This window comes from Lathyrus oleraceus, chromosome 1, assembly GCF_024323335.1.
Source record: "Lathyrus oleraceus cultivar Zhongwan6 chromosome 1, CAAS_Psat_ZW6_1.0, whole genome shotgun sequence".
NCBI lineage: Eukaryota > Viridiplantae > Streptophyta > Magnoliopsida > Fabales > Fabaceae > Lathyrus > Lathyrus oleraceus.
This window is the reverse complement of record NC_066579.1, coordinates 305,070,103-305,142,191: the sequence shown is the minus strand read 5'-3', so window position 1 is coordinate 305,142,191 and position 72,089 is coordinate 305,070,103. Positions and strand designations below refer to the sequence as shown.

General features: G+C 38.2%; 4 protein-coding genes across 4 annotated transcripts; 2 read left to right on the top strand and 2 right to left on the bottom strand.

The window, feature by feature from the left end:
* Positions 1 to 40,702: 40,702 nt before the first annotated feature.
* On the bottom strand, positions 40,703 to 42,337 carry LOC127115691 (uncharacterized; the record flags this gene model as incomplete). Its single annotated transcript, XM_051047168.1, has 1 exon — positions 40,703 to 42,337. A coding segment is annotated over exon 1 (1,635 nt), but the record flags the coding sequence as incomplete, so codon positions are not given.
* A 10,721-nt stretch (positions 42,338 to 53,058) lies between these two features.
* On the top strand, positions 53,059 to 55,529 carry LOC127131980 (uncharacterized). The gene is made up of 4 exons (XM_051060854.1): positions 53,059 to 53,369; positions 54,056 to 54,738; positions 54,849 to 54,947; positions 55,126 to 55,529. Exons 1-3 carry the CDS (start codon positions 53,288 to 53,290, stop codon positions 54,939 to 54,941), a joined length of 858 nt encoding a protein of 285 aa, XP_050916811.1. The 5' UTR covers positions 53,059 to 53,287; the 3' UTR covers positions 54,942 to 54,947; positions 55,126 to 55,529.
* Positions 55,530 to 55,791: 262 nt separating this feature from the next.
* On the bottom strand, positions 55,792 to 56,789 carry LOC127131989 (membrane protein PM19L). The gene is made up of 4 exons (XM_051060861.1): positions 56,584 to 56,789; positions 56,239 to 56,458; positions 56,114 to 56,159; positions 55,792 to 56,006 (listed from the first exon to the last, which is right to left on the bottom strand). Exons 1-4 carry the CDS (start codon positions 56,693 to 56,695, stop codon positions 55,911 to 55,913), a joined length of 474 nt encoding a protein of 157 aa, XP_050916818.1. The 5' UTR covers positions 56,696 to 56,789; the 3' UTR covers positions 55,792 to 55,910.
* A 12,122-nt stretch (positions 56,790 to 68,911) lies between these two features.
* On the top strand, positions 68,912 to 69,858 carry LOC127104241 (uncharacterized). The gene is made up of 2 exons (XM_051041436.1): positions 68,912 to 69,431; positions 69,563 to 69,858. Exons 1-2 carry the CDS (start codon positions 68,912 to 68,914, stop codon positions 69,856 to 69,858), a joined length of 816 nt encoding a protein of 271 aa, XP_050897393.1.
* Positions 69,859 to 72,089: the final 2,231 nt, after the last annotated feature.

Here is a 72,089-nt window from a genome sequence, read left to right as displayed (position 1 = left end):
CGAATGTAAGATGTGACTTTCACTCTGGGGCACCAGGCCACCATACTGAAAGATGTCGGGCGTTTCAGCATAAGGTCCAGGATTTGATTGATTCCAAAGCAATCAACTTCTCTCCAGTTCCGAATGTGGTAAACAATCCTATGCCTCAACATGGCGGGCATAGGGTTAATAACATTGAAGATGGGGAAGCTGAAGACCTAATCGTAGATGTTGAAGATGTTCAGACGTCTCTGTTGGTCGTCAAGGGCCGATTGCTGAAGGGGGGTATTGACCCAGGTTGTTCAGAAGATTGTGTGGGTTGTTCAGAATCTACCAATGGTTGCGACCAGTTGAAGACTGGAATTCAGAGTCTAATGAATGAGGGCTGTCTACAGTTTAGCCGTGCTACCAGAGATAATGGGGCAGTGTCTACTGTCACCATTTTTTATAAGCCGGCTGAAGGAAGAGGACGTGGGACAGTCAGTACGCCCACCACCAGCAATACTCCGGTTACCATTTCTGCTCCGGTAACCATCCGTACCCCTACTACTATTGTTGCGTCCGGCAGAGGACAGATTGAAAATAGTAGGGCTGTGCCCTGGAGTTATGACAACGCCTATCGCCGGGATAGGAGGGCTGGTAACCAGACAAGACCAGTTGCTCAAACACCAGTTACAATCAGTGCCCCTGTGAGGATCCCTGCTGTTGCTAGTCCGGTAGTGGACAATGTTGGAGGACAGGGAGGCTTCACAAGGAGTGGACGACTGTTTGCTCCTCAGCCTTTGAGAGATGCTGCTGTCGAGTCATCTGCAAGGGCTAAGGGCAAACAAACAATGGTTGACGAAGAACCGGCTCAGAAGGAGACTGAGGGTTCTTTCCAGAAAGATGTCGAGGAGTTTATGAAGATCATTAAGAAGAGTGACTACAAGATTGTTGATCAACTCAACCAGACTCCGTCGAAGATCTCGATACTCTCCTTGTTGATGTGTTCTGAGGCACATCGGGACGCCTTGCTGAAAATGTTGAATATGGCATATGTCCCGCAAGAGATATCAGTCAACCAGCTAGAGGGTGTTCTAGCAAATGTGAGTACCAGGCACGGTGTAGGTTTCACTGACCTAGACTTGACACCTGAGGGCCGTAATCACAACAAAGCCTTGCACATCACTATGGAGTGCAAAGGTGCAGTATTATCACATGTGCTAGTGGACACCGGGTCGTCCCTGAATGTCCTTCCGAAGCAAATATTGAAGAAAATCGATGTTGAGGGAGTCGTGCTCACTCCCAGTGACCTGATCGTGCGTGCATTCGACGGATCCAAACGGTCTGTGTTTGGTGAAGTCACTTTGCCAGTGAAGATAGGTCCAGAAGTCTTCGACATCGTATTTTATGTAATGGACATTCAGCCTGCTTACAACTGTTTGTTGGGGCGTCCTTGGATTCACGCCGCTGGAGCAGTTTCGTCGACTCTCCATCAGAAACTCAAATATGTCTGGAACGGTCAGATTGTGACCGTCTGCGGTGAAGAGGAGATTCTGGTGAGTCATCTCTCCTCATTCAAATATGTTGAGGTGGATGGCGAGATCCACGAAACCCTGTGCCAGGCATTTGAGACTGTGGCGTTGGAAGGGGTAGCTTGTGTAGAGCAGAGGAAGCCGGGTGCTTCAATTTCGTCGTACAAGCAAGCAAAAGAAGTGGTTGACTCCGGTAAAGCTGAAGGCTGGGGCAAGATGGTTGACTTGCCAGTAAAAGAAGACAAATTCGGCATTGGGTACGAGCCTCTCGCAGCAGAGCAGAGCATACAAGCAGGTCCGAGCACCTTCACCAGCGCTGGGCTGATGAACCATGGAGACGTCTTTGCTACTAATGGTGAAGACAGTGATCATGATTTGGATGTCTGGGTCCGCCCTTGTGCACCAGGCGAGGTTATCAACAACTGGACAGCAGAAGATGTGGTCCAAGTTACTCTACTGACAGAGTAATTTTCTTTTGTTTTTTTTCATTTTGCATGAAAACCCTACGTTCTGCCCAAGGCGTAGTGGTTCATTGTAGGGCCACATCATGTTCACAATGTTTTTAAATAAAGGACGTTTTTTCAATCAAATTTTGAGATCTTTGTCTTTCTATTTTCGGTTTTCCACTTTTTCAAAAAAATAAAAATGGCAATGTTTTTGTTTTTTGTGACTTTATTGAAATCTTTTTCTAAAAAACAAAACATTAAACATGCAGAAATGATCTTTTGGCATCCACTGTGAACGACTCTGTTATGGCTCAGTATGATTTCAACAATCCCATCTACCAGGCTGAAGAGGAGAGTGAGGAAGACTGTGAACTCCCTGCAGAATTGGTCAGACTACTGAAGCAAGAGGAAAGGGTCATCCAACCTCACCAGGAAGAGTTGGAGATTGTTAATCTGGGTACTGAGGACGCCAGAAGAGAGATCAAGATTGGGGCTGCTTTAGAAGACTCTGTCAAGAGGAGGTTAATCGAGATGCTGAAAGAATATGTGGAAATATTCGCCTGGTCATACCAAGATATGCCCGGGTTGGATACAGACATTGTAGTGCATCGGTTACCTCTCAGAGAAGAGTGTCCGTCAGTCAAGCAGAAGCTTCGCAGAACTAGTCCTGATATGGCTGTCAAGATCAAGGAAGAGGTTCAGAAGCAGTAGGACGCAGGTTTCCTGGCTGTTACAAGTTACCCACCGTGGGTTGCCAACATTGTTCCCGTGCCGAAGAAGGATGGCAAAGTCAGAATGTGTGTCGACTACCGGGATCTGAACAGGGCGAGTCCGAAAGATGATTTCCCATTACCTCACATTGATGTATTGGTTGATAATACGGCTCAATCCTCGGTATTCTCTTTCATGGACGGTTTCTCAGGCTACAATCAGATCAAGATGGCGCCAGAGGACATGGAAAAGACGACATTCATTACACCTTGGGGCACGTTCTGCTACAAAGTGCTGCCATTTGGGCTGAAGAATGCTGGTGCTACCTATCAGAGGGCAATGACGACTCTCTTTCATGACATGATGCACAACGAAATCGAAGTGTACGTGGATGATATGATTGCGAAGTCGCAGACGGAAGAGGAGCACCTGGTTAATCTGCAGAAGTTATTTGACAGACTGGTCAAATTCAAGCTGAGGCTGAATCCGAACAAGTGTACGTTTGGAGTGAGATCCGGGAAGCTCTTAGGTTTCATTGTCAGTGAAAAAGGGATTGAGGTTGATCCAGCTAAAGTCAAAGCTATTCAAGAGATGCCTGAACCAAAGACGGAAAAGCAAGTCCGTGGGTTTTTAGGGAGGTTGAACTACATTGCAAGGTTCATATCTCATCTAACTGCCACATGTGAACCAATTTTCAAACTACTCAGAAAGAATCAGGCGATCAAATGGAATGATGACTGTCAGAAGGCATTTGACAAAATCAAGGAGTACTTACAGAAACCTCCAATCCTGATACCTCCAGTTCCTGGGAGACCACTGATCATGTACCTATCAGTTACCGAGACTTCGATGGGGTGTGTATTGGGTCAGCATGACGAGTCTGGTCGAAAAGAGCATGCCATATACTACCTGAGCAAAAAGTTTACCGACTGTGAAACAAGATATTCACTGCTCGAGAAAACTTGCTGTGCTTTGGCCTGGGCTGCTCGCCGACTAAGGCAGTATATGTTGAACCATACTACTCTGTTGATTTCTAGGATGGATCCAGTCAAGTACATCTTTGAGAAGCCAGCTCTCACCGGACGTGTTGCCCGATGGCAAATGATCTTAACAGAATATGACATTCAGTACACGTCACAGAAGGCCATCAAAGGTAGTATTCTGTCAGACTATCTCGCCGAACAACCGATTGACGACTATCAGCCTATGATGTTTGAATTCCCCGATGAAGATATCATGTATCTGAAGATGAAAGATCGCGAAGAGCCGCTTGTCGAGGAAGGACCGGATCCTGATGACAAGTGGACACTGATGTTTGATGGGGCTGTGAATATGAACGGTAACGGTGTTGGGGCAGTGTTGATCAATCCCAAAGGTGCTCATATACCTTTTTCTGCCAGATTGACATTCGACGTCACCAACAATGAAGCTGAGTATGAGGCTTGTATCATGGGGATAGAAGAAGCCATTGATCTGAGAATCAAAACACTCGACATATTTGGAGATTCGGCTCTAGTGATCAATCAGGTCAATGGAGATTGGAATACAAACCAGCCGCATCTGATTCCGTATAGAGATTACACCAGAAGAATACTGACGTTCTTCAAGAAGGTGAAGTTGTATCACGTCCCCCGAGACGAAAATCAGATGGCTGATGCTTTGGCTACTTTATCCTCTATGATAAAAGTTCATTGGTGGAATCATGTGCCACAAGTTGCTGTGAATCGACTCGAGAGGCCTGCATATGTGTTTGCAGCCGAGTCTGTTAATGCTATTGATGATAAACCGTGGTATTATGACATCAAGAACTTCCTCAAGACTCAAGAGTATCCTGAGGGTGCATCGAAGAATGATAAGAAGACCCTGAGAAGGCTGGCTGGAAGCTTTTATCTGAATCAGGATGATGTGCTATACAAGAGGAACTTTGACATGGTCTTGCTCAGATGCGTGGATAGACACGAAGCAGACATGTTAATGCAAGAAGTGCACGAGGGTTCGTTTGGTACCCACGCTGGTGGTCATGCAATGTCGAAGAAATTGCTGAGAGCCGGATATTATTGGATGACTATGGAATCCGACTGCTTCAAATATGCTCGGAAGTGCCATAAGTGTCAAATCTATGCCGACAAAGTGCATGTACCACCAAGCCCATTGAATGTCATGAACTCGCCTTGGCCGTTTGCCATGTGGGGCATCGACATGATTGGGAGGATAGAGCCAACTGCTTCTAATGGACATCGCTTCATCTTGGTTGCGATCGATTACTTCACCAAATGGGTAGAAGCAGCTTCCTATGCCAACGTCACCAAACAAGTGGTTGCCCGGTTCATCAAGAAGGAAATCATCTGTCGTTATGGGGTTCCCGAGAGAATCATTACTGATAATGGTTCGAATCTCAACAACAAAATGATGAAAGACTTATGCAGAGATTTCAAGATTGAACATCACAACTCTTCTCCTTACAGACCGAAGATGAATGGTGCTGTAGAGGCAGCTAACAAGAATATCAAGAAGATTGTGCAGAAGATGGTCGTTACGTACAAGGATTGGCATGAGATGTTGCCTTTCGCTTTGCATGGATACCGTACCTCAGTACGTACGTCGACCGGGGCAACCCCCTATTCCCTTGTGTATGGTATGGAAGCAGTCCTACCTGTTGAAGTGGAGATCCCTTCTCTAAGGGTATTGTTGGATGTCAAGCTGGACGAAGCCGAGTGGATTCGTACAAGGTTTAATGAGTTAAGCCTTATCGAAGAAAGACGGTTAGCAGCTGTTTGCCATGGGCAGTTGTATCAGAGAAGGATGAAGCGAGCCTTTGATCAGAAAGTGCGTCCTCGGACATTTCAAACTGGCGATCTAGTTTTGAAGAGGATCCTTCCTCCCGGTACAGATAACAGGGGCAAGTGGACTCCTAATTACGAAGGACCATATGTTGTGAAGAAGGTCTTCTCCGGTGGAGCCTTGATGCTTACAACTATGGATGGTGAAGATTTTCCTTCCCCTGTTAACTCAGATGTAGTCAAAAAATACTTCGCATAAATTGACCCGCTGGACAAAAAGAACAAAAGAGTCCAGGCAAAAATGGGCATCCCGGCGAACCAAAAAAAAACAGAAAGGAAAGGTTCGGGCAAAAGTTAGGGATAAAAATGAAAAAAATTGTACACCCGGTAAGTCGAAAACCCGCAAGGGCGGCTTAGGCAAAAATGGGTATCCCGGTGGATTGAAAACCCGAAAGGGCGGTCCAGCCAAAAGAGGGATTAGAGCGAAGACTACAATCTGAGTTATCTGTACTTCGTCATGCTTCGTCAGCTACCATCTCGACAGATGTGATCGGTCCAGTCAGTCTTCTCAGAAAGCAAGGAATTGGGAGGAAACTGATGATCTATGAGTTATAACAGAGTTGGGAAATAGTGGATGCCGTGTTCACATTGCCATTAGGATAGTTTATTTTCCTTTTGTGCGCAATTACCTCTTTCTAGGAATTGCTTCCCAATGTACTTGCCTTTTCAGGCGCACTTCCAATCAATAAAAGTCGTTATTCAGATAAATTGCTATTTTGTTTTTACTTTTACTGTTTTGTTTGCAAAAACGTCCGAATTTTTGATAAACATTGCATATAAAAACATGAAGGCTAAACAATGACGTGCAGAAAGAGTAAAACATTTGAAAATCATTTTGAATGTTGAGGACACTTGACCGTATCTTGTCCATGCACTCCCTGGGGCATTTGTTGTCCTGATTTGCAGGTCGTCGCCTGTGATTATTTTCCCCAGTAAGGTCGTCACCTGTGAGCATTCCCCAGCAATGCTTTCCCCAGACAGAAGCATTCTCCTAGCTATGGATTTGTTCAAGCCTTCCCCAGCAAAGCAGTTATCTCTCCAGCAGAGCTTATCCTACCAGAGGATTGGATGGGTTGGCGTGGCAGATCGATGTCCGCATCCCCAGTTGAGTTGATTTCTACTTGTGAGTATTGCGGGTCGTTCCCGGCGGAGTAGCAGTTATTCCCCAGGCAGTCTATTTTATCTGAGGGTTGCATGAAGCCTCATCCCCAAAGAATCGCCTGTTTTAGCTTCCCCAGCGGAGTTTTATTTCCCCAAGTGAAAATTTTTGTGGATTGATTGGGCTATCCCCAGCAGGTTTCCCTTTGTTTTCCCCTAGCAAAGTTGATTCATTTCTTCCCAACAGAATTGCTTCATTGCTCCCCAGCGTGTTGCTTTGCCTTCCCCTAGTGGATTTGTGTTGACGGCTCCCCAGCAGTCGTGTTGTTTCCCCCAGTGGATTTGCCTTGAAGATTCCTCAGCACAGTCGTCCTATGTATCTCTCCCCGCAGAGGTCTCATCATATTGCATTGCATGTAGAAATCATTACATCTTCAAAACTGCGTAGCATTTCCATCCCATATGGAGCATTACGCCATAGAAAAATTCAAACATATGCATTCATGTGTTCGAAACCACATCAGACTGTATCCCCGGCAGAAGCGGATCATCTTTGTTCAACATCAGCACCAAATCAGCTGCAGTTGCTTCGACAGCATTCAGAATTGATTATCCCCACAGAGGTTTATTTCCTCACCCGATGGTCACAGAGGTTTATTTCCTCACCCGATGGTGACAGAAAGTTTGTTTCTCCCCAGTGAGACCCCTAGCAAGTGATCAGTCTTGCCTTAACATATCCCAGTTTTGACCTTGTGATACCAGTAAGTGTCATGTCAGCACCCGCGTGTGTCTCATTTTTTTTTGGTGTCGGTAAACGCCATTGTTTCGGTGTCGGTAAACATCGAGTTCCACCCAGTCATCGGTAAATGTCTGGTCATTTTTGGTGTCGGTAAACGCCATTCTTTCGGTGTCGGTAAACATCGAGTCTCACCCAGTCATCGGTAAATGTCTGGTCATTTTTTTGGTGTCGGTAAACGCCATTGTTTCGGTGTCGGTAAACATCGAGTTTTTCCTTCAGTCATCGGTAAATGTCTGATAATTCCCCAACTAGAAATCCCCAGTAGAGTCATCTGTAAATGTCCTACCCGGTCTTCAGTTGCAAATTTTTGTTTGTCTCTCACCAATAAAGTCTCATCCCAGTCATCGGTAAATGTCTGGTCATTTCTTTTTGATGTCGGTAAACATCATCTTTCGATGTCGGTAAACATCGAGTCCCATCCCAGTCATCGGTAAATGTCTGGTCATTCTTTGTTCTCCTGCTAAATAAAATCAAAATCCCCAGAAGTCGTCGGTAAACGTCTTGTCTGGTATCACCACAAAGATTTTGTTCCTCCCCAAGCGGAGATGCCATCGGTAAATGGCCCAGTTTTCTTCGATATCGGTAAATATCGAATTCCCAGTTGCAGCAGCCATCGGTAAATGGCCTTGATATCGGTAAATATCAAGTTCGTTTTGAAGCCACCATCGGTAAATGGTTTTGCTTCCTTTCTACATCAAATTATTTCCCAGCAGCCATCGGTAAATGGTCTTGCTGAAGTTGATATCGGTAAATATCAAGTTTTTAACCATCGGTAAATGGTTCTGTTTTTCTCAAATTATTTCCCAGCAGCCATCGGTAAATGGTCTTGCTGAAGTTGATATCGGTAAATATCAAGTTTTTAACCATCGGTAAATGGTTCTGTTTTTCTCAAGTTGTTCTCCCAGCAGCCATCGGTAAATGGTCTTGCTGAAGTTGATATCGGTAAATATCAAGTTCCAACCATCGGTAAATGGTTTTGTTTTTCATCAATCTGTTTCCCAGCAGCCATCGGTAAATGGTCTTGCTGAAGTTGATATCGGTAAATATCAAGTTCCAACCATCGGTAAATGGTTTTGTTTTTTCAGAAGTTCGTTTTCCCCAGCCGCCATCGGTAAATGGTCTCGCTGAAGTTGATATCGGTAAATATCAAGGTTCCAGTTCTTCAACCATCGGTAAATGGTTTTTGCTTTTCTGAAGCTGTCATGCAGTTGTCATCGGTAAATGACGTGGTTCCTTTGTATTATACCCAGCCGGTGCAAATTTCTACGGTTCTTTTGTATTCAATCCCTGTTTACCCTGAAAGTCTGACAGCCGTTGCTATCATCCGTTCGGGTTCCCAGCTGATTGAATAGGGGCAGCTGTAGCACCTCAAATTTGCACCTATCATTGTGCATACCATCTCATATTAGGTCATAGCATATCATAATCCATTGCATAGCATTTGCATTGTCCTCAGTTGCCTCAAGAGCAAGCAAGCAAGAATTAGGTCAAACTGATCAGGAGATCAGTCCACCAATCAAGCAAGGGTGTTTCTCAAGGAATCAAAGCTCTAGGGTTTGTCCAACAAGTTCACATGACTTGGAGGTTCATTTCAAGTGTTCAAGTCAAGGGTTGAAGGCTCAGAGGTCAGCAGTCAATGCACAGGCAGGCAGAAAACCCTAAACAGTCGACAGTCAGTCAAAGCAGTAGATGGTGGCCATTCTTGTGGAATTTGGGCACCATGGTCAATAATCAAGAGTCCATACAACTTGGGACATCATTTGAAGTCAAGGTCTCAAGGAACTAGGGTTTGGAATTCATCAGAAGTGCACAGTCAAGTCCAAAACCCTAGAAAGTCAAAGTTGGTCAATTGTGGTTGATTCTTTGGATTTGATGGATAGAAATGATTTGAAAGAGCTTATTCATGTCCTAATAGGCCTCATATGTCATGGCAATCAACATCATGGAAGAATTTGAAGCAAATCAGAAAAATTCCCAAAATAGAAACTGGACCTGTAATTTCAACTGCCAAAAATAGAAACTTCTTGATCTTAAACTTACATCATGATACAAGCTTCAAATGAATTTTTGCCCAACATGAAAGTTGAAGATCTTGTTCTCCCATTTTCAAAAAGTCCAAGAACATCAAAATCCCATGTGTGGTTGTCAAGATATGATCAAATCATTTTCACCAATTTTTGAACTTCAACAAGCCATATCTCTCAAACCATAAGGCCAAATTTGGTGGGGTTTTTTCCTACAAACCACATTTTTCATCCTCTTTCCAAAAATATAAATTTCATGACCTAAAACCTTGCCAATCAAAATGGCATTTTTGGACCTTTTTCATTTAAATTCAAAGTTTGACCAAACTTTGACTTTTTGATTCTTTGACTTTTTCTTGATTTGGCCAATTGGGAAATGCTTCATATATCATTTGTGACTTGTCTCAAGCTTTAAACCATGTTCATATCATCATTATGCCACAATTTTGGACAAAAAGGCAAAGTTGGCAAATTGTACAATTGGTCATTAAGTAAAAGCAAGGTACAAACAATTCTGCAGCAGACCAAAAGCAGCAATTGGCATGGTCATGTGCAGCCTGTTTAGGGCCCAGTTCATGCAGCCATGCACCCTCCTTTTCCACTTATGTACCAATTTAGCAAGAATGCAATTACTTGATTTTGAACAACACAAGCCAGCATTTTCTGTGCAGACCAACAAACAGCAATTGTGTAAGCCATTTGCAGCATGCTCAGGCCCAATTCGACCACAAACTTTCACACCTCCATTTCATTTGTACATAATTAGTAAAGATGCCAATGAGTGCATTTACACTAAGTTAGCTTACCACATGATTAAGTAATGTTAAACAGGTTATATAAAGGGATTCTTCTGCCAAATGAACCCTAGTTTTACAGCCTACATCACAGAAAAATACACTTTCTCTCCTCTCTTGCAACTTGGTATTCTTGCTCAATTCGAAAAAACCTCAAAGACCACAAGGAATCCTTGCATCCTTCATCATTTGGATCACATTGTAAAGCATTTTGAGCCCTTAAATCCCTGCTGGAACTACACCCTCGAGCTCTGTTTTTTCAACCCCTTCCAATGGCAGATCGTGAATCACTCAACTCCAAGCATTCTTGAGCTTAAAGAAATTCATCATCCATCAACATAAAGCACAAAGGCCATCTGTTCGAGCATAGCAACCTCAAAATACCACTGCTTCATCCATTTCTTCATAACCAAGTAAAAATCTCAATCTCTTCTTTCTTTATGCCATGATATGCTTTAGATAGATTACATGATGCTGATTCTAATGAATGTTCATTTGCTTGAAATGGTTGGTTATGCTGAGAGAAACATGGTTTTCTTTTTTTTCATGCTTGAAGTTATGTTCCTTCGATTTGCTCATTTGTGCTGGATTCAATGAAAACCATTGCTATTTTCTTGTTGCCTGGTGTTTGATGAAGCTGTTAGTGTGTTTAGTTTGCATTTCTGAGCATTTTGATTTTCATGCTTACATGAAGATGATGATCATGCTGTTATCTTGAAACCCTAATTCTGTCCAGTTTTTCTCATGGTTAATGCTTGTTTGGTTGATGATTGATGTTGCTTGATGGTCATTATGCCATGCCCTTGTGTGTTTTTGCTCGAAACTTGTTGGATGATTGTTGAACCATGGAGTTGAATTGATGAATGCTGCTGTTATTGAAACCCTGGCTTTTTCCAGAAATCATGTTCTTATGAGGATTGGCTATTGTTGTTACTCATGTTGCATGAAGTATTTCATATACCCTGCTGTTGTGATTGCTTGCTCAAATTTTGTGTTATAATGATGATGACATGATGTTGATGAACCAAGTTTCAAAACCATGCTGCTAAACCCTGCCATGATAAACCCTGTGATTTTTCCAGAAAACTTGATCATGTATGTTGGCTGATGTTTGTCTGTTGGTGTTAGAAGTTTGTTTTGATGTTGGTAACTACACAATGAACATGCCCTGCTATTAAACCATGAACATTGCCCAGAAAATCCATGTGAATCATGTTTGAATGCTGTTTGATTGGTTGTTTATTTGTTGGGATTTCAATTGATAATGATTGATGAACACATGAATGCCCTGCTGCTGTTATGATGAGATGCCCAGAACTTCCCATGATTTTGGTTGATTGTTGTTGGTTTGTTGTCCATGAGGTGTTTGTATGAGGGACATGCTATTTGCCATGGCTTTATGATCTATTCTATTTGAAAGTTGTTGATTGAATATTGAACATTGATGTTGAATGTATGCCTGCTGTTGTTTGTATTTGCATGAGTTTGTTGTTACTGCTATGCCGTTAGCCATGCTGTAGATTGATGAGGATTTTGATGAACATGAATTTCAAACCCTGCTGCTGTTTCTAAAACTTGAGCTGCCCAGAATTTCTCATTTTTGTTTATTTTGGCATGTTGTTTGTGGTTCCCACTGCCATGCTATTTGGATATCACATGTTGATAATGAATTGTGAAGTTGAACATACCATGCCATTATGAGATGCTTGTTGAATGTTGGTCTGTTGATGTTGGATGATGAACATGAATATGCCCTGATGTTTCGAAACTTCCAAACCTGCCCAGATTTTGCATGAACTTAGGTTTGGTTGTTACTAGCTGATGTTTGTATGAGTTTTTATTGCCATGTTGGTTGTGATTTATTGCATTTGAAATTCGTGTTGTGATGTTGAAGATGATGAATGGCATGCTGTATTAGCCAAACCCTAGGTTACATGAACATGTTTGTTGCCCAGAATTTTCGAATGCCATTGGCTGCTGTTGGTATTGCTACTGTTCCATTAAGGGAGAGCCAATCAGCTTATTTCATTTGGCTGTGTGAAACGCGGTCGTTTTACTTAATGAATGCCAAAATTACAAAACTGCCACGCTGTTGACCATGTTTGACCCATTGATCCATGTAGTTTGTTCATGTTGCTTCAATTAATCACTCATCTTCAATAATTCATTTCTTTCTCAATTTTCATCCAAAAATCATGAGAATTTTTCCATAATGTTCATGATTGAGTCTAGTTTATAATTATGATTTTTAATCATTTTTTCATCGACTGGATTTTTATTGACAATTGTGTTCCCAACATGTGTGCATAAATGATACATCTTACCATTTCAATTGTGAAATACTCATGTTATGTCCAATGACTTTGAAATTTTTTGTGATAAAACTAGACATGTTGACCTTCATTTTGGTATAAAGTTTGTGGATTTCCCATTTGTGGTTTGTTGGTTATGATTTTTTGAAGTTATGTGTTGCACTTGGTGTCACAACATGATCATGCATTTTCCCTAATTTTGTTCACATACTTCCTTGCATCCAATTGACCCCAAATTTTGCATGAATGATCCCTTGTATGTCTATTTGATGTATGATTTCTCTTGGAATTTATTGTGCAATTTTCCATTTGTTTGTGATTTTTCTTCCCTGCCTAGTCCATGGTTGACTTTTTGTGCTACATGTTGCCAAACCTTTTGGGAAATTCTCATAACATATTGTATGTCCATGAAATTTCATATGTAATAACTAGACATCTCAAACTTTGCATTGGTGTTAATCTCACTCATTTCTCTTCTGTTTTCAAATTGATATGATTTTTTTGAAGTCGACCTATGCTTGTTGACTTCCACCATGCTTACTTGAACTTGGTTTGACTTCATGATTTTACTTGACTGCCTTCCTCTCATCCAAATGCCATGAAATTTTACATGTATACCATGCTAGATGTTAGGATTGAGGGTGATTTATTTGATGATTTTTGAAAATGTTTGGGTTGACTTTTGATGCAAGTCATTCTGTTGACTTTTGTATGCTCCCTTTTGCCTTACTTTGACTTCAAATGTTCATGAATTGATCATAATGCATGATTTGAATGTGGGCTCAATTGTGATTGCTTTCTAATTGGTTGACTTTGACTTTGAGTTGACTTTTCCTTGCTGCCTTGACTTTTTCTTTCATCTTTGACCCTAGGCTAGCCCTAGTGGTCCTTTGGACTTATGTTGAGTTCATCTGTTTCAGGTTGAGCATAGTGCTTCCAAGATCATACCAATTTGATTGATGTTTGTTTGTCTATATTGTGCTAACCTTTGGTTTTGTAGGTGACTCATGTAACTTGAGTCTTGCTTTGCACAGTTGACCTTCTGTGGTTGACTGTTTATCCATTTCCTTTGGTTTTAACTGTTGAACTGTTTACTGATTGGTTTGAATTTTTCAGGTACTTTAGTTGCTTAAGTTCTCTGAACTTGCTTGCTTTGCTATTTAGCATTTGCTTTGAGGTATAAATACTTCTTCTTCATGTAGTCTGGAGACCCGGTCTGTTATTTGACCGGGCAAACTGTCTGAAGTCCTCCTTAAGAGGCAATGCCTGTGTGTGTTTAAATTTGTCCTAAGCAGGAAAAGTCCTCATTTGAGGCAATTGGTGGAAGGTAGGGATAAGTAATCTATCCCCCACTATTCAGTGTGTCCTCTCTTTGCTCCCATCACATGGTTGAGCATTGAGATAAAAACCCAAGATCTAATCGAGTCAATAAAGGGGAAAGAGTTCCATCTTTCTGAACTCCCCCACTTTCTATTATTTGATGCTCTCTCTGATTTGAGATTGAAGCAATGAGGCACACCCCTCATCTCCTATTCATCTGCTTCACCCGAGCCCCTCAATGGCCAGGTTAAGAGCGACCTTCACCCATTACAGTGGACTTTCAAAGTCAAACCCTCTTGTGTGAGCCCCTTGTTTGGCTATAGAGTGTGTTGTTTGATTCTCATTGACGGTTTGGTTGCTTCATATGCACTTGCTTGCCTGTATGTTATGCATTTATCATCATCAATTACCATTAATACATGAGCATCTCTTTTGTCTGTCTGACATCATCATTGTTGTTTACCCATTAAGGACAACTGTAAGTCCCACGAGTTGGCATTTGTTCCTATGATATGGAAGTGAGTATAAGTCCATCACATTGGCCACTCATCTTGTCTTTGCTTGTTTCTTTATCTGTATGTGAGGATACAATTGTAAGACCCACGAGCCGGCATTTGTTTTCCTAGGATCATACTGTGTATGTCAGAGTAAGTCCCACAAGTTGGTATCTGACATCCCTGTTTTGCTTTCTTTGTTTCTGAGAGGATGCAATTGTAAGTCCCACGAGTTGGCATTTGCTTTCCTATGATCACGTGTGGAGTTAACCTAAGTCCCACAAGCTGGCAGTTGACTTCCATATTTCTTCATTGTTTTCTTTTTGAGGAGATTAGTGTAAGACCATTGAGTGGCCTCTGATATCCAGTTCTGTTTTAGGAGATTGGTGTAAACCCAGCCATTGGTATCCGATATCCGCTTTTGTTTGTGAGATTGGAGTAAGACCATTGAGTGGCATCCGGTATCATTTGTTTGTTTATTTTATCATTACTTACTTTCCATTCCAAAGGACACCCTTGAATCATCCTCTATATGATCTCAAGAAGTGAACCTCCTGAGAAGCTTTACTTTCCATCCTCACTCATTCATCCTCATTGTGTCCTAGAACCTTTTCACACTTTGATCTTAAACTTGACTTAGACATTGTGCAAACATCTTCATGTTTTCAAACTAAAAACCTGGACCCCAAGTCCTTGACTTTTTCAAACTTCATTTTATAATACTTCTCTGAATCAATCTTAATCATACTTTGACTTCATTTTCATAATCATAATCGGTTAACTTCACTCACTCAATTGCTTTGGCCTCGTCCATTGTTTTGTTTAAAACTGAATCCAACTCACTTTTGGAAATCTTTTAGCCGAACTACGGCGTTTTGATCCTTACCTTTGATGGAGGGTACGTAGGCAGCGGGTTCATCCGCTCAAACCCAATAAAACTTGTACATTCTTTCCTCATCATCTCACTCATGTTTGCACAATGCATATGTCTTAACAAATAACAATCTTTTACAATAAAGGTGAAAAGGGCTCCCTAGGAGTACCTAGGACGTAGTGGGTGCCTAACACCTTCCCATTGCGTAACTTACCCCTTACCCGGAATCTCTGATCTTTTATTAGTTTTCTACGTGTAAAACTTCTTAGGCTTTTGTTCGCTTTTTAGCCAGTCCTTTGGATAAATAAAAGTGCGGTGGCGACTCGAAAATTCATTGTATGCTTTGCTTATGATTTAATTGATAAATCATATGGCGACGAATACACCGCTACATACCCTTATGGAGATTCATCTTACATTACTTAACTGATTTGGATGTATTAATTTTAATGTGGAGATCCACCCTAAACTACCTAGCTAATTTTAATGTATTGATCTCATCAATTTTAACGTAGGCCTAATTACTTAATCAATTACGGCTATCTGATTAATTGTAAAACGTTGCCTTTTAATATGCGATCTTGGACCTCTCTTTGTCACCCTACGATTACGGTATTACGGTCATGTCCCGCGAATATGGGGATACACTTAGCAAAGACCCTTCGGTTAAGTCATCATAGTCCCTCGAATGTTGCCTTTGTCCCTCGATGACCCTTCGGTGCAGCCTACGGTTAAATGATGATAGTCCCTTCAAATGCTAAGGTATCCTCACAACTGTTGCCTTCAATGACCAATCGATGACCCTACGATGACCCTTTTACATCCAAAGGATAAAACTACTTGCTTCTCAATTGTAAGGACAATTTTACCCTCATAAGGATAGGAAATGCCCGTAAAGACCTTGGATAGGTATAACTCTTAATTGCTTATTCATAACCTAAAATACTTTTCACACCTCACACATTTCAAAACATCTTTTTTAGAAAATCACCACTTGGCATACATTCGTACTAGGATCATTGCCGAGTTATATTTTTCTAAACGACTTTCAAAACTAAACGAGATAACCACTTTGTATACATTCATACAAGAATCATTACAAAGTTAAATTCTCCTTTTCAAAACATTTCCTACACATTTCTCAAACACTTTTTCAAGCTAGAAAAACATAAATGATTGAGCAATTAAGAGCCCATGGATAACCATGGATACAAAGGGTGCTAACACCTTCCCTTTGTATAATGTACCTCCCGAACCTAAGAATCTAAATTAAGGTCTTTCCTGTTCTTTTCCACCTTTCCTTATTGGATAAAAGAAAAGTCGGTGGCGACTCTTGCTAACCGCGACATTTGCTTTCCAAAGCAAAAACACATAAGGTCAGTTCACCGTATGACAACATGCATCAATCAAATTAGCAGAAAAGCCCTCGCCCACAAGCTGTTAAAGGTGGGATATTATTGGCCTACTTTGATGAAGGATACCACTGCCTTTGTTAATAAGTGTGACCAGTGCCAGAGACATGTTGCCATGTCTTTTTTACTAGTAGTGGGGCGTAGACATATTGGGTTCATTCTTTGTGGCGCGGGGATAACTGAAATTCTTGATAGTAGAATTTGATTATTTCACCAAATGGATAGAGGCGGAAGTTGTTGCTAAAATAATAACTGAAAGAATTCTCAGTTTCTATTGGCATAAAACTATGTGCGGGTATGGACTTCCCAAAGTTATCTCCTCAAACAATGGAACTTGGTTTGTCAGTGCTACGATCACTAACTTTTGTAGAGATTTGGGAGTGCAGACAAAGTTTGTATCGTTGTACACCCGCAGGCGAGTGGAAAATCATAATCAGCAAACAAAGTAATTCTAAAGGGACTCGAGAAGAAGTTTGATTATGCGAAGAGTTTATGGGAAAATTTGCTCCATGAGATATTATGGTCATACCCCACCATCCATTTTCCACTACTAAGGAAACTCTGTTTGCCATGGTATATGGAGCGAATTCCATGTTGCCTATGGAGATTGACACGCCCTCGTGGCGACGATCCCAATTTAATCAAGAAGTAAACAAGGAAAAATTGGAATGTGCATGGAACCTGATTGACGAATTGAGAGAAGTCATTCATGTTATAGAATTTTCCGCCTAAAGATATAACTCCAAAGTAGAGGCAAGAGAAATGCGAGAAGACGACCTGGTATTAAAGCAAGTGGTTCTACCCGCACATAAAGAAAAACTACAACCTAACTAAGAGGGTCATATCGCATATTCCATAAGCTCTCTCAGGGGGCGTACAAGTTATAGGAATTGGAAGGATCGTTCTTGCCCAGAACTTGGAACACTCTTCATCTTAAATATTATTACAATTAAATTGTTTGTAATTTCTTAATAGATATCATGATTATGTATCTGTTTACAATTTCTCAAACTTTATGACCAACAGAAACATTTTTCTAAATATTTTGTATGCTGGACTTAATAGCGTAGATCCTTTCCTCCCTTTGAGACAATGTTTTTATGCTGGAATTAATGGAAATTTTCCTTTCCTCACTTTGAGGCAACATTTTTATGCTTGACTTCACAACGAAGATCCTTGTCGCCCCTTAAAGAAATGCTTTTATGTTGGACTTCACGGTGAAGATCCTTGTCGCACCTTAAGACAAATGTTTTTATGCTAGACTTCACGGCGAAGATCCTTGTCGCATCTTTAGGTAAATGTTTTTATGTTGGACTTCATGGAGAAGATCATTGCTGCCCCTTATGGTAAATTTTTGTATGTTGGACTTCATGGCGAAGATCCTTGTTGCCTCTTGAGTCTAATTTTTTTATGCTGGAATTCATGGCAAAGATCCTTGACACCCATTAAGGAAAATGTTCTGATGCTAAACTTCATGGCAAAGATCCTTGTAGCCCATTGAGGCAATATTTTTATGTTAGACTTCATGGAGAAGATCCTTGCCGCCCTTCAGGGTAATACAAATATGATATGCATGCCTCATCTGAGGGACTTATAGTCTTATCAGCCAGACTATAAATAACTTATCATGAGGGACTTAGATTTCTCAAGCTACTTAAACTCTCGCCTGAGAGACTTAGAGCTTCCTCGGTGGGATCAAACTAGAAATATCTCCCAAGAGGCGCGACTAGAGTCCACCCTTAGAGACTTAGCCACAAGTATTGTTTGAGGGCTTGATATAAGTCTCGCTCGAGAGGTCCAACGCCTTGCCATATAACTTCGCCTGAGGGACTTATATTTCACAATATACTTAACTCTCGCCTAAAGGACTTATAGCTTCCTCGGACAGGATCAAACATATAAATATCGCCCAAGAGGTGCGACCAAAATCTAGCCTAAGAGACTTAGCCACAAGTCGTATCTGAAGGCTTGAAAGAAGTCCCACACGAGAGGTTCAACACCTTGTCTCAGGGACTTATAGTCTCATTAGTTAGGATACATATAACTTTGCATATGGGACTTTGATTTCGCAAGCTACTTAAACTCTCATCTGAGGGACTTAGAGCTTCCATGGACGGGATCAAACATAGAAATATCTCCCAAGAGGCGCGACCGAAGTCTAGCCTAAGAGAGGCTTAGACACAAGTCTTGTCTGAGGGATTGATAAAAGTCCCGCCCGAGAGGTTTAATGCCTCGCCTAAGGGACTTATATTATCATCATTCAGACTACATATAACTTTTCCTGAGGGACTTAGATTTTCCAGGCTACTTAAACTCTCTCCTGGGGGACTTAGAGCTTCCTTGGGCGGGATCAAACATAGAAATATTGCCCAAGATGCGCGATCGGCGTATATCCTAGGAGACTTAGCCACAAGTCTTATTTGAGGGATTGATATAATTCCCGACCGAGAAGTCTAATGCCTCTCCTGAGGGACTTATAGTCTCCATCAGCCAGACTACATGTAATTTTTCCTAAAGGACTTAGATTTCCCAAGCTACTTAAACTCTCGTCTGAGGGACTTAGGTCTTCCCCGGGAGGGATCAAACATATAAATCCTTCCCAAAAGGTGTGACCTAAGTCTATCCTAAGAGGCTTAACCACAAGTCTTATCTGAGGGCTTGATAGAAGTCCTACTTGAGAGGTTTAATGCCTCGTTTGAGGGACTTATAGTCTCATCGGTTAGGCTACATATAACTTTTCCTAAGGTACTTAGATTTCATAGGCTACTTAAAATCTTTCCTAAAGGACTTAGAGTTTCCTCGGGCGGGGTCAAACATAGAAATATCGCCTAAGATGCGCAACTGAAGTCTAGCCTAAGACACTTAGCCACAAGTCTTATCTAAGGGATGATAGAATTCCCATATGAGAGGTCCAACGCCTCAACTAAGGTACTTATAGTCTCATCATCCATGATACATATGACTTCACACAAGGGACTTAGATTTCTCAAGCTACTTAACTCTCATTGAAGGGATTTAGAGCTTCCTCGGGCGGGATCAAACATAGAAATATCGCCCAAGAGGCGCAAGCAGTCTACCCTAAGAGACTCAGCCAGAAGTTTTGTCTAAGGGCTTGATAGAAGTCATGTATGAGAGGTCAAATGCCTCACTTGAGGGACTTATATCTCATAATTCATGGTACTTATATTCACCCGAGGGACTTAGAGTTTCCTCGGGTGGGGCCAAACAATATAATTTCTCTTAAAAAACCTAGGGCCTCATAGGTCTAGCACATCACGTATATCATCCAGAAACATAGGGCCTTAGGATACTCCCTCATACCATAGTCTAAAAACACTTTGTCTTATATCAAGGGGCTTGTGCTTAAGGAACTATGTAGTATTATATTTGTAAAAGACCTAGCAAGGGCGATGACCATAAGCCGCCCACAGGAAAAGCGACAAGCATATGACGCCCTTAGGTAGTTACCACTTCGCCAAATGCTCTCCTATTCCCAATCATATAAAATATGTGATAAGATGTTTCTGGGGCAGAGAAAAGTCAGGGTCAACAACTGACCCACGATTGCGTAGGAAATTGGAATTCAACGGTCTATCATTGACTGAGTGGGTGGTAACCTTTTCCAAGGAAACCCTTGTCCCAAGGCCTATATAAATGCCTCTCCCCCAACAAAAATAAGGGCAGGTCCTAATTAATACGCTTATACCTAAACACCAAACACATACATAAATCCTTTCATCTAATGTTAGCAGTGAAGGAGAAGAGCGATCCAAAATGCAACGGAGTTTAAAGTTTCTCCTTTAATGATCCTTACGAATGACCATGATCAGTGATAGAATCGTTACCTCTTGTGGCGATTGTAACCTTTGATGCAGATCTACCGAGTGATCACGAATGTTGAACGATGACAACGCCTCTACTCAGTCCACAAGAACGGATTCCTTCAATCTCAGTGCTAGTTGCTATGAATGAAGGCTTTGTGTGTGTGTGTGTGTGTGTGTGTGTGTGTGTGTGTGTGTGTGTGAGAGAGAGAGAGAGAGAGAGAGAGAGAGAGAGAGAGAGAGAGAGAGAAACAAAATTGCAACTGCACAAATGCTTCTACACAAGGGTTCTATTTATAGAACCACTTGTGTGGGTTGCAAGCTAAAAAATCCCACTCAAGTATATGTGGTCCATATCTTATAATATGCCAAAATCACTTAAGCACGTGGTACCTTACCATATTTCGTATTCTACTTAAGTACACCATACCTTACGATGTTCTACAATTCACTTAAGTGCAACATACATTACGGTATTCCTTAGTTACTCTATCTCTCATCAATCTGTCCTTTTGTGTGTGACCTTGTAGGTTTTCGCGGCATTGGCAATTATATTAAATCACGTATTTAACATAATAAACAGTGAGAGGTATCTAGCAATACATCACTGCTACCCAAGACACGAAAATGTCATGTGATCTGACAAATCTTTTTGTGATAATACTTATATGTATAATTACCCTTTTACCCTTATGTCTATATTGAACACAAGACATAGATCGTGTCATCCTTGTCCAGTTCAATATTGGGCCCATAGACATTTATCCTGTTACGTAGGATGGGCAAATTCCATCTAGGTCACTCATGTCCCTTAGCATGCTTCGTGGAGTACCCATCAACTGTCTTTATGGTCATCCAGTTATGGACAATGTTTGATCAGCAATAAGGCACTCGACTCTACATCTAGGGTCCATAGTGGTTTCAGGTCGAAGGGTGGTATACACCATTATCACCATGAGAATAACTTATGACACTTTGCATAACATTCTATATAGTATTCTCATAGCGGGTCAATCCAGTATAAATATTACTCTTAATATTCATACCTATGTTTAAGACTTGATAACTCCTTATCCATGATCCATGAGATGTGATCATCAGTTTATATACATAATAGTCTTAATGCTTTAATGTTATCCCACTTCACAATAAAGCTCGACTATGGATACTTTAAGAATAATGTCCTTATGTTTAATGTGATCTCATGATTAAGTCACACTTGATACATTAAACGGACTATCTATTCTAGGGACTTTATTAGACAAACATAATAAAGAAAAAGCCTTTTATTAATAATAAATAATTCGATACAAGTACCAAAAGTATTGGCCTCTAGGGCTTACACCAACAATCTCCCACTAGCACTAGAGCCAATCAGGCATACCCCTAATGCCCATAGATCTAGTATGGTCATCATGCTTCTGCTGCACAAGAGGCTTTGTCAGTGGGTCAGCAATATTGTCAAGTGTAGGTACTATGCACATTTTCACATCTCCTCTATCTATTATCTCTCGAATGAGGTGATAACGCATAAGTATGTGTTTGGATCGTTGGTGAGATCTAGGTTCCTTAGCTTGTGTGATAGCACCATTGTTATCATAATAGAGACCAATGGGATCCAAAATGCTAGGAACTATGCCAAGTTCACTAATGAACTTTTTGATCCAAACAACTTCCTTTGCTGCACTTGAGGCAACAATATACTCAGCCTCGATTGTAGAATCAACAACCGTATCTTGCTTTGAACTTTTCCAACTCACAATGCCACCGTTTAAGCAAAACACATAACTAGATTGCGATCTAAAGTCATCCTTATCTGTCTGGAAGCTAGCATCGGTGTATCCAATTATAGCCAACTTTTCCTGACCTCCATATATCAAGAATGAGTCCTTAGTCCTTCTCAAATACTTGAGGATATTCTTGACAGCTACCCAATGAGCATCACCAGGATCAGATTGGTACCTACTCGTTGCACTTAAAGCATACGAGACCTCTGGTCGAGTACATAACATGACATACATGATAGATCCTATTGAAGATGCATATGGAATCTTATTCATGCGATCCCTTTCTTCCTTAGTTGAAGGGGATTGTGTTTTTGATAGACACAGGCCATGTTGCATAGGTATGAATCTTTTCTTGGAATCATGCATATTAAAGTGTCTCAGCACTTTGTCTATGTACGTACTCTGACTTAGGCCAAGCAGTTTTTGTGATCTATCTCTATAGATTCTGATTTCTAATATATAGGCCGCTTCACCTAGGTCCTTCATAGAAAAGCACTTCCCCAACCAAGACTTTACTTATTGCAGGGTAGGGACATCGTTTCCAATGAGTAATATGTCATCTACATATAATACCAGGAAAATGATCATGCTCCCACTAACCTTCTTGTAGACACAAGGCTCATCTTTGTTCTTGATGAATCCATATTGTTTTACTGTTTCGTCAAAACGAAGATTCCAGCTTCTGGAAGCTTGCTTCAATCCATAGATTGATCTTTGTAACTTACATATCTTTTGGGCTTCTTCTGGTATGTCAAATCCTTCAGGCCGTGTCATGTACACATCCTCAAGAAGATTCCCATTAAGGAAAGCAGTTTTGACATCCATCTGCCATATTTCATAATCATGATATGCAGTGATAGCAAGTAAAATCCGAATAGATTTAAGCATTGCAACTAGTGAAAAGGTTTCATCATAGTCAACCCCATGAATTTGTTTATATCCTTTTGTAACCAGTCTTGCCTTATAGGTATGTACCTTACCATCCATGTCAGTATTCTTTTTGAGGACCCACTTGCATCCTATAGGGTTAACTCCTACAGGAGGCTCTACCAAGGTCCAAACTTGGTTTGTGTACATGGAATCCATTTCAGATTTCATGGCTTCTAGCCACTTCTCAGGTTCGGGACCAGTTATGGCCTCTTGGTACGTTACAGGCTCATCTTGATCCATGAGTAATACATCACCTTGATCAGTTATGAGATATCCATATTTCTCAGGTAGGTGTTGTATCCTGCTTGACCTACGCTGGTCTTGTTTTACTTGAGCAGGTTGCTCTTCCACAACTACTTGTGTTTCCTGCTCTAATTCCTCCATAGGTGTATCAATGCTTTGTGATTCTTGAATTTCTTCAAGCTCTACTTTCCTCCAACTGATTCCTTTGGAAATAAAATCCTTTTCTAGGAAAACTCCAGTTCGAGCGACAAACACTTTGCCCTTAGAAGGATTGTAGAAGTAATACCCTCTTGTTTCTTTAGGATACCCCACAAATAAGCATTTGTCATATTTGGGCTCAAGCTTAGTTGAAATTTGTCGTTTCACATAAACTTCGCAACCCCAAATCTTCATGTAAGACATATGTGGTTTCTTACCACTCCATATCTCATATGGTGTCTTCTCAACCTTTTTGGATGGAACACGGTTAAGTGTGTAAGTTGCTGTCAATAGTGCATGTCCCCAAAAGGAGTTTGGAAGATCGACGTGACTCATCATGGATCAGACCATGTCTAACAGGGTTCAATTTCGTCTCTCAGATACACCATTCATTGGGGTGTTCCAGGAGGAGTAAGTTGGGATAGGATCCCACACTCTTTCAGATGGTCATCAAACTTTAGGCTTAAATACTCACCACCTCGATTTGATCGAAGAGTTTTAATATTCTTACCTAGTTGGTTTTGTACTTCATTCTTGAATTCCTTGAACTTTTCAAAGGACTCTGATTTGTGTTTCATCAAATACACATAACCATATCTACTAAAATCATCAGTAAATGTGATGAAGTACTGAAAACCTCCTTTGGCTGGTATGTTCAGTGGTCCACATACATCAGTATGTATGAGGGCCAAAAGATCATTAGCTCTTTCACATTTTCCTGTGAATGGAGACTTTGTCATCTTTCCAATTAAACAAGATATGCATGTCTCATATGATTCATAATCAAAAGAGTCCAAGAGTCCATCTTTATGGAGTTTGGAAATGTGTTTCTCATTTATGTGGCCTAATCGACAATGCCAAAGGTAAGTTGGATTTAACTCATTAGGTTTCATCCTTTTAGTATTAATGTTATAAATGGGCATTTCAAGATCAAGGACATATAGTCCATTGTTCATTTGTGCAGTAGCATAGAATATATCATTCAAATAAATTGAGCAACAATTGTTCTTTATTATAAATGAAAAACCAAACTTGTCCAAACAAGAAATGGAAATAATATTCCTACTAATTGCAGGTATATAATAACAGTTCTCTAACTGAATTATTAAACCACTAGGTAAAGTCAATACATAAGTTCCTACGGATAAAGCAGCAACCTTTGCTCCATTGCCAACTCGTAGGTCAACTTCATCTTTTGCCAAATCTCTACTCCTTTTTAGCCCCTGCACATTGGTACAAATGTGAGAACCGCATCCAGTATCTAATACCCATGATGCAGAAGTAGATAAATTAATTTCAATAACAAAAATACATGAAGTTGAAGTCTCTACTCCATTCTTCTTATCTTCCAAGTACTTTGGGCAGTTTCTCTTCCAGTGTACGATCTTACCGCAATGGAAGCATGTGCCTTCCTTTGCTATGCCTCCACTAGACTTCAAAGCAGCAATAATGGGTTTGGGTTTGGCAACTTCCTTGCCTTTCCCTTTATCACCCTGCTTGGTGGGTCTTTTGTTCTATCTCTTTCCATTTCCGATCATCAGAATGGACTTCCCTTTTGACTTCAGATTCTGCTCAGCAGTTCTTAACATGGCTAGCAGTTCAGGAAGAGATTTGTCCATATCATTCATATTGAAATTTAGGACAAATTGACTGAATCTATCCGGCAACGATTGTAAGATCAAATTAGTCGCAAGTTCCTTTCCGAGGGGAAAACCCAACCTCTCAAGGTTTTCCACATACCCAATCATCTTGAGTACGTGGGGACCTACAAGGGCTCCCTCAACTAACTTGCCTTGAAAACAGGCTTTTGAAACTTCAAACCTTTCATGCCTTGCTTGCTCTTGATAGAGCATCTTCAGGTGTTCGATCATATCGAACGCTACCATGTTCTCATGTTGCTTTTGCAACTCTGAGTTCATGGTAGCTAGCATGAGACAAGCAGTTCCATTGGCATCATCGACATGCTTCTTATAAGCATATCTTTCTGCCTTAGGTGCAGAACTAGGAGGTTCCTCTTCAGGAACAGGTTTCTCCAAGACATACAACTTTCTATCATGTTTGAGGACAATCCTCAGATTTCGGTGCCAATCCAGAAAATTTGTCCCAGACAATTTTTCCTTGTCAAGGATTGATCGCAAAATGTTGTTAGAGGTGCTTGTTGTCATGGTAATCTACATGAAAATGATGAAACTCCTTCCAATTGTATCTAATACAACTCTCGAATATTTTAGTTGGGTGAATAACTCCTTATTCCAATCCATCACATGGATCATTTCCAACTCTTGCTTCTAAACATATATAATCTTATTATAATTTGTTTAGTCAAGTTTGACCCATTGTTTTAGCAATTGGATATTACAATTATCCCATCGCACCTTAATAATATAGAACATGCACCTCGCGTAGGCGAAACCTACATTATTTGATACTAGTCTTGATGAGTGTTAAAACTTGGAAAGCATAAACTTAATATTTAATTTGAGGGAATTTGCAATTATTCTGATCTCACCGGCTTATTTATCATATAAATCGTCTCTCACATGCATCAACATACATTCACATGCATCAACATACATAATGAAACAGTTATGGCCCCTAGCGCAATTGTTCTCCCAAGCCAATGAGAGAACCTAAGCTAACCTAATAACGATCTAAGCTTCTCCAAGCAAGATCTTCAAGGTTGTCCTCCTTTGATATTGAATTCTTCTCTTTCTTCATAACATTACATTACATAAAAGAAACTCGTTTTACATACGAGGGAGTGAGATGAGAGAAGAAGTTAAATTAAGAGATTAAAAGAGAGGCACGACGCGCAGGTCGTATTTTAAAAACCCAAAATAAAATAAAGGAAAAGTAAGGCCATAACTGATCACCACAAGACAATAATAATAAACACATTATTATTAATTTTAATTCTTTTAATTAATTAAAACCAAATTAAATTTCGGCGACCGATCATACTATGCAGAGTTAGCCGGAGGTCCGCTGCCCGGTCAGCGGGACGGGTGTCAAGGGGGCAGCGCCCCTTTGCGGGGTTGAAGGGGCAGCGCCCTTGGCCGAAATTTTTAATGAACAATTCATTTGAAATCGACTTTGTTTTTCGCATCAACACTTGATACTTTAAAGCACAACTCTTGCGCAGTCACAACCCTAATCGCATAACTCTTTGACAACACAACCCTTGTGCCGTCATTAAACCTAATGCACCAATTTCAGACCGTCAAACACACCTCGATTGTTGATTCAGTATGATTAATCAACACGTCATTACTTCACCATACTAATGTCGGATCAAGAAGCAAACGACCATTGATTGCCCAAAGGAAAACAACCATTAAGTGTTTGAATGAATGAAACAGAAACAATATATCATATATACCGTATTTTGCATCAAGATTACTTATATCATATATATAACTTGATCGATCTCAAATGCATAACCTATGGACGATCGATGTATCGCTGCTTCACCATACTAATGTCGGATTCCGAAGCATAGTCAACATCAATCATCCAAATCGTACACACATGATGCCAAATTTAATTACTCGTTTATTCTTTGATTCATTCTGTCTTTTAATCGTATTAATATAGAAAATACAAAAAATAAACAGCTGTCAAATGCATGGTTTCGTAAGTGGGTTTGATACCACTGAAGGAGAAGAGCGATCTAAAACGCAGCGAAATTTAAAATTTCTCCTTTAATGATCCTTACGAATGGGCGTGATCAGTGATAGAATCGTTATCTCTTGTGGCGATTGTAACCTTTGATGCAGATCTACGAAGCGATCACGAACGTTGAACGATGACAACGCCTCTACTGATCAGTCCACACGAATGGATTCCTTCAATCTCAGTGCTAGCTGCTACGAATGAAGGTTTTGAGTGTGTGTGTGTGTGTGTATGTGTGTGTGTGTGTGTGTGTGTGTGTGTGTGAGAGAGAGAGAGAGAGAGAGAGAGAGAGAGAAACGAAATTGCAACTGTACAAATGCTTATACACAAGGGTTCTATTTATAGAACCACTTGTGTGGACTACAAGCTAAAAAAGCCCACTCAAGTGTATGTGGCCCATATCTTATAATATGCCAAAATCACTTAAGCGCATGATACCTTACCATATTTCGTATTCTACTTAAGTACACTGTACCTTATGATGTTCTACAATTCACTTAAGTGCACCATACATTACGGTATTCCTTAGTTACTCTATCTCTCATCAATCTGTCCTTTTGTGTGTGACCCTGTAGGTTTTCGCGGTATTGACAATTATATAAAATCACGTATTTAACATAATAAGCAGTGAGAGGTATCTAGCAACACATCACTTCTACCCAAGACACGAAAATGTCATGTGATCTGACAGATCCTTTTGTGATAATACTTATGTATATAATTACCCTTTTGCCCTTATGTCTATATTGAACACAAGGCATAGACCGTGTCATCCTTGTCTAGTTCAATATTGGGCCCATAGACATTTGTCCTGTTACGCAGGATGGGAAAATTCCATCTAGGTCACTCATGTCCCTTAGCATGCTTCGTGGAGTACCTATCAACTGTCTTTATGGTCATCCAGTTACGGACAATGTTTGATCAGCAATAAGGCACTCGACTCTACATCTAGGGTCCATAGTGGTTTCAGGTCGAAGGGTGGTATACACCATTATCACCATGAGAATAACTTATGACACTTTGCATAACATTCTATATAGTATTCTCATAGCGGGTCAATCCAGTATAAATATTACTCTTAATATTCATACTTATGTTTAAGACTTGATAACTCCTTATCCATGATCCATGAGATGTGATCATCAGTCTATATACATAATAGTCTTAATGCTTTAATGTTATCCCACTTCACAATAAAGCTCGACTATGGATACTTTAAGAATAATGTCCTTATGTTTAATGTGATCTCATGATTAAGTCACAATTGATATATTAAATGGACTATCTATTCTAGGGACTTTATTTGACAAACATAATAAAGAAAAAGTCTTTTATTATTAATAAATAATTCGATACAGGTACCAAAAGTATTGGCCTCTAGGGCTTACACCAACAAGCAGGTCCTCTAAAACACCATAAACACCATCATACATGGCTTCTCGGTGTTATGGGCAAACCTTAACCACCATCCAACGTAATATACCTACTAAGGCATATGAGTATCCTTCCCCTATAGGGGTAACATGCACACATGTACTTTTTAACCAATACAAGATCCAAACTTATCATTTATGTAACCTCCTCACTAAATGTGATAAACCTCGACCTCGTAACTCATGACACCGTATTTACTTTGGTCACCATATTTTCCGTGATTTTAGTAGTTGCATTTATGAAAGTCGGTGTTTTACCTCCTCTACCAACAGACACTACATCATTATTTTCCCATAGATTTCTCGTCTTTCTTGCTTTTTGCACCACCGTCCATGGACTATCAACACTTCCTCATCCCTGGATTTTTTCAATTGTGTTATTTTCTACAATTTTTTCCTGAATTTTATCTTTCTCCGAGAAACCTTTTTTGTAATGATCGAATATTCTACAGTTAATTCAAATCATATGAATGCCTTCATATTCCATGTTGTACTTCCTTCCTTTAATGGTGAACATAGCTAGAAGAGGTTTTATTAGATCAACCTCAACACACAATCGTGCATATTTCCCACGTTCTTGCAGCAACGTGTTCTTATCAACTTTAACTGTAGTACCAATCCCGTTACCAATAAAAGTTAAGACTTTTGAATCATGATATTTAATTGGTAACCCAAGCACTCAAACTCAAACAACAACATTCTCAATTATGTCACTTGCTAGATGAAAATTCAGGTTCCACTCCTTAACTATGAAGTAATGATCATAGATGAACCAAGGTTCGTCCATGATCGCAACATTATGATCCTCATCATGTGAGAAAATTCCTAAGTAGTAATCATTGCTCAAGTCAATGAAGTCAATCATTCCTCATCTCACCCACATTTTCTTCAATCTAGTATCCAAATCCTTGTATGTTATTCTTCTTCCAAATAGTTTCATAATCAATCCCCTTCTCTAAGGTTTTTGAATTATTCTATCCTCTTTCCTATATATAATGAACTCTGGACAAACATGTATTCCTTCAAAATGTTCTTCCACCTTTATGCCTTATACATCATCCTTTTTTTCTCCCATTGATATATCTTCCTCTTTCGAGTGACTATCTTCAGTTGACATCACACCATTTGTCCCCATAACCATATCCCTGTAGGATTTGTCCATGTCGTATCTGGATTAAACTCTAGTGTCGACAAGGGTAGCTTCATGGTTTGACATGAGTTGTGCATGTTGTAGTCGAAGTCTGTTCAAGCATGTTGTTGAAATATGTTAGCTTTGTGTTTAAGTTAGCATGTCAAATTGGGTATTGCTTGTAAGCCCAATTGTTAAGTTAGCTTGTAGCCTAAGTTAGCTTAGTAGAGTCTATAAATAGACTAGTTCTCTCAGATTGTTAAGAGATGTTAATTATTGTTATTCACTTGTAATTTTTGAACCCATACTGAAAAAGTGAATAGTAAAATTGTTTTAACCAATTCTTATTCTTCTTCTTTCCTCTTATCTCCCTTAGTAAAACCTAATAGGGTTTCTTATGTTTGTTAAAGAAACTCAATATTTTTCTCATTCTTTGGTTTGTTCTTGAGGACATCAATTCACAATAAACTGGTGCATTGATCGTGGAGGAGAAGATGTCGTCAACAAGGTATGAGATTGAGAAATTCATCAGTGTGAATGATTTTGATTTATGGCACTTGAAGATGCAAGCCCTTCTTGTTCAATAGGGTTTGACAGAAGCGTTGAAAGGATCGGAGAAGGTGGATGATGCCCTATTGGAGAAAGAGAAGACAATAATGGTCAAAAAATCCCACAATGTCGTTGTATTGAGCCTTGGTGATAAGGTTCTCTAGAAGGTTTCAAAGGAGAAAACCGCAACTGATGTGTGGAAGAAACTTGAAGGTTTGTACATGAAGAAATCGTTGGTTAATCATCTTTATTAGTAACAAGCTTTGTATTCATTCAAGATGAGTGAAGACAAAGCCTTGGCTAAGAAGTTGGATATGTTCAACAAGTTGATTCTTGATCTTGAAAATATCGAGGTCAAGATTGATTATTAAGATCAAGCGTTGTTGTTGTTGTTGTGTTCTTTACCTAAGTCTCATGCTCACTTCAAAGAAACTCCGTTGTATGGAAGAAAGTCGTTGAACTTTGAAGATGTTCAATTTGCCTTGTACTCTAAGGATTTGAAAAAATGAAAGGAGCACAAGCCATCTTCTATTGGTGAAGGTTTGTCTATTAAGGGGAAATTGTTGAAGAAAGATGGTAGGTTTGAGAAGAAGAAGGGTAAAATTCTACAAAATTCTTATGATGGTAATGCTTGTAACACCCTTCTAAAATACCCCGAGTATATAATTAAAATAACAACATATCAATCAGAGTAAATATGCAATCAAGGGTGTCACACGACTACTTCACACCATAATAACTGTCATGCTCTTTATTTAATCAAAATAACATTTTTGCATAATTCGCAGCGGATAGAAATCAAATCAACCAATCAAAACATATAATATATTACATGTAAATTGGTTCACAACCAACAATAAAACAATTAAAGACATCCCGTCCCGATGTTACATCTATCAGAGCATGACCCACTAAGGAGACTACACTAGACTCCAAGCACTAGCTTCTACTCAATCACTGCTCGTTACCTGAAAAATAGTTGTAAGGGTGAGTTCCTCAATCGATATAATAAGCATTATAAAATATCATGCAATGTTAAGTAATTTAACACGTTTCATCACCCAAATCAGATTACACATTCAGCAACGGCAATATCAACTCAATCATACTCAACATCAACACAACACACAACACACAACACACATATAATACTGGAATACATCCATTCATATTATATTCCATACAACAAACCAACAAAATGCAACTCTAATGAGACTCGACTCGTCATGCATGTGGTACCATTCGGAGTAAAACTCCCAACTTAAAATCATTGCCATTTTATTGGGCATCAAGGCATAAGCCTTCAACTTTCAACTTTTGCCAATCCAGGCCAACGTGGTGTGAGCAAAGCTCCGACTTAATGCATATGGATTTACATGACATACACGACTTAAAATTTCGACAACATGATAATAATAGCAACACAACAATGGTTTCAACATAAGCAACTTATAATCAACTTTGGCTCACCAAGCCTACAACTCAGTATCTTTAACAACTTTTTGTACACGGAACAACTCAGCAACATACTTGTATCGACACTTCATAACATAAACTCAACAAAATTACTCATCACAATTAACGATAATATCACCCGACTCACCCCGACGAATTCCATTAAATTCTGAGCAAAATTCGATTTATCACTTTTCCAACAGTGTTAACCGGTTAACGCCCTGGGTTAACCGGTTAACGCAGGACAGAACACGCTTTCTGGCCATTTACAACAGTGTTAACCGGTTAACGCCCTGGGTTAACCGGTTAATGCAGACAGAACAGCAATTTTCACAAATTACAACAGTGTTAACCGGTTAACACCCTGGGTTAACCGGTTAACGCAAGACAGAAAGCTGTTCCTGCGCTAACACGAAGCAGAATGCAGAATTCTCCGCATTTTCCGCCGTTGGAGGACTTCCGGACCTCCGATTCCAATTCCGTAAGAAGCGATACGTTCGGAAAATCACAATACACTCAAATACAGATTTAAGTACAACTTTAACACACTTATCCAACATAATTTCTCAGCATTCAACATCCCAATTAGGGTCAAATCAACGGTTTATCACTACCCATTACATGTTAATCTATAATACCCATTAAACGACGATAAACCCCCCTTACCTGATTAATCCGGCAAATCTTTGAGCTCCAAGCTTTTCTCTTCTCCAACCTTTGCCCTTGCTCTTCCTCTTTGCCCTTTCTCCACTTTCCATTTTTCAGCCGCTTCTCTGTTTCACGTAGAACTCTTTTTACCAAATGGGATTCCTTTTCCTTATTTCACACTTATATAATTTTCCAATTTATATTATTATCCCAATAATAATAATTCGATAATTCCAAAAATAATAATAATAATAATCCAATTATCTAATTAAATTAATAAATATATTATTAACTTAATTTAATAATTATCGTATTATTATCGGGGTGTTACAACTCTCCCCCACTAAAAGAGTTTTCGTCCTCGAAAACATACCTCAAGCGAACAACTCCGGATAAGACTCCTTCATCTGAGTCTCCAGTTCCCAAGTCACGTTGCCACCTGCTGGTCCTCCCCAAGCTACCTTCACCAAGGCAATCTCTTTACCCCGCAACTGCTTCAACTCTCGATCCTCGATCCTCATAGGTGATGTTTCAACAGTCAGGTTATCTCTCACCTGTACATCATCCACTTGGACTACATGCGACGGATCAGGAATGTACCTTCTCAACTGAGACACATGAAAAACTTCATGCAAATTCGCAAGTGACGGCGGTAAAGCGATACGATAGGCTACCTCCCCTATCCTCTCTAGAATCTGATAAGGACCAATAAATCGAGGTGTCAACTTCCTTGACTTCAAAGCTCGACCAACCCCAGTTATCGGAGTAACACGAAGAAACACATGATCTCCCTCTTGAAACTCAAGTGACTTCCTCCTCTTATCATGATAACTCTTCTGACGACTCTGAGCAATTCTCATCTTCTCCTGAATCATCTTAATCTTTTCCGTAGTTTGTTGAACAATCTCCGGTCCAACCACAACACTCTCACCGGACTCATACCAACATAAAGGTGTCCGACATCTTCTACCATACAAAGCTTCAAACGGCGCCATACCAATGCTCGAATGAAAACTATTGTTGTAGGTAAACTCAATCAAAGGTAAATAACAATCCCAAGTACCTCCCTTTTCCAAAACACAAGCTCTCAAAAGATCCTCTAATGACTGAATCGTCCTCTCAGTCTGACCATCAGTCTGCGGATGATATGCAGAACTCAATCTCAGCTTAGTTCCCAAAGCCCTCTGCAAACCTTCCCAGAACTTCGATGTAAATCTAGGATCTCTGTCCGAAACAATACTCGACGGAATACCATGCAAACTTACAATCTTCTCAATATACAACTCAGCTAATCTCTCTAACGGATAATCCATTCTAATCGGAATGAAATGAGCCGATTTCGTCAATCTATCAACAATCACCCAAATAGCTTCAAAACTCTTACTTGTCCTCCGTAAACCAGAAACAAAATCCATACTGATACTATCCCACTTCCACTCTGGAATAGCCAACGGTTGCATTAGCCCAGACGGCTTCTGATGCTCAATCTTTGACTTCTGACAAGTTAGGCACGCATACACAAAACGAGCCACATCTTCTTTCATTCCGGGCCACCAAAATATTTTCTTTAAATCCTGATACATTTTAGTAGCTCCTGGATGAATACTCAAACTGCTTCTATGACCCTCTTCTAGAATGCTTCTTTTCAAAATCGCATCATCAGGAATACAAATTCTTTCCCCCAATTTCAACACACCTCTCGCATCAATCTTAAAGTCACTCTTCTCTGATTGACCACAACGATTAAGGATGTCTACTAATTTCACATCCAATGTCTGTGCCTCTCGGATACTATCCATAAAATCATTATTAATCTTTAGCATTCCTAGCATTACACTCTGCGGGGTTACTTCGCAAACCAAACTCATATCACGAAATTGCTCAATTAATTCCAACTCCTTAATCATCATTGCTGACACATGCAAGGTCTTTCTACTTAAAGCATCGGCCACAACATTTGCTTTTCCTGGATGATAATTCAACCCGAAATCATAATCCTTAAGCAATTCTAACCACCTACGTTGTCTCATGTTCAGCTCTTTCTGATCAAATAGATACTTTAAACTTTTATGATCGCTGAAAACTTCAAATCTGGAACCATAAAGGTAATGCCTCCAGATTTTTAGCACAAACACCACAGCAGCAAGTTCAAGATCATGCGTAGGATAGTTCTTTTCATGAATTCTTAACTGTCGCGACGCATAAACAATTACTTTATTATTTTGCATGAGCACACCTCCTAAACCCATCAATGAAGCATCACAGTAGATTATAAACGGTTCCTCCGGATTTGGCAAAGTCAAAACCGGCGCCGACGTCAACCTCCTTTTTAATTCATTAAAACTTTCTTCGTACTGAACATCCCACACGAAAGCTTTACCTTTACCAGTTAATTTAGTTAACGGAAGTGCTAACTCAGAAAATCCTTCAATAAACCTTCTATAATATCCAGCTAATCCCAAAAAGCTTCTAATTTCGGTAGCCGACTTAGGGGTCTCTGTCGCATTACGCGAAAAACCGGCGGGAAAAGAAGAAACAACAGAGCCGCCACCGTGCGTTATTTATCCCAAAAGAGGGAAAGGAAACGCTCAGAGTAAACCTAGGAAAGAACATGGTCTCGCGACCAAAGAGAATGGGTTCGGGAGTCGGTTATGCGAAGGGAAGGTATTAGCACCCCTACGCATCCGTCGTACTCGACGGGATCCACGCACAATAGGAAGGAAAATTGGTTGCTAAACACTGCTCAAACTCACACACACTGGCTGAAAGAGACAAAAGAAACTGACTGAAACTGACTCGGCAGGATATCGTATCTTGGGCCTACTTAGTCTATCAGGCATAGACATCAGAGTCGAAGTAGTTCGGACTGGGGAAACGACACGTGCTCGCTAAGATATCGCATCCTATGCATACGTATCTTCTCGGACGAGAGAAGAATCAGAGCATTCGTAGCTCGGCTGACACGCACACAAACACAAACAAGGCACACACGGGCAAACATGGAGCCTGAATGCCAATCACTGGACTTACATCAGCATCCGAACCTAAACACACACGCACTGGAACCCAAATGCCACTCGATGGACTTACATCGGCTTCCAAGCACACAACAACACAACAAGTTGATAGGGAGTCGGGGACTCGAGCCTATAACTGTCAAGCACACACAAAAAAAGAAAAAAGGGCGCCCGGAGAGATCAGCTCAATCTCCTGCCTACATACTTCATCTGGTATGAAGATCAGGGCGATGTAGTTCCCCTACGCAGGGATAAAGGATCTAGCCTAACCAGATAACAGAGGGAGACACAACTCTAGGGAGACTACGACTCGAGCCTAGATGTTGTCATGCAAAATTGTCCCTAAGTTAAGGTTTCTAGCTAACAGACAAAAGAAAGGTCTCAATTGCAACTAGGGCAAGAGAAAGGGGAGATCTCAATCACAACGAGGGTGAGAGAAAAGAATTAGCATTAGTGGTTAGTCAAACTCGACAAGACATCGCATCTCGTGCCTACGTATCTCATCTGAACATGAGAATCAGAGTTGCCGTAGTTCGGCTAAACTATTCCTGTTGGTTTGTGTTTTTTAAGTGGACAACGTCACTGCACAATCTACCTGATGCTCGACCTTTGGAGACTTACTCATCTGTAGTAGAAGGAGTTAACGTATCCTTAAGAGGGGATGATGTTTGTTTGTGTTTTAGGAAAGCTCAAGCAAGAAAGGAAGTCCTATACGAAGGAACCGTGCTACCTTAATTGACATGCAAACGAGACTACGCGGAGTCTAACAAACCTAGGGGATACAAACACACCACACAAGCACATACAAACACATACAGCATAAAATAAACACACCAACAAGGGGGCTCAAACATGGGTTAGGTTTTAGTCGAGGGGTCATATCAACCTCAACAAACAAACCTCTGGAATGGGGTGAATGTTGCTCTTAACCTTGCCATTGAGGGGCTAAGGTGAAGCAGATGAAAGGAGATGAGGGGTGTGCCTCATTGCTCTTATCCCTGGCCAGGGAGAGCATTTGACAAGAATGTATGGGTTCAGAAAGTGGGAACCCTTCTACACATTTGATACTGACTCAACTGTACAATTGCATAAGATCTTGGGTTTGTATCTGCAATGCATCAACACAGTGGTGTGAGCAAAGCAGAAGACACACAGAATAGCAGGGGATAGGTTGCTTATCCCTTGGTTCTGCCAATTGCCTCTTCACTTAGGAGGTCTTTGACTATGTACAAGGACAAATTAAACATACACAAGCATTGCCTCTTAAGGAGGACTTCAGACAGTTGCCTGGCCAAGTAACAGGCCAGGTCTTCCAGACTACATGAAGAAAAAGGAATTATACCTCAAGCAAGTTGCTATTTAAAGCAAAGCAAAGCAATTTCAAAGAACTAAGCAACTAATGGTACCTGAAATAGTCAAACAGATCAGTACACAATTCACAAGTTAAAGCAAAGGAAATAGGAATCAACAGTCAAATCAGACAATCAAATATGCAAAGCACAAGACTCAAATCATGTGAGTCAAGCCACCTACAAAACCAAGAGTTTAGCTCAATGATATTCAAGTAAGCTCAATCAAAAGAAATAGTCTCAATGGAGCATTTGTTGGTCAACCTGAAAACACAAGCTCAAAAGTGAGTAACAGGACCACTAGGGAAAGCCTAGGGTCAAAAGAGAATGAAAAAGTCAAAACAGCAAAGGGCAAGCATTCAAAATTATGTTTAACCAATCAAGAAACAATTCCAATTGGGTTCACATTCATATCAATCACTATCATCATTTCATGAACAGTTTAAGTCAAATCATTGCAAACAGAAGCTCATAGGAGTCAACAGAAAGACTTGCATCAAAAGTCAACTCAAACATTTCCAAAAATCCCCAAATAAATCATGATCAATCCTAACACCTATAATGATAAGCATGTCAAATTTCATCTTATTTGGACAAGTGGAAGGCAGTCAATGAAAATCAGAAAGTCAAAGCAATTTTGAACATGCTTAAGGAAGTCAACCAAACATGCATCAACTTAGAAAAATCATAAATCAGAGATGGTTTATGATAAATGAATGGGACTAAAACCATGGCAAAGATGAGGATGTCTAGTTATCTCATGCAAAATTTCCTGTCCATCTAATAAAGTATGAGGATTTCACAAATGAAATGGCAACATGCATCACAATAAGTCCACATTTTGGTCAAACAGGGGAGAAAATCTCAAACAATTAGGAAATGGCATAATTAATTCCAAGAAAAATCACAAGTGAACTAGACATATAAGAGTAGGTTCATGCAAAAAATCAGCTCATTTGGAGGTCAAGAAGCATGTATACAAAAATCAGGAAGTTTCACATCCATGGTGTGACACAAGTTGTCACACCCTACTTCAAAAATTCACAACTCTCAAACCACATAAGATAAATTCATGATCTTTACATCAAAATAAACATGAATGAGTGTAGATTGTGCACAAAAAATTTCAGATCAAATGGATAATGCATCACAATTTCACAAAAGATTTAGCAAGATGTATAAAATTTGGTCACATTCTACAAACCCTAATGCCATTTAAAATTCAATGATCACAAAATTCTGGAAAAATTATAATAAAAAAGTAGAGATCCATATTAACATGATGCAAAAATTCCCATGAGATTTGGAATTAAGATGAATGAATTATGATTTTTGCAAGTTTGATGAACAAATGAAAATAAGAAAAATAAATGAATTAAAATGGATTAATTAATGGACCGGATGGCAAAGCTGTAATATTGGAACTCACTTAATCAAACGATGCCGTTTAGGCGCGGCCAGGGAAATGTTTTGATTGGCTCATGGGCCAACAGTAACCATGCGACGTAAAAACAGATTTCTGGGCAAGGCTAATGGAAACTAGGGTTTGCTAACATGAACAGCATGAATACTCATCATCTTCAAATCGTGTTTCAGCAAAATTTTCACAGAAACCAAAATTGAATACACACAAATGCTCAGCAAACAACCAATAACATGAATCCAGCAATGATTTTCAATAAAACACAGCACACATCATGAATCGAGCAAGAATCAAAAACATCATCAAACTTCATTTCTAAATATCTTCATGAATATCCAACCAAATCAAGTGATTCAAAGCTTAAACTACTCATGGAATGGAGATCTACAAGAAACATATCATGGATTTGAGAAATAGAGAGGTCGAGTTCTTACTTGTTTTTGAAGAAAGTACTGGAACAGTGGTTATTTTGATGTTATGAGCTCAAACAGATGTAGACTTGTGCTCCCAATGATGAATGGTGAAGATGCTTTGCCTCAATGAAGCTTGGAAATACCTCAATCCAGATCTGCCATGGAAGTTGCCTTGAAAAACCAGTTGAACCAAGGCTGCTTACAGATGTGGAAATGTGGTTGCAAAGAGTTCACAATGTTGTTTGAATGATGGAACAACAATGGTAAGGTCGTGGCCTCTTGAGAGTTTTGGCAGATTTTGAAAGATGATGAAAATGAGTTTTTGAGAGCAAGTGTGAAATTTCTGTTAGGAGGCAGCTGCTAGGGTTGGAAATGCTCAGAAAAGTGTTTATATTCATCTGTTTAATGTTGGTTAATGATGTGCTAATCAAGTTTATCACAAATGAAGAGGTTTTGCCATTTGCTAAGTTTGAACCAAATGCACATGGAGGGTGTATGGTCTGCCCGAGTTTGGGCCTCAAACATGCTTCAAATATCATTCCAAACAAATCCCAATTGGCCAAATGTGTTAAAAATGTCTAATTCAAAAAGTCAACTTTTCACTATACTTGAATTTAATTAAGACAAGTCCAAAAAGGCCATTTTGCATGGTGAGGTTTTGGCGAATGATGAATGCATTTTTGGAAAGAGGGGATTAAATAGGACTTGTAGGAAAAAACCCCATCAAAATTGGCCAAATGGTTCATGAGATATGGCCTTTTGAAGTTCAAGATTTTATGAAAATGATTTGATCATATCTTGACAACCATACATGAGAATTGAGAGTTCTTGGACTTTTTGGAAATGGGAGAACAAGATCTTCAACTTTCATGTTGGGCAAAAATTCATTTGAAGCTTGTATCATGATGTAAGTTTGGGGTCAAGAAGTTTCCATTTTTGGCAGTTAAAATTACAGGTCCAGTTTCTATTTTTGGAAATTTTCTGATTGGCTTCAAATTCTTCAATGATATTGTTTGCCATGATATATGAGGCCTATTGGGACATGAATAAGCTCTCTCAAACCAAATCCATCCATCAAAACCACAAAATCAACCACAGTTGACCAAGTTTGACTTTTCTAGGGTCTCTGACTGATTGTGCCTGGACTAATGACCTCTGAGCCTCCAATCTTTGACCTAAACACTTCAAATGGATCCTCAAGTCATGTGAACATGTTGGACCAACCCTAGGGCCTTGGCTCCTTGAGAAACACACTTGCTTGCTTGGTTGACTGATCTCCTGATCAGTTTGACCTAATTTCTTGATGGGCTTGCACTTGAGGCAAATGAGACAATGCAATGCTATGCAGTGGACCATGATATGCTATGACCTAATATGAGAATGTATGTACAATGATAGGTGCAAATTTGAGGTGCTACAGTCTCCCATTGCAAAACAGCTTCGACCTTGGAAGGATCTACAACAATACCTTTTCCTGAAATTACATGGCCGAGAAAACTGACTTCTCTTAACCAAAACTCACACTTGGACAGCTTCGCATAAAATTTCTTATCTTTCAAAACATCCAACACTAATCTCAAATGTTCCTTGTGCTCTTCTTCGGACTTAGAGTAAATCAAAATATCATCAATAAATACTACCACAAAATGATCCAGATAAGTATGGAAAATACGATTCATGTATTCCATAAATACTCCCGGCGCATTAGTAACACCGAAAGGCATCACAGAATACTCATAATGTCCATACCGAGTTCTGAACGCTGTCTTCTGGATGTCTTCATCTTTCACCTTGATCTGATGATAGCCCGATCTCAAATCAATTTTACTGAACACACAAGCACCCACTAATTGATCCATCAAATCATCTATTCTCGGTAGTGGATACTTAATCTTGATCGTTACTTTATTCAATTGTCTATAATCAATACAAAGCCTCATACTACCATCTTTCTTCTTTACTAGCAACACTGGAGCTCCCCACGGTGACACACTTGGTCTTATAAACTTCTTCTCAAGTAAGTCTTCCAATTGCTTCTTTAATTCATACAATTCTGATGCCGACATTCTATACGGTGCCATCGAAATAGGCCTAGTACCAGGTACCAGATCAATAGTAAATTCAACTTCCCTCTCTGGCGGCACACTAGGAATTTCATCAGGAAAAACTTCAGGGAATTCTTTCACCACTAACAGTTCCTCAATCTTAGCTTTACTCTCAACCGACAACGTCGCCATCAAAGAAAACATCTGAGCTCCCTCTTTCATCAATTTTCGCAATTCTCCGAAAGGTAATAAGTCAACTCCTTCCTCTTCAGGAGTGGAAAACCTTACCGACTTATGATGACAATTTATATGAACATAATTATACTCTAACCAGTTCAGACCAAGAATTACATCCATCCCATCCAACGGCAAACATACTAAATCAACATAGAAATCTCTATCGAAGATCGACAAAGGACATTTTAAACATACCAAAGAAGTAGTTATTGATCCCTTAGCTGGGGTCTCAACAATCAATTCACCATCCAAAGCGGACAATTTTAAACCCAGTCTTCGAGCACAGTTAGCAGAAATAAAACAGTGTGTAGCACCGGTATCAATAATAGTAATTAAAGGAGTACCATTTATGAAACATGTACCTCGGATAAGTCTGTCCTCACTGGAGGTTTGAGTTCCGGTCAATGCGAACACTTTTCCAGTTTGAGATTTCTTTGGCTTCTGACACTGACTTCCAATATGCCCCTCTTCGCCACAATTAAAACAAATCATTTCCTTGTGCTTGCAATCAGCTATTGCATGGCCAGTCTTACCACAGCGAAAACACCTCTTTACTTCAGCAGTGCATACATTACTCTTATGACCAGCCTGACCACATTTGAAACAAACTATACCAGCAGGATCACCTCCCCTACTAGTCCTCTGAGCCGGAGCAGCTCCTTGTTTCCCTTTTCCCACCGGGGCATCATACGGCTTGCCACGGTTTTGATGTTGCTTGCCCCTGCGGTCACTGACAATCTTGTAATGAGCATTATTGTCTTCTTCAAATATCCTGCAGCTATCAACCAATTCAGTAAAAATGCGTATCTTCTGATACCCAACAGCCTTCTTAATTTCAGAGCGCAGTCCGTTTTCAAACTTGATGCACTTTGAAAACTCAGCACCAGCACCAGTGTAATGAGGATAAAATTTGGACAGCTCCACAAATTTTGCAGCATAATCAGTGACAGACATGTTTCCTTGCTTCAGTTCAAGGAACTCAATTTCTTTCTTACCACGGACATCTTCCGGATAATACTTTCTCATGAATTCCCTACGGAATACATCCCAAGTAATGACTTCACCTGCCACGGTCAACCTCTCGTGAGTCTCTAGCCACCAGTCATCAGCTTCGACTGCTAGCATGTGAGTACCATACCGAACCTTCTGAGCTGGAGTGCAATCCATAACACGGAAGATTCTCTCGATCTCTTTCAACCATCCCAAGGCTGCATCTGGATCATGCTTCCCTTTAAACACCGGCGGATTCTCTCTTTGAAAAGTCGCCAAGCTACGTGATCCAGCATCTCCACCAGCATTTGGCAAGTTCTGCACAGCTTGTGCCATTGCTTGCATTGCGGCAGCCATTGCAGCATCATTCCTTCCAGCCATTCCAACTTATCAATACAACACAACTTAAAAGTTAGATTAGTAACAATACACAATTGTTACACAGTAACGACACGACAACTGGCCGGACAGACCGACCTGCTCTGATACCACTAATGTAACACCCTTCTAAAATACCCCGAGTATATAATTAAAATAACAACATATCAATCAGAGTAAATATGCAATCAAGGGTGTCACACGACTACTTCACACCATAATAACTGTCATGCTCTTTATTTAATCAAAATAACATTTTTGCATAATTCGCAGCGGATAGAAATCAAATCAACCAATCAAAACATATAATATATTACATGTAAATTGGTTCACAACCAACAATAAAACAATTAAAGACATCCCGTCCCGATGTTACATCTATCAGAGCATGACCCACTAAGGAGACTACACTAGACTCCAAGCACTAGCTTCTACTCAATCACTGCTCGTTACTTGAAAAATAGTTGTAAGGGTGAGTTCCTCAATCGATATAATAAGCATTATAAAATATCATGCAATGTTAAGTAATTTAACACGTTTCATCACCCAAATCAGATTACACATTCAGCAACGGCAATATCAACTCAATCATACTCAACATCAACACAACACACAACACACAACACACATATAATACTGGAATACATCCATTCATATTATATTCCATACAACAAACCAACAAAATGCAACTCTAATGAGACTCGACTCGTCATGCATGTGGTACCATTCGGAGTAAAACTCCCAACTTAAAATCATTGCCATTTTATTGGGCATCAAGGCATAAGCCTTCAACTTTCAACTTTTGCCAATCCAGGCCAACGTGGTGTGAGCAAAGCTCCGACTTAATGCATATGGATTTACATGACATACACGACTTAAAATTTCGACAACATGATAATAATAGCAACACAACAATGGTTTCAACATAAGCAACTTATAATCAACTTTGGCTCACCAAGCCTACAACTCAGTATCTTTAACAACTTTCCGTACACGGAACAACTCAGCAACATACTTGTATCGACACTTCATAACATAAACTCAACAAAATTACTCATCACAATTAACGATAATATCACCCGACTCACCCCGACGAATTCCATTAAATTCTGAGCAAAATTCGATTTATCACTTTTCCAACAGTGTTAACGGTTAACGCCCTGGGTTAACCGGTTAACGCAGGACAGAACACGCTTTCTGGCCATTTACAACAGTGTTAACCGGTTAACGCCCTGGGTTAACCGGTTAATGCAGACAGAACAACAATTTTCACAAATTACAACAGTGTTAACCGGTTAACACCCTGGGTTAACCGGTTAACGCAAGACAGAAAGCTGTTCCTGCGCTAACACGAAGCAGAATGCAGAATTCTCCGCATTTTTCGCCGTTGGAGGACTTCCGGACCTCCGATTCCAATTCCGTAAGAAGCGATACGTTCGGAAAATCACAATACACTCAAATACAGATTTAAGTACAACTTTAACACACTTATCCAACATAATTTCTCAGCATTCAACATCCCAATTAGGGTCAAATCAACGGTTTATCACTACCCATTACATGTTAATCTATAATACCCATTAAACGACGATAAACCCCCCTTACCTGATTAATCCGGCAAATCTTTGAGCTCCAAGCTTTTCTCTTCTCCAACCTTTGCCCTTGCTCTTCCTCTTTGCCCTTTCTCCACTTTCCACTTTTCAGCCGCTTCTCTGTTTCACGTAGAACTCTTTTTACCAAATGGGATTCCTTTTCCTTATTTCACACTTATATAATTTTCCAATTTATATTATTATCCCAATAATAATAATTCGATAATTCCAAAAATAATAATAATAATAATCCAATTATCTAATTAAATTAATAAATATATTATTAACTTAATTTAATAATTATCGTATTATTATCGGGGTGTTACAATGCTCATACTATTAAGTGTTATCATTGTAAGAAGGAAGGTATACAAGAAAAGTATTCCCTGATCCTTTGAACAATCATGGTGGAAAGGATAATGGTAATACATCCATTGTGCAAGATGGTTATGAATCATCTGATGTCCTAGTGGTTTCAAGCAGTGACTCTAGCAAGGAGTGGATTATGGATTCAGGGTGTACTTGGCACATGACTCCAAAAAAATATGTGTTTGATGAATTATGTGATCAAGATGGTGGATCAGTGTTGCTGGGAAACAACAAAGTTTGCAAAATTATAGGTATTGGATCTATGTGATTCAAGCTTCATAACGAGTCAATAAGGCGATTGACTGATGTCTGGTATGTACCTGATCTTAAGAGGAAATTGATTTCTCTTGGTGAATTTGATAAGAAAGGATATGTTTTAAAAGGAGAGCAAAACACCCTAAGGGTAATGAAGGGGTCGAAGGAAGTCTTAAGAGGTGTGAAGAAACATGGCATGTATACCATTGAGGTTGAGGTTGTAAGTGGTTCAACAGATGTGACATCCACGAAACTTGTGTCAAAGACTGAGCTATGGCACAAGAGACTTGGCCATGTCAGTGAAAGAGGCCTGGTCGAATTATTGAAGTAAAATCAGTTGTATCGTGACAAGGTCAAAAAACTGAAGTTTTGTGAACCTTGTGTATTTGGTAAATCCTGTAGAGTAAAGTTTAACAATTGTAAACAAAGAACATATGGATCCCTTGATTACATTCACGTTGATCTTTAGGGAACTGCAAGGAATCCTTTACACTCAGGTGCAAAGTATTTTCTATCCATAATTAATGATTACTCCATAAAATTATGGGTATTCATCCAGAAGACTAAGGATGAAACATTTGAAAATTTCAAAAGTTAGAAGACTCTGGTCGAAAACCAAACTGGCAGGAAGTTTAAGAGGTTAAGGACCGTCAATGGTATTGAATTTTGAAATTAGGCTTTCTATAGATATTTTGTTGCGTCTGGTATTGCAAGGCACATAACTACTACAGGTACTCCCCAACAAAATGGTTTAGCTGAAAGGTTTAATCAAACTATTTTGGAACAAGTGAGGTGCATGTTAGTTAGTGCAAGATTGAAGAAGGTGTTTTGGATTGAGGCAATCATGAATGCAGCTTACCTGATAAATAGGTGTCCATCGACAACTTTAGGAATGAAAACACTTGAAGAATTCTGGTAGAAACATCCACTTAATCTCGACAGACTTAGAGTATTTCGCTTCTTAGCATATGCTCACATTAGGCAAGACAAGGTCAAACCTAGAGCCCTGAAATGTACATTCCTTACCCTGAAAGAGTCAAAGCTTATAGGTTGTGGTGTCTAGAGTCATGTCACAGGAGGTGTATCAAAAGTTGAGATGTAGTTTTCATGAAGCAGAAATGACGCTAAAGAAAACTGATGATGTTGGTCGAAGTACTAAGATCTCTAAAGAAGAGCTGTAACTGGAAGAAATTCTTGTTGAGGTGGAGCATAATGACGTTGAATTGCATAACCCAGATGAAGTCGAATAAGAAGAAGAAGTTGATGTCGAAAATAAGGAGACTGATAATGACTACCTACTAGAGAGAGATAGGCCGAGAAGAGTCATCAAACCACCTCAAAAACTTGGTTATGCAGATCTCATAGCTTATGCCTTGATCTCTACAAGTGAGGTTCTAGATGAAGAACCTAGAGACTATAAGGAAGTTATGAGGAGTCGATACAAGACTGAATGGCTGAAAGCCATGGATGACGAGATGAAACGTCTTCATGATAATAACACTTGGGAGCTGATCGAGAAACTTGTAGGGGCCAGGTTAGTCAGCTGTAAGTGGATCTTCAAGGTTAAGGAAGGAATCAAAGGAGTGCTATCGAAATGATTTAAGGCAAGGTTGGTTGCTAGGGGGTTCACTCAAAAAGAAGGTGTCGACTTTAATGATGTGTTCTTATCTGTTGTAAAGTATAGATCCATTAGAATGTTGTTAGCCATTATGGTGAAGTTCGACCTAGCACTTGAACAAATGGATTTGAAGACAACCTTCCTGTATGGAGATCTAAATGAAACAGTCCTGATGAGGAAACCTGAAGGGTATGCAGAAAAGGGAAATGAAAATTATGTGTGCAAGCTGAATAGGTATTTGTATGGCTTGAAACAATCTCATCGACAATGGAATAGGAGTTTCGACAAGTTCATGGAACATATTGGTTTCACTATAGGCCAGTTCGACCACTGTGTTTACTTCAGATTTCGACCTGGAAATTCACTTGTTATTTTGTTGCTTTATGTGGATGACATCCTCATAGAAAGCAACAATGTCGAAGATGTTATGAAGGTAACGGCTGAACTCGATAAGGAGTTCGACATGAAGGATCTGGGAGCTGCATCCAGAATTCTTGGGATTGACATCCGAAGAGATAGAAAGCAGTCGAGATTATGCTTATCTCAACAGACATACCTGAAGAAGATTCTCAACAAGTTTGGTATGTCGAATTCAAAGTCCGTTCTAACACTGATTAATCCTCAGTACAAGCTGAGTACGACTCAAAGTCATAGTATTGAAGTCGAAAGAGCTTATATGAATAACATTCCATATGCTAGTATAGTAGGTACTTTGATGTATGTTATGGTCTGTACTAGGCCATACATAGCGTACATAGTGAGCCTTGCAAGCAGGTATATGGCCAATCCTCTGAAGGCACATTGGCTAGCATTAAAGAGGATTCTTAGGTACATCAATGGATCTCTGAGCAGAGTCATGATTTATGATGGAGTCTATGGTGATGATAGCAAAGTCGAAATTGAAGGATTTGTCGACTCTAATTATGCAGGTTGTATGGATTCATGAAAATCTATTTCTAGATATGTGTTCACTATGTTTAGCACATAAATCAGTTGGAAAGTAACACTTCAGAAGGTTGTTTCCTTATCAACCACTGAAGCAGATTATATCTCCTTCACTGAAGTTGTGAAAGAAGCATTGTGGCTTGGAGGTTTTACTAAGGAGTTGAAACATAAAGGTCGAGTTATCACTATTAAATGTGATAGTCAAAGTGCAATACACATGTTGAAGAATTCATCATATCATGAGCGAACCAAGCACATCGATGTGAGGATGCACTTTGTCAGAGAGATAATCGAACATGGAGAAGTCCAAGTGCTGAAGGTTTCGACTGATGATAATGTTACTGATATGATCACCAAGACATTGCCGAGTAACAAGTTTTTCCAATATATGCAGTTGATAAAACTGCATGATGAAATCTAGTTTATTCCCTTGTTAGTGCATAGTTTGTTCCAAGATGGAAATTTGTGGTATTTGGATCGAACTCTGGTGTCGACAAAGGTAGCTTCATAGTTCGACAGGAGTTGTGCATGTTGTAGTCGAAGTCTATTCAAGCATGCTGTCGAAATATATTAGCTTTGTGTTTAAGTTAGCATGTCGAATTGGGCCTTGCTTGTATGCCTCATTGTTAAGTTAACTTGTAGCCTAAGTTAGCTTTGTAGTCTATAAATAGACTAGTTATCTCAGACTGTTAAAATAGGTTAGTTGTTGTTATTCACTTGTAATCTTTGAATCCTTATTGAGAAGATGAATAGTAAAATAGTTTAAAACAATTCTTATTCTTCTTATTCCCTATTCTCTCTCTTGGTAAAACCTAATAGAGTTTCTCGTGTTTGTTCAAGAAATTCGATATTTTTCTCATAATTTAGTTTGTTCTAAACGACAGCAATTCACAATAGTCCCTTATAAACACGAGTTTTCCTAATTATTTCCCCGCGATAATCTCTTTTTCCATCGTCTCTCGCACAACATAGCTATATTCTTAAGGAGTCAATAATGTGTCGAGAAGTCTTCGTTCCCTCCTTTGAATATTTCTTTTCATTAACTTTTATAATTTTTTATTCTTAATTTTTTTTATGAAATCTTTAATTCTCACCTTAATAGTCTTAATTTATTATATAAAAATTACTACGTCCATTTTTTTATACTTTATTTTAAAATTTAATCTTATCATTTAAATTCTCACATTTTATAATTTCATTTTTTATTTAATTTTTACTTTTATTTTTATTTAAATAGATAAATTTAATTCTTTATTTAAATAGGTCAGTTTTTCTCTTATTCTCATTTTACGTCTTTTAACATAAAATATACTACCAATTTTTTTCCACTTTCCTCAATAAAAACATGGAAGAATTGATATTATAAAAAATATTACATCATATATTCTATAAATTTATAATATTTTTATATTATAATTTACATAGTTAAATTTCTATATTATAATATAAAATTTATATTTCTATATACTCCATTAAAAAACATATCTCAAGTAAAAAGTAGAATAAAATATATGAAATTTTTACAAAAATAATCCACTTTTTTAAGAAAATTCCCAAAATATCCCCGGTTTCAAAAAAAATCCCAAACTACCCCACTTTTAGGAGACTCCTCTTAAAAATTGAATGGAGGCGTCAATTGGATTGGCTAGGGCATGTGCCCTAGCCAATTGGATTGACGCCCCTGTGTAGTACTTAAGAGGAGACGCCAATTCAATTGGAGCCTCAGTGTAAAATGCAATTTTTGTGTTATAAATAGATACGTTGTGTGAGTCATTGTTCCACATCTCAATTAATCATTTGGCAATCATGTGTGGTGTTTGTCGTCGATACAAAAATGTGATTTATGCGAGAGACAAACCTCAGATGCTGATGCTGTTCTGGAACATCACTACATTCGATCAAGTAAAGAGGAAGCTGGTTCGTTGGTTAGATGGAAAAATACCAGAAGGGGAAAAAATTAGAAGTATTGAGAGACTCGACAGTATCTTTGGTTGGATGCGAATGAAGACTGATAAGGATGCTAGGGAAATGATGTTCGGTCGAGATGACACAATTTGGTTGTTGTAATCAGTTAGAAATATTTATGTTTTCAGATAGCTTATTTTGTACTGATGTTTGTTGTGAACCTCGTTGTAACAAAAAGTTAATGATATATAATGATTGAAGATGACAGAAATACAATGTTACAAAAAGCTTAAGACCCAGATGATGCTCCTCGATTGGGACAGTTGTTCTTGTTGTGTCCTGGTTGACGACATATACTACATAATCTTATCATTTTATCTGTGGAATCCATCTCTATCCAGATACGTATGCTGTTTGGCCTTCCTTTTTTCTTTCTACGCATCTCGTCGTTGTGTCAAACTATATCAACTTCATATGGAGGCCAGTATTCCTCCATTGGTAGTACCGAGAAGCTTTGAATATATACATTCATGACGGTGACGGTCTTGTACACATCAGATAAATGGCTGTAAGCGTCTTGACGAGTATAAGCGCATGCTGCAATGACATGGGAGCAAGGAATGCGAAATGCCTGAAATTTTCCACAATCGCACCAACTTCTGTTTAGTCTAACAGTATAGGCTAAATTTGGTCTCCCCTCGTTGTGATTCATTGTTTCCTGGACGTTGAAGTTTTGTCTATGACAGTCAAAGACTGTTACAATGTGTGTGCTAGCTTTGATGCTCTCCTCTTTCATGACCTTCATGTAACACTCACTGAATACTTGCCCGGACATTAACATCGCACTCCATCTTTCACCTCTGGTTGCGAACGTAGAAGCCAACCTATAATAGGTCGATCTTACCAAGGCGGTTATCGGCAGATTTCAAATTCCTTTGAATACCCCGTTCATGCTCCAATTACAAAAAAAATGCATTTTACACTAAGGCTCTGATTGAATTGGCGCCTCCTCTTAAGTACTACACAGTGGCGCCAATCCAATTGGCTAGGGCATCTGCCATAGCCAATCCAATTGGCGCCTCCATTCAATTTTTAAGAGGAGTCTCCAATTCAATTGACGACTCCTCTTAAAAGTGGGGTAGTTTGAGATATTTTTTGAAACCATGAGTATTTTGGGAATTTCCTTGAAAAAATGGGTTATTTTTGTAAAAAATTCTAAAATATATTTTGTGAAAAAATAATATCTCTTTTATTTCTTAATTGACTATCACTTTTTAATTTTCTTTCTTAACCATCCATTGAATTTTTCATTTTATAAAACTCATCATTTTTGTGACTCTAATCCTCATAATTTTTTTTTCTTTCATTCTCATTTTAGTACATAAAAATTAAAAACAAAGATTAAATGAAATAATAAATACTATATAACAAAAATGAAAAACAAAAGGAATTAAATAAGATTAAAAGGATTTGATATTTTATATATTTTATTATTTTAAAAAAGTTATATTTAATTGATTTACATTTTAATAATCTTTGATTTTTTGGTATTTAGTGTAAAGAGGTAACGGGAATATATATATTTAATATCTTAAAGACTTTTATTAACGTTTTATTAGTAATATAATGAATTTTATTATGTTCATTAATTTGACCGTTATAAATTTTTTCAAATAATTAATTTATCGTAGAATATTTGAATTTTTGGTATTTGGTTTAAATAGGTGAATATAATTTGCTACTTTGTTTGCAAATTCAAAATTAATTTACCATAAATATGATGTTGAAAATCTATTTAAATTTTTTTATCCAATTGCTATTCATTTAAAGAATTGTCTTTGATAAAAAAAAATTTAAGTCAATTTATTAGTTAAATTTTAATATTAAATGTTAGAAAATAAATAAAATAGTATTTAAAAGTTTTTTGTGATAAAAATTAAAAATTAAAATTATTTTCTTAATTTTTTTAAATTATAGTCCAAACAATAGATAAATACTTGAAGTATTATTCACAAAACTAAAAGTTTTAATAAATAATAAATTAAATTTTTATAGTATAAATTTATATGAATTCACACATTTTAAATAATTTTTTGTTTTTTATTGTGATTAACATTAAATACAATTATATTTCAGTGTTTAAAACTTTAATTCATTTATTGAATTATTGTTATCTAATTTTTTATAATTATTAAAAAAATTAAATGTATATCATATAAATACTCGTACGCAGATAATTCACCTAATTATTTATTAATATAGTTAATATAATTTCATTATTCCTAACTATGAACATTACTTACTATCTACAATTTTATACCGTTTAATTGAAAACCAAGAAAATTACTACATGAATATGATAATGGATTGGGAATGAGGATGATATTATAGTACTCGTTCTTGGATCTGTATTTTTTTAAAATCTTCTTATTCGAGTATTTACGTAAACACTAATATATTTATATTTCCGACACTAATATATTTACACTATAATTTACACCTACACCTAAACAATACATACTATTTATAAATACGGTGAACAATATTGTGAACAGTAAATCCGTATATGAACAGTGGTGCGAACAGTTCATGAACGGACCATGTGAACAGAGCGTGCACATGAACAATACTCTTGTGAACAATGTCCGTGTATTGTTTATAAACAGTGCTTATATATTAAAATAAAGTTGGTTAATAAAATGTAAATAATTGGTTAATGAATTTATGAAGTTCGTTAATAAACATTCAAATATTAAAAATAATTTTTAATGGTAAAATAAAATTGATTAATGAAATGTAAAATAAAGAAGTTATGAAGTTGATTAATTTCAACACCCAGATATAAAAATAATTTTTAATAGTAAAATAAAGTTGGTAATAAAATATTAAATATTGATTAATGAAGTTATAAAGTTGGTTAATCACATAATACTCTTAAATAAAAAATAAAAATTATTATTTTTATATATTTTTATAAAATAATATTTTATCATTATAATATTTTACTGTTCACCGTATTGGTGAACAGTAAAATACGATGTAGTAGATGTTTTGGTTTATTTTTACATGTATCTTATAGGTATACAAGTATCTATATCTTTACTCGTTATCCGTAATTTTAATGAAAACAAATCTATCATTTAAATTTTTTAATAAAATTAATAAAAAAACTCAAAACTTTTATCGTTGAATTATAAATAAATGAATATATATATATATATATATATATATATATATATATATATATATATATATATATATATATATATATATATAATTATGATGTACTTTTTTAAAAATAAATATATATTTTTTATATGATGATATAAATTAAAACATATAAATATTTATTATACGGATATGAATGATTGAGATAACGACATCTATATCCTCTTAATTTAATAAATAATTATCCGTGTATGGTGTCCATATCTATTTTATAAATTTTTATTTTACTCTTGTTAATATTTTTTGCGGTAGGTAGTTAGATATACTATTATCATTTTTACATGGTCAATAAAATAAATTAATAGTCCCAACTTCTTTATAAAAAAATTGGATATATTGTATCTTCAATCACCTATATAGCTTTTAGAATTAAAAAAATCACTTAATATAATTTCATTTTATCAAATTTAATTAATTATTAAATCATTTTAATTTAATTTTTTTAAATTCTTAATTAATTAATTTTATATTAATATATCAATATAAATAACTGTTCTTCTCATGTTGAATTAGGTTACCTACTCCACTCACCCAATTTTAATATTTTTTTTTAATTTTTAATACAATTTAGTCAATTGATAAATAAATATTTTCCCTTTTAAGCAAGGTGACAATCTTCTCTCTACGGTAAATTCAAAAAGCTAAAATATGATTTTGCATAATAATGATTTTCTGATTTTATCATCCCTAAAATCTTTCACATGATTGAACAAGATATCAAATCAATAAAATAATATATCAAGAAATTCAAGTTATTTAACCTTTTTGCCATATTTATATATTCAATATTTCCCAAATTTCCAAAAATTCCCAAATTTGAATTTTGTTTCTTTGTTATGGTTAGGTCCAAAGTTTGAATCTTTCAAAGGTGAAAGTGACACAATTTCACCTTTTTTCACGGGACCTAGTTGTTCCCTTCACCGCATTCATCATATATTCAAAAAACTATAATTTTTTTCTGTGAAGATTTCTCTGTCAATTTGAGTTCAAAGTTTGAAACTTTTTCAGGTACCTGCAAAAGGGTATCATAGCATTTAAATCATGCCTTCAGGTCCTAAGAAGAGAAAAGCTGCTAGGAGGAAGAAGGAACTTAACCACTCATTAACCAACAACCCTCCTCAAGGTAGCTACATTATCTAATATATTCAAAAAAAATTTAAGAATTTTATTTAGCGTATGTTTAGATGGAGGAAAAATTGATTCTTGACATGTTTGAGTGTTACTAGTTAGAATTGTTTTCGCCAAATTTGTTGTCAATTTACATTTTTTTTAAGGGTGTGTTTGGTTCTGTGAAAAAAATAATTGATTTTGAATGAATTAATTCTGTAAAATTGATTCTAGGTAAAATTGAATTGAAGATAAAATTATTTATGTTTGGATAAATTTATGTAGAAGTGAGTTAAACAGTAATTTTGATATGAAAATCAGTTTAACTCAAAAGCTACAATTTTTAATTAGAATCAATTCTAGAGACCGAAAAAATTCTACTTTAAAAGAACCAAACTCCTCAAAATCATTCCAAAAAATCAGTTATACAACTTTATAATTGTTTTTGTCTACTATCAAAAGAACACTAAGTGAATGTTTCTGCAAGTCTAATAGTCAATAATTCATGCATGCGTCCTTTTCAATTTATAGACTGTAATATTTTATTTTAATTATATTTTTTTGGTATATTTGGTAATTTTTGTACATAGATATTTGACGGTTAATTGTTCTTGATCAATTTTGTGTTTGGGTCTTTTTGGTTAATTTGGGTATATATGTATGTCTCTTAATAGTTTGATTGATTCTATAAACAAATGTTAGGAAATGATGATTTGAAGCCTCGAAACGCAAAAGTGAGTGATGGAAGAGACGATAATTTATCTGCATATCACGAGAATGGTGACATTCCTGATCGATTCAATGATGGAAGTGAAGTGGTTCATGAGAGAGCCCCATTAACTGCTCGACCGATTGCTTCTGATGTTGCGTCTGCGAAAGAAGTTTGTGGAAAGAAGGATAGTGTTGTTATGATAAAGAAAGATTTGAGATCTAAGGATGGTTATGAGAAAGAAAATGGAAGGTTGGAGCATATTGAAACTGCGAAGGAATCGTGTTACGAGAGTGGTATTTCAAACGGTGAAGCCCTAGCTGAGAAGAACTCAAAGGATGAGATTTATAATTTGCTTGAAGAGAAAACTGCATGTCATGAGTTGGTTAAACCAAATGAATCTTCACCTTCCAACACGATTGTGGCTTCCATGTCTGGGGTAGCAAAGTGCAATACTGGAGTAGCCCCTCTTCTAGAAGTGATCGGTCTTGCTGGGAAGATGAATCGGGATAATGTATATCCCTTATCAAATGCGAATGCTACAGCATCGAGTTTGGAGGAACCTAAGCCAAAGGAATCTAATAGTAGAGTGTTAACTTCATCGTCTCGTAGTCCATTAACCAATGGTGCAGTACATACTAAGAATTCCGAGACTCCAGAATGCTCAAAAAATCAGGTTTTGCATTTTTCTGCCCTATGAATGTTTCATTACATAATTATAGATCGTCGGTTTTTTTCTTTGAAATTCATTTTGACTATATTTGTCCTTGCTGATACGATATCCAGTCTTCCGTAAGGTCGGCTCCAAACTTAGTGCAGAAGACTTCATGGTGGAGTTGCTGTGGAATGTTTGAAGTTCTGTCAGGTTCAAATAGATAATTTCAGGTTTGTCCTCTTAAGAAAGATTAGGTAATTAGGTTCAAATGATTTTGAAGTTACAATATTCTTTCTGATAATGCATATTTTGAGGATTTTTTCGTGCGGTCTATCCCGGTATAGTATACATCTCGACGCTGTAAATCGATTTATGGTTGACAATATCTGCTTTCTGCTTTGCTTGCAGAAATACAAGCTTAGGATCTCAACTTGCATGTCAGAAGGGAAAATGGTGCTTCATGAGAAACTTTCGCCAATGCAAGTTTTTCGATGGTGCTTCATGAGAAACTTTCGCCAATGCAAGTTTTTCGATGGTGCTTCTACCGAAATCCTAAATCTTGTTTGAAACATCCCAAAAGCTAAAACAGACGAATTAGAAGGACTTCGTTAAAACATTTCAATGTAGAGTGTTTAGGTTCAGAGTTTCCAAATGATCATATTTGTTTACATTACTTTAGAGAAGTTTATTTGATTTATTGTATTGGCAACAATTCACAGCTCAATCCTTGAGCTGTCAAAACTACATTGTTAGTTCTGTGATATAGAAATTTGGTCTAGAAGTTTCCATAATAAAATTTATTTTGATGTGTATCATATGAAATTATCAATATGCCCTTTGCAGTGTAGTTAATATCGAGTGCTGGATCGTAAGATCGTAAAAAAAAAAACGCGTTGGGACTTTTTTTGTGTCTATTATAATTTTCGTGTTTTTGTATATGTATGAAATTACCATTTTTCCTTCGGTAGGATCTTACGTGCTGTGCTAACGATCTGAGTTTTACGTTCTTTCACAAGCCAAGCGATCCTACTTAAGATCTCGCGCTTCACTACATTGGTGTGTTGATAAAAGTGATGAAGAAAACTAGATATTATTTAGAAGATTTTGTAAGTTATACAAATCCAATTATTCAAATTACATAGGAAAAAAGTAAGGAAAAATCAAAGATAAAGTAAAATAAACCCCTCAAGTTTTCAAGTATATATATTATATGCAGCAGCACCGTGAATAGCAACTATGTAGAGAAGTTGTGTAACTGAGAGGATAATTAGGAAAGCCTCCATGGTTCTCTGAAAAATTGCACAGATCAGAATTCTTTGAAAGAGAAAAAATCCAACAGTAAAAAATATAAATTCAACAAAGAAAGTTTTCAAATGATTTTGTTTTCTCGGCTTACCAGACGCGCGTTTCTAATTTGAAGCTCAATCTCTTTCCATGCAAAGCTGCAGAAAATGAAACTTTTATTAGATGTATAATCATAGTGCATAAAGAGAAGAAAATAGATCATAGAGAGTAGATTACCCCATGGCAAGAAGTGTAAGAGTCCAAGCCATGGTAGCAACTGAAGCTGCAGATGGCAAACTGTTAGCAGTCCATGAACAGATATGATTGATTCCTGAAATTGCTGATACAACACCAACTACTCCAGCAATCAAAGAAAATGTAACAAAGAATCCTGTTGAAGCATTTCCCATTGGAAAGAAAACGGGCGAAAAATGAGCTGGAAGTTCTAATTCCGGACCTGCATAATTCTTAGCAACATAAGTATGACGAAGAAAAAAACATAGAATACATTGTGCGCAGGCTAACGCCAATTCGGAAGAGTTCTCCTTTGTTTTTATGACGTTCCAAAATATGTTTTCTTACCTATAATGAAACCATGATCAATTGCTCTATTCATAGCCCATGCACCAATGGCTAAAACTATGACATACATGCAAAAGTTCAGCACCAAGAGAAATGTAGCTATTGACTTCATTTGTTCTTTAGCAAACTATGTTTTATGTGTTATTGGATGAAGGAGAATATCTAATCCATTGAGAATAGGAACTGCATGTTTTTTATATACTAGTAAGAATTCTTATAGATTTTTATTAAAAAATGGGGTTCTTTTCTTGACAAGGATACTTGATAGATTAAAACTAAAAGATCCATGGAGGGTTGTAAAGATGATGTTTTATACTTCACATACAAGGCAAGAGAAAATATTCTTGATTCTTTATATATTCAAGGATTGTTTAACTACAATACCTTCTCAACAGGAAAACATCCTAGGGAGTTGTCACTTGTTTATTCTGCAAGAAAAGTAATATTCTTAGCCACTTGAATTCAAAATATCATTGCTCAATTACATAGTTTCTATTATTTTGATCAAACAATTCATAAAGTAATGGTGATGTATAAGCTTATACTAGAATAGTAGCATTTCTTAAGAGTCTTTTGACCCTGACACCTTGATATTTGATATTCCACGACTTAGAAGACAATATTTCATTCTTTTTCATTTTATGACAAAAGATTTGAATCAAATGAAATGTGTTAAAAATAAATAAGGCAAAATTTTGATTAATGAAAAAATATAAGTGGAAGACTTATTCTATAATTTATTTAATAAAAGATATGATATCTCACTGGACTCTAGTAAACTCGACATTAGAGAAGAATGTCGAAACTATAATTACTATCGTCTGATTCAAAAACAAGAAGTAAAAGAAACGTTGAAAATGATGAGTAAAAGTAAAACAGTTGGGTCAGACAACATACCTATTGAAGTGTGAAAAATTCTTGGAGATTGAGTCATTCAGGGAATAACCAAATTCTTTAACGAAATTATGAGGTAAAAAAGTTATCGGGTGAATAGAGAAGAAACACTTTAGTTCCAATCTATAAGAATAAGAGGATATACAAAATTATGCAAGTTATAGGAGGAATAAACTTATTAGTCATACCATTGTTAGAAAATGTAATTCATTATTTTAGAAGGCAACACATGTTGTATTCGACAGAGTTGAATACATCATGTGTGTCAAAGTGTGTAAAGTAAGTATTCGACAAAGTCGAATGCTGCAGTTTGTAAATTATATGTTTTGTTGCCTCTCTCTCTCTCTCTCTCTCTCTCTCTCTATATATATATATATATATATATATATATATTGCAAATCAAGAGAGCAACTTCACTTTAATATATTTTCCTTTTCACAATATAGTCTCTCTCTCTCTCTCTCTCTCTCTCTCTCTCTCTCTCTCTCTCTCTCTCTCTCTCTCTCTTCTTGAAAAACTCTAATTGTTTCAACAAATTGGTATCAACGAGCTTGGTTGCAATTCTGAGAGAACCTGGGATGGAAAATGGTAACACAACATCAATGCAATTTTCAGTGAATCTATCGATTTTCAAAGGTGAGAACTATGAGAGGTGAGTTGCGCAAATGTAAGACCCTAATTTTGACCCTAAGATCCCTCATGTCATCATGTTATTGCACAAGTGCATTGTCTCAAGGATCATAGCATGTTTGGCTCCTTAACCCTAGGGTTGGGACTTGTTTGAGTGATTTGAGATCACCAAGCATGCTTGTATTATATATTATTGCATTTCTTATTTGATTACTAACCAAAAGCACAAAAATATGTCACTAACTCTTTTTGTTTTGAAACTCAAGTGATCATGTGCTTCACAATGCTCCTAGGAGGTTCCTAAGCCCAATGCAATGGCTAGATGAAGATGAGAAAAAGCATCACAATGGTCCACAAAGTTCCTAATCATCATATATGTCTCCCAAGTATCTCAATTTTTCAATTTGATCAAGATAACCCAAAGGGCTTGAAGATTGTTTCCCAAGGAAACCCTAATTTCATTGTGCTTTGACTGTGCCTTGCTGTTAGCTGGAGATTTCGACCATTAGGTTGAAGTTCTTTGAAAATATTATGTTTTGGAGAATAATATAAAAATGGCTTTGTGAAGCTATTTATTAAATCCTTTTCTTGGGAGAAAGGACCTTTTTGTCGAAGCTTAAGACTTAGAAAATTTTAGGATCTCCACAAGTTCTCTTCGACATCGGCGTTTGGCAGATTCGAAGCTTCGAGCGGGAAAGATTTGAAATTCAAACGAAGTAGTTTCGTCAGGCGAACGCGTGGAAGCATCTGAGATACATAACGCTTGAAAACGTCGAACGTGGCAGTCATCTGTGTAGAGACCGTTAGAGTCGAATTGTTATAAATATGAGTCTTAGTTTTTAGATTTCGTGTGTTCAAACTGATATACAAAATTCACTAAAAATAATCAAAGTACCGGAGCGAGAGAAACGAGTCTTTGCTGAAAATGTATGTATGAAGAACACCATGATTACATTTCATGTTATCTTTTTAATGCAAGTTACTTAAATTAAACCACTTACTGTCTTTATTTCTATTTAAGCCTTCTGTCGAATTGCCTTTATCTTCAAAGTCTTTCATCATTGCTTTTACCTTTATATTTATATTTCGTCAAACCTTTATTTCCAGCACCTTTTCAAACTTAAAACCTTTTACTTCAAGTTATCTATCTTTACTTTTGCCAATTACCTTTGTTATCTTTAAAAAAGTCTTTTTACAAAATTACTGCCATTTATCCTTTATCTTTAAAGTCATAAGCCTTTAGATTTTGTTTAGAGTTTATTGTCGAAACACCTTTTACTTTGTACCATTAACGCTAGATAAAGAACCCTAATTGAAATTCTAGTTAACAGACTATTGATGTCACACGGGATATTATGACATCCGATTCTGTTCAGACAGGAACGTATACAGCAGGCAAATGTAAAGTGCAGTAAATAACACAAAGAATTGTTTACCTAGTTCGGTGACAAACACACCTACGTCTGGGGGCTACCAAGCCAGGGAGAAAATCCATTATTAGTAGTATTAATTCAGACCTTAAACCAACTATTTAATCCTATCACTTAATACCTACCCAATGCAATTTCAATCTTAAACTAAGATCAGAGTTCCTACTCACTCCCCCTCAATCACCGCAGTGATTACAACCTTTAATTAGTTTAAAGTTAAATGGCGAAGACACACTTCAAACAACTCTTGATTGTGCTTAACAACTTTAATCAAGAAACACAACACTCACGCTTAAAAGCTTAGAGTGACACAACACTTACAACTCAATGAACATCCTAGTCCAATGCAATCATCTAGGTGATAATTGCTTGGCTCACAAGTTACACCTAATACAATACACAAATAAAAATACAGCAGTGAAGTCAGATGGTACAATGAATGCTTCACGCTTAAAACCCCTGAGTTGTTGAAAGTAGGATTGCCATCCTTTTATATTGCAGCACTTGGGCCTTGTACTTGTATTTCCTAAAATTAAGGTTAAACAAGTTAACCTAATTTCCACATATTAGGGTGCTAACAAATAGGCTATTTGTTAGGTCCATTAATTGTAGCTTAGTTGTTAGTTTCCTGGATTTTAGCTCAGCTGTTGGATTCCTGAAAATTAGCCTGAGAAAAATACTGAAACAGAAAAACTAACTAGCCTACACTTTAGCATATGCTGTCAGGAATGAATGTCATAACATTCAGTTTGACATCCAGAACATAGACCATATGCTAGGTCTGTTATTCTCCTGAAAACAGACTGTACTAAATGCTGAACTGTAAAAGACCAATCAGTCTATACTTCAGTATCAGCTGTCAGAGATAAATATCATAACATCCAGTTTGACATTTAGACAATGGGCCATATGCCAGGTCTGTTATTCTCCTGAAAAACAGACTGAAATAAATACTGAACTGTAGCAGAAAAACCAACCTGCCTATTATTCAGTATATGCTGTCAATGATGAATGTCATAACATTCAGTTTGACATTCAGACAGTAGGCTATGTGCCAGGTCTGCTACTCTCCTGAAAAACAGACTGAACTCAATACTGAGCTATACCAAAAAAACCAACTATTCTATAATTCAGTATCTGCTGTCATGGATGAATGTCATAACATCCAGTTTGACACACAGTAAATCCTGCAGCATGCTACTCAAGCATGTCATGACATCAGAGTACAGTTAGTGTTTTAACACAAAATGCAACCAATCAAACATCTACAAACTCCCCCTTTGGCAAATTTTTGGCTAAAACAACTTGGCATCACAACAGAGTTCACAGCAGCGGAAAACACACATCCAAGCAGAGAATTAACATAGCTAATACACTCAGAACAACAACACACTCAGCAGACATATAAGTTAAATAAAAACTTCAAACAACAGCACACAAGGAAGTTAAATAAAAACTTCAAACAACAGCACACAAGTAGATAGCACACAGCAACACACTCACACTCATCACACATAGAAGTTGAACATCAAGCTGCAGCACAACCTCTGGATTAGAGGATCTTCAACATCTTTTTAAGCAAATAAATCTGTTGTTTTGGGGTGCAGGTGTTAAGCAAATAAATCTGTTGTCCTGGGGTGCAGGTGTTACTCCCCCTTTTTGTCAAAAATGTTGCCAAAGCAACACTTAAACTTACAGACCAAAACAAAATAAATTACACACTTTTCAGAACCACAATCTTGATTTTACTTCACAGTTTCAATCAAGAATACCCCCTCTTGGTCTTGCTTTACAGCTTTGATCAAGACACCACCCACTTGATCTTGCTTCACAGCTTTGATCAAGTAGACACACACTCTTGCTTCACAGCAGGTACACCCATATCAGATGCCATAACTTTGAGTATGACATCTTGAACCACTCCTGCATGAACACGTTCTTGAACTCCAGCAGGTACATAGGCTGTCTCATGTTAGGATATCCCCTTAACTTCTTGTTAACACACTTGCTGCAAGTGAAATAACTATGATCCGTTGACTAATCAGAGCACACTTTCAATTGTTTAATAGTTAGAAATATTAAACAATACATTCCTAACATCCTTGGTTGCTATAAATCCTCAGAAAGGCATATTCCCAATTTGCCCCTTAAATTTTCAAACTGAGTAACATCCAAAGCCTTTGTGAATATGTCAGCAAGTTGTAGTTCAGTAGCTACATGTTCCAAGGTAATCACTTTGTCTTCCACCAGATCTCTGATGAAGTGATGTCTAATGTCAATATGTTTGGTCCTGCTGTGTTGGATGGGATTCTTTGAAATAATGATGGCACTGAGATTGTCACAGAACAATGTCATGACATTCTGAGAGACATTGTACTCAGTCAGCATCTGTTTCATCCATACCAGTTGGGAACAACTGCTTCCAGCTGCTATGTACTCAGCCTCTGCAGTGGACAGTGATACACAGTTCTGTTTCTTGCTGAACCATGATATGAGATTGTTTCCCAAAAAGAAACATCCTCCTGATGTGCTTTTTCTATCATCAGCACTCCCAGCCCAATCAGCATCACAGTACCCAGATAAGACAGGCTCAGAGCCATGAGAGTATAGCATACCATAGTCACAAGTCCCATTGATATACTTGAGAATTCTCTTGACTTGATTTAAGTGACTCACTTTGGGTTCTGCTTGGTATCTAGCACACACACCAACTGCATAGGCAATATCAGGTCTACTGGCAGTTAGATATAGTAGACTACCTATCATGCTTCTATACAAGCATTGATCAACACTTGGACCTTCTTCATCTTTGGTTAATTTTAAATGAGTAGGTGCAGGAGTTCTTTTGTGACTAGCATTATCCATACCAAACTTCTTAACTATGTTCTTGGCATATTTGCTTTGGGAGAGAAACATAGAATCCTCCATTTGGTTAACTTGCAGTCCAAGAAAATAAGTCAATTCCCCAACCAGACTCATTTCAAACTCAGATTGCATCTGGTGAACAAAATGTTTCACCATTTGCTCTGACATTCCACCAAAGACAATATCATCCACATAAATTTGGGCAATCATGATTTTGCCATATTCATCCTTCACAAACAAGGTCTTATCTATCCCTCCTTTTCTGTACCCATTAGAGGTCAGAAATTCAGTCAACCTTTCATACCAAGCTCTAGGAGCTTGCTTCAACCCATACAAAGCTTTCCTCAACTTGTACACATGTTTTGGCAGGTTAAGATCACAGAACCCTTTAGGTTGTTCCACATAGACTTCTTCATTCAAGTAGCCATTTAAAAAGGCACTCTTCACATCCATTTGGAACAATTTGAACTTCAGAATGCAGGCAACACCTAACAACAATCTTATTGATTCAAGCCTTGCAACTGGTGCAAAAGTCTCATCAAAATAAACCCCTTCAACTTGAGTATATCCTTGTGCCACTAGTCTTGCTTTATTTCTAGTGATTACTCCTTTCTCATCAGACTTGGTACCAATGATGTTAGTCCCTTCAGGTCGTGGAACTAACTCCCAAACTTCATTCCTTTTAAACTGCTCCAGTTCATCTTGCATGGCATTGATCCAATATTCATCAGTCAGGGCTTCTTTCATATTTTTTGGTTCAACCTCGGATACAAAACAGGAATTTGAGCTATTCTCCCTTGATCTAGTAGTCACACCACTATTGGGATCCCCTATGATAAGATCCTTAGGGTGGTCTTTCTGAATTCTGATAGAAGGCACCTTGTTGGATGCATCTACCTCACATTCAGGAGGAGTGTCTTGTACCTCTTCAGTCTTGACTGGTATGTCTGTTGAAGTCTCAAGGAATGTTCCAACATCCTCTATGGTATTGGCTCCTTCTTCTTTATCATCCACAATCACATTTATGGATTCCATCAGGACATTGGTTCTGGAGTTGAACACTCTGTAGGCTCTGCTATTAGTCGAATATCCTAGGAATATACCCTCATCACTTTTGGGGTCCATTTTCCTTCTCTGTTCACGATCTGTAAGAATGTAACATTTGCTTCCAAAGATATGAAAGTACTTCACAGTGGGTTTTCTGCCTTTCCATATTTCATACAGAGTGGAAGAGGTTCCTTTTCTCAAGGTAACTCTATTGTGAACATAGCAAGCTGTATTCATAGCTTCAGCCCAAAAGTGCATAGGAAGCTTCTTTGCATGAATCATAGCTCTGGCAAATTCTTGAATATTTCTGTTTTTCCTTTCAACTATCCCATTTTGCTGAGGAGTAATAGGTGAGGAAAACTCATGACCTATCCCTTCAGATGAGCAGAACTCATCAAACTTGAAATTTTTAAACTCCGTCCCATGGCCACTCCTAATTCGTACAACACAACTATCCTTTTCCCTTTGAAGTCTGATGCACAGATCTTTGAAGACATCAAATACATCTGATTTTTCTCTGATAAAGCTTATCCATGTATATCTGGAATGGTCATCAACAACCACATAGGCATATCTCTTTCCACCCAGACTTTCAACCTGCATAGGTCCCATTAAGTCCATGTGCAAAAGTTCCAGAGTTTTGGATGTTGTAGGATGTCCCAGCTTAGGATGTGACATCTTGGTTTGCTTGCCAACCTGGAATTCTCCACAGACTCTTCCTTCATCAATAAGCAGCTTTGGGATTCCTCTAACTGCTTCCTTGGATATGATCTTTTTCATTCCCCTTAAATGAAGATGACCAAGACGTCTATGCCACAGCTTCACCTCCTGTTCTTCCTTGGCTGAGGAGCAAATTGAGGAGAAGTTTGAGACTTTAGGTTCCCATAGATAGCAGTTATATTTGGATCTGGATCCTCTCGTAACTTCCTGATTATCTCCATTCGTCACAACACATAATTCCTTAGTGAACTGAACATAGAAACCTTGATCACACAACTGGCTTATGCTGATGAGATTTGCATTTAGTCCTTTTACTAACAACACATTATTCAGTTCTGGAACTCCAGAACTGTCCATCTTACCAACACCTTTGATTTTTCCTTTAGCACCATCACCAAAGGTCACATAACTGGTAGTGTGAGGTTGTATATCCACCAATAAATTCTCCATACCAGTCATATGTCTTGAGCAGCCACTATCAAAGTACCAGTCTTCTCTGGTAGACGCCCTTAAAGCTGTGTGAGCTAACCTAGCAACCCATTGTCGTTTCTTGATGGGGGCATTATGCTTAAATGCCTTCTGCTTAGGTATGACGTGAGGGGTTTGGTTAGGATAACCATGCAACCTGTAGCAGAATGCTTTTATGTGACCAAATCTACCACAGTAGTGACATCTCCATCTCTGAAATTTCTTCTTCTGATGGTTACTCCTCCTGGTTCCCTGATGTCGAGACATTGGTTATGACTTCTGCTTGAGTTTCTGAACTTCAGCCTTTGAGCGTTTGAGTTCAATTGAGGATTTCTTAACAAAGCCTAAACCAGACATGGTTCCTGACTTCTGTCCCACCTTTAGAATCTCTTCCAAGGTGTCAGTTCCTTTATTCAGCATTCTGATGGATTTTGTCATTTGTTCTAGCTTAGATGTCAGCAATGATATCTCACCATTTAGACCATCTATGACTGTCAGATGCTTCTGTTTCTCAGCTTCCAGCTCCTTGATGAGTTTCTTCTGCTTTTCTGCTTGGATACACACTTCTGCACTTTTGACACATAGCTCTTTATATGAAGCAACAAGTTCATCAAAGGTAAGTTCATCTCCACTTGAGTCATCATCAGAGGCACAAACACTAGTTAATGCAGTGACATGTTTAGCAGATTCTCCTTCAGATTCACTCTCAGAATCTCCTTCAGACCAGGTGACAGATAGTCCCTTCTTTTGCATCTTGAGGTAAGTAGGACATTCAGCTCTAACATGTCCAAAACCTTCACATCCATGGCACTGGATTCCCTTGCCTTGGTTGAACTTTTCTTCAGATGTTGATCTTTTTCTGATGTCAGACGAAATGTTCTTGACATTTGGTCTACCTTTTTTATCAATCTTCTTTATGAACTTGTTGAACTGTCTCCCAAGCATGGCTATGGCTTCTGATATGCTTTCATCACCTCCAGTACTTCCTTCTTCTGAATCCTCTTCAGTATTTGATACAAAAGCTATGCTTTTGTTCTTCTTTTCAACATTCTCACACAAGCCCATTTCAAAAGTTTGGAGAGAACCAATAAGCTCATCAACCTTCATATTGCAGATATCTTGAGCCTCTTCTATAGCAGTGACCTTCATGGCAAATCTCTTTGGCAATGATCTGAGAATCTTTCTTACAAGTTTTTCTTCAGCCATTTTCTCTCCTAAGCCACCAGAAGTGTTGGCAATTTCAAAAATATTCATGTGGAAGTCATGAATAGTCTCATCCTCTTTCATCCTCAGATTTTCAAACTTGGTGGTCAGCATCTGAAGTTTAGACATCCTCACCTTGGAGGTACCTTCATGAGTTGTTTTGAGAGTATCCCAAACTTCTTTAGCCAGTTCACAGTGATGCACCAGTCTGAAAATGTTTTTATTTATTCCATTGAACAGTGCATTCAAGGCCTTAGAGTTTCCAAGGGCTAGTGCCTCTTGCTCCTTGTCCCACTCTTCTTCAGGAATTTGCATAATGATTCCATCTTTACCTGTCTTCGTTGGATGTTCCCATCCTTTGTTGACAGCTCTCCAGACCTTGCTATCTAGAGACCTCAAGAAGGCTATCATACGAGGTTTCCAGTCATCATAGTTAGAACCATCCAGCATGGGTGGTCTATTTGAGTATCCTACATCCTTGTCCATGGTACTAGAAAGTAACGTCCCTAGATCTCACCCAGAAATTAACAGGCAGGGTGCCTGCTCCGATGCCAATTGAAATTCTAGTTAACAGACTATTGATGTCACACGGGATGTTATGACATCCGATTCTGTTCAGACATGAATGTATACAGCAGGCAAATGTAAAGTGCAGTAAATAACACAAAGAATTGTTTACCCAGTTCGGTGACAAACACACCTACGTCTGGGGGCTACCAAGCCAGGGAGGAAATCCACTATTAGTAGTATTAATTCAGACCTTAAACCAACTGTTTAATCCTATCACTTAATACCTACCCAATGCAATTTCAATCTTAAACTAAGATCAGAGTTCCTACTCACTCCCCCTCAATCACCGCAGTGATTACAACCTTTAACTAGTTTAAAGTTAAATGGAGAAGACACACTTCAAACAACTCTTGATTGTGCTTAACAGCTTTAATCAAGAAACACAACACTCACGCTTAAAAGCTTAGAGTGACACAACACTTACAACTCAATGAACACCCTAGTCCAATGCAATCATCTAGGTGATAATTGCTTGGCTCACAAGTTACACCTAATACAATACACAAATAAAAATACAGCAGTGAAGTCAGATGGTACAATGAATGCTTCACGCTTAAAACCCCTGAGTTGCTGAATGTAGGATTGCCATCCTTTTATATTGCAGCACTTGGGCCTTGTACTTGTATTTCCTAAAATTAAGGTTAAGCAAGTTAACCTAATTTCCACATATTAGGGTGCTAACAAATAGGCTATTTGTTAGGTCCATTAATTGTAGCTCAGTTGTTAGTTTCCTGGATTTTAGCTCAGCTGTTGGATTCCTGAAAAATAGCCTGAGAAAAATACTGAAACAGAAAAACTAACTAGCCTACACTTCAGCATATGCTGTCAGGAATGAATGTCATAACATTCAGTTTGACATCCAGAACATAGACCATATGCTAGGTCTGTTATTCTCCTGAAAACAGACTGTACTAAATGTTGAACTGTAAAAGACCAACCAGTCTATACTTCAGTATCAACTGTCATAGATAAATGTCATAACATCCAGTTTGACATTTAGACAATGGGCCATATGCCAGGTCTGTTATTCTCCTAAAAAACAGACTGAAATAAATACTGAACTGTAGCAGAAAAACCAACCTGCCTATTATTCAGTATATGCTGTCAATGATGAATGTCATAACATTCAGTTTGACATTCAGACAATAGGCTATGTGCCAGGTCTGCTACTCTTCTGAAAAACAGACTGAACTCAATACTGAGCTATACTAGAAAAACCAACTATTCTATAGTTCAATATCTGCTGTCATGGATGAATGTCATAACATCCAGTTTGACACACAGTAAATCCTGTATTAGCTAATCCTGCAACATGCTACTCAAGCATGTCATGACATCAGTCAAGACATCAGAGTACAGTTAGTGTTTTAACACAAAATACAGCCAATCAAACATCTACACTAATTACCATTCATAAACCGGAAACAAACTTAATCATGAATCAAATCACCATAACACTAGTTCTTGAGACACATGTCCTAGGATCAATCTAGTCAATCCTGTAAGTTACCAAGATTAATAATATTGGAGGACTAGCGGTTGTTTGTCAAAAATTACTGGTAAATAAATTGGCACACCCAGTGGACGGTGTCAAAAGAACTATTAATTATAATAGTTTGCTTTACTTTTACAATACAAAATTGTTGTTATTCTTTTGAGTTAAAAAATCATAGTGTTGCATGAACCTTAGAAGTGGTAAGATAGCCAACAATTCGCAACCTATAACCAAAAGAAAATACACAAAAAAGATGGTTAATACAACCAGTCAAGGGGAACAATTTCCTCCCCAGGGAACAAGCACAGTCGGAACAAGTTCGATTGATGCATCCACTGAGATCCCTAGTACACATGCCATACCAACATCTGGATCCATGTCCTTAAATAATTCGACAACAATGTCTATTATGTCAAGCGTAGCAGACTTTTCTGCAAGTTCAATCCCTGGCCCGTTTTCGACAATTGTCAGAACCCAACCAACACTTACTACCCCTAGGCCACCGGGATTTGAGAATTTTAGGCCTTGGAGAGAATACCCATATAGAATGCCATCTACTTCCATGGTAGGACTTCAAAATAATACTTCCATTTATACTCAACCCCATAATACGGTTGTTTCGCCAATTCAAAATTCTGGTTCTGGCATGAACCATGTAGGTCGAAATACCCAATCACAAGGATTATCCACCCTATTACCTACCCTTACAACGAATAACTAGACAACCTTTAGACTACAAATGGATGCTAGTAACCATGATATGGTAGGAGTTCTTGCCATAGAAATGAATACCACTTTTTCTCCCCTAATACAGAATGTAAATAGGACTAACAATGATAATGCCCAAACATACCAACAACTGTCAGTGCAGATGGGACGCATAGCAAATTTCCTAGGCGCCCCTCAGTCCTCTGTTCGACGCAGACCAAACCAAGTTATAATCCAGGAAGAAGAACCAACTATAAATCAGGTTTGACCACCTAGACAAGCGCCCGACGAAAGGGTCATGGGGGTAAGATTAGAACAACAGCCAGTTCAACAGGAAGTCCCTGAAGAACAACCTAGGAGAGTAATGATGGTTAATAGAGACCAGGATGCAGACGAAGTAATTCATAGGGTTAGGCAAGAAAACATGATGGAAAATAACTTAACTACTATGATAGAGAGAATCATGGCCCAGAATGGTCTGAATACAGGACTTCGACGGCCAAATTATACCTCTCCTTTATCAGAATACGTCCTACAAACTGAATTATCAAGGGGTTGTAAAATCCCTAAGTTCACCAAATTCTCAGGGGACACTAGTGAATCCACTATGGAACACATAGCCAGATACATGACTGAGGCAGGGGATTTGGTGAACAATGAGAACCTAAGAATGAAATATTTCCCCAGTTCTTTAACGAAGAATTCCTTCACGTGGTTTACAACTTTGCCACCAAATTCCATAGATACTTGGATATGTTCCATAGCCAATATTAAAAGAAAATTCACTGAACCTATAGATGATTATTTGAATAGGTTCCGTTTGTTGAAATCTAGATGCTTTACAATAATGCCTGAACATGAATTGGTCAAAATGGCCGCTGGAGGGTTAGACTATTCCATAGGAAAAAGTTAGATACCCAGTATCTAAGAGATATGGCCTAATTAGCAGACAGGATTCGACAGGTCGAACGTTTAAAAGCTGAAAAGGCCAGAGCGAATAAGAATTATAAGAAAGAAAGGGTTGCTTATGTCGAAGTCGAATATGAGGAGTCTGAAATCTCTAATGACCCTTATGGTCTCGAGGAATTCGAAGTAGATTTGGCTGAATTAAAAGAAGCACCACCTTATGCTTGTAAATTACTTACACCTTCGAATGGCAGGAACCCTGTCGAAACTGAAAAGAATGATAGATTTCCTAAAAAGACTTACACATTTTATGTATTACTTACATCTTCGATTTATTAGTAAAAGATGGCCAAATGATAGTGCCTCCTAATACCAAAATCCCTCTGTTAGAACAACGGAAGAAAAGAGGCTTCTGTAAATGTCACAATTTTTAGGCCATAAAACCTCACAATGCTTTCTTTTCAGGGATCTTATTCAGAATGCAATTAAGGATGACCGCCTCAAGTTCGCTGACAGGGGGAGAAACCAGATGAAGGTTGACGCTGACCCCCTCAACATTGCTGACACAAATTATGCTGAACCTATCGAAATCAACATGATTGACATGGTGGAAGTGGAGGATGTGAAGGAAACAGGAACTGAAGGCTATGTGCTAGTTGGAAAGAAGTCTACTAATGGCCTAAATAATGATGTTCCCTTTGGAATTTTTGTCGAAGGTGAACAGGTTGCTGATGTCGAACCAAAGGCCACTGAAGGTCTTAATGGGAAGGCAACTGAGGCTACTGAGGGCATAAGGAAGAAATTTGAGGAAATTTCAATCGCTGATGGCGCCAATCTAGGTGTCAACATGGTGGATCTGAACCAACCCCCCCCCCCCCCCCAGAGATGGAGGAAGTGGAGAGGTGTCTGAAGATAGAGTAAGAGGAAATGCAGTTTGGCTATCCCAAATCCAATGAGAGCCTACGTGAATACCTTTGGAGGTGTCACAAAAGAAATTCTGACATGTTGTTATGCCCAAGGTGTAGCATCATGATGTGTCGAAGGGTGGCTAAGGACTAAGAAAGATGGCAACGAACTAAGACTGAGAGAAATTGGAGAAAGGAAAGCCAACTACTGAAGGTGTATCCCAAGCCTGGAGAAAGCCTTCTTGGTTTTATTATGCATTGCTACAAGTACGAAACATAATGCTTGATGTGTCCCAGATATGGGGCAGTTTATAACAGGGAATTGGCCGAAGCGTTCGAGAGAATTCCATATAACCAAGGTTGGGATGGACACGGAGGTAACCCGAATATGTACATATTCGACAAGAGGGGAGTTCCTAGGAGGCAAGACAACTCTCACCCAAGGGCGAAAAGAGTTACGTTTAAGCTTCCGGCAGAAGTCCCCGAGGACAAATGGACTCAGGTGGGGTCGAAGAAGGGAAAGTGGAAAAGTTTTGAGGATGGAGGAAGAACCTCTTGGGCTTATAGAAAACAGTTCCAGGCATCTAAGAGAGAGGCTATCAGACTGGAGAACTACAAAGGAAAGAATCCCATGTCAAGGTCCTAGTGGAGAAGACATCAGAGGTTGAGGAAGGCTGAAAGAGAGATGGCTTCGAGGGAGATTGGAGAATCCAGCAACAGCAAGGTCCCCTCAAATGTTACAAATTTGACCAAACCCCCTGTAGGAAGGAAATTGTTTTCATCTGAAAACAAAAACACAAATCAGAAAGTTCAGGAGGAACAAATAAGGGAGGAAGAAATGCTGACTAACGACTTTGAGTCCAACAGAGTGTCATCTGTTAATATAAATTGCAATGTGGTATCAGTTCTGCCATACGAATATAATCAGGAGACGGAGATTGAAGACAATGAGGAAGAAGATGTTGTGGAGATGGCGAAGCATAAACCTGTGTGTTACTATGTTCTCAACAACGGCGCTGTCGAAGAGCAGAATGCTCTTTTTGAAAGGCCTCACCAAGGGATGCAGAACCATCTCAAGCCCCTATACATTAGAGCTAAAGTTGAATATGTGGGGGTGAACAAAGTTCTGGTGGACGGAGGAGCAGCAGTTAATCTGATGCCTCAGTTCATGTTAAAAAAGATAGGTATGTTCGATACTGATGTTAAACCTCACAATATGGTATTGTCGAACTATGAGGGTAAGATAGGGCAGACTCTGGGTGTCATACAAGTAGATCTGACTGTTGGATCAATCACAAGACCAACAATGTTCATGGTGATACATGCGAAGGCGAATCACAACTTGCTGCTAGAAAGGGAATGGATCCATGGAATAGGGGCAGTTCCTTCGACCATGCATCAGAGGGTATCCATCTGGAGAGAAGATGGTGTAGTAGAAAATGTTGAAGCTGACCAAAGTTACTGTTGGTGTAAGCCCTAGAGGCCAATACTTTTGGTACTTGTATCAAATTATTTATTAATAATAAAAGGCTTTTTCTTTATTATGTTTGTTTAATAAAGTCCCTAGAATAGCTAGTCCGTTTAATGTATCAAGTATGACTTAATCAGGAGATCACATTAAACATAAGGACATTATTCTTAAAGTATCCGTAGTCGAGCTTTATT

Bases quoted from the DNA above. Each gene is read 5' to 3' on its own strand.
- LOC127131980 (XM_051060854.1), top strand. From the start codon at position 53,288: ATGCCTTCAGGTCCTAAGAAGAGAAAAGCTGCTAGGAGGAAGAAGGAA. The intron at 53,370-54,055 runs GTAGCTACATTA...AACAAATGTTAG, and splicing joins AACCAACAACCCTCCTCAAG to GAAATGATGATTTGAAGCCT. The intron at 54,739-54,848 runs GTTTTGCATTTT...TACGATATCCAG, and splicing joins CAGAATGCTCAAAAAATCAG to TCTTCCGTAAGGTCGGCTCC.
- LOC127131989 (XM_051060861.1), bottom strand. From the start codon at position 56,695: ATGAAGTCAATAGCTACATTTCTCTTGGTGCTGAACTTTTGCATGTAT. The intron at 56,459-56,583 runs GTAAGAAAACAT...AGAATTATGCAG, and splicing joins TGATCATGGTTTCATTATAG to GTCCGGAATTAGAACTTCCA. The intron at 56,007-56,113 runs GTAAGCCGAGAA...GCAATTTTTCAG, and splicing joins AAATTAGAAACGCGCGTCTG to AGAACCATGGAGGCTTTCCT.
- LOC127104241 (XM_051041436.1), top strand. From the start codon at position 68,912: ATGGGGGTAAGATTAGAACAACAGCCAGTTCAACAGGAAGTCCCTGAA. The intron at 69,432-69,562 runs GTTTGTTGAAAT...CCTAATTAGCAG, and splicing joins TGATTATTTGAATAGGTTCC to ACAGGATTCGACAGGTCGAA.